Below are 55,661 nucleotides of genomic sequence, written 5' to 3' on the forward strand. Positions count from 1 at the left end.
GCACAGACACAAGATAGACACAGGCAGAGGTGCAGAGAAACTTCTTTAGCCAAAGCGCGGTGAATTTGCGGAATATGTTGCCACGTGAAGTAGTGGAGGCCACATTGTTGGTGTATTTAAGGCAGAGTTTGATAGGTTCTTGATTGGACATATCATCAAAGTTTACGGGGAGAATGCCGTGATCTGGAGTTGAAGAGGAGATAGATAACGTGGATCAGCCAATGTTCAGTGATGGAGCAGGATCGATGAACCAGTTAACTGTAACCTCCTCCTATGGCTTATGGTAATATGGTCTTATTGAATTTTAAGACCTGTTCTCTCAAAGGCATTCACTCTTCATCTCCCACCGAACAAAGCCAAAAGCTTTAGCCGGTGTCAGACACAAAAATTAGAGACAAAAAAAAACGCTCTCTCGCCTTCTCTACTAATTGGATGTCTCACTTTCCGATGCTCCCGTTACCTCTAACCGTAAACCAAACACTATTTCTTTAGAAACACCAGTACATGAGATACCCTACAACGTGAGCCGTCAAACCTTTATCAGAGCGTTACACATTTGTAGAAATTTGTCGAAGTTTTAGAAGTGATGTCGAATCATCGCAAAATCTAAAATTAATCTAACAGTTTCCATTATACTTTGCCGTCTATTTTCTATCGTACACTTTTATATCTAATAGTCTCTTAAAATCTCCTAATATATTTGACTCTGCAACACCCCTGGCACATCACCCTCTGTGTAATTAGCATACGCCTGAAATATACATGCCCCTCTATACTTTCCTCCAATCACATAAAATTAAATCTACTTTTTATTAGGAGTTTCCGTCATGGGGAAAAAGGTGCCTTTATGTATCCTTTTGATATGTGCCTCCTACCATCTTACACAACTCTAATCAGCCAGCATTCATCCTCCTTCGCTAAAATAATGAAAATTTCTAGTTCGTTCAATCTGTCTTCATAAAGCATATACTCTCACCAAAACAATATCAAGGTAAATATCCTCAGAACCCTCCCAAAATTTGAACTTCCTTCTGACAATAAGGTGCTTAATACTGATCCCTGTCATGGTCCCGATCGTTAATTTCCCAAATTGCTTCCAATTCTCTTTAATGAGTTCCCAGCCGGTTTCCATCAAAGACTCAGTATAAGAACCGCTACGTTACAACCACTAGTCGCCAGTTCATTGGTCTATTCCCGTGTGATAACTTCGTTTTACAATGACTTAGTACCTCTAGTTCTAAGTTCAGCTCCAGTTTCAAGATATTCCATGAAAACGCTGACTCCGTGTCAAAATCCCATAGCAGAGCTCCATGTTAAGTATCCTCCTGTTTGCTGTTCAACTTTCACGTCTGTGCCAGCCTCACCAACTCAATCCCAATGCCTGTGTCCTGCACTTGGGTACGCCTCAATCTCTGCATGCAAGAGAACGAACTGTCAATGATGAGCAAACACATCAAATTCTCATACTATCTTTCCTTTCGGTTAGTCCTGACGAAGGGTCTCGGCCCGAAACGTCGACAGCGCTTCTCCCTATAGATGCTGCTTGGCCTGCTGTGTTCCACCAACATTTTGTGTGTGTTGTTGGCCATAATGAAACTAGCGGCGACGAATCCCCTGCAAAAAACCCTCGCCAGCCAGGGCTCCCAACTGGGCCTACACGATCAGCTGCTCCAGGATGTCATGGAGAACTTCCGTTCCCTTTCAAGGAACGGAACAGGTCAGTGAACAGGTCGACAGAGTATCCACTATTCTTACCCCGTCCACTCAGGGAACTCTTTCCGACCAGCCCGGACAGACTGTAGTGGCAACGCCCTATGTGTCGACCACACAACCGGCTAAGAGAGTCTCACGTGCCTGAACTAGAATCCTACGTTGTTCTGGGGATGTGCCGGGCCTTTCGCTGCAATGCTCCTTGGTGTTCGAGCAACAGTCATCCACGTACGCCACAAACAGATCAAAGATACCTTACATCATTGGTTGATGCGAGGAAGTGCCTTAGCGTGGGTCACTGCAATTTGGGATAATCAGCTAAAGACCTGTCCTTCATTCCTCACCTTCATCTCAGAAATGAGGAAGATTTTGACTATCCCGTTCGCGGTAAAAGATTATGCTAAGCATCTACTGCTCCTCCACGAGGGCTCAAGCAGTGTTGCCGAATACTCTGTGGAGTTCACGAAACTAGCGATCGACTCGCTGTGGAACGATGCGGCACGCCAGGAGGTATTTCAGCAAATATATACATAAATGATCTGGATGATGGGATGGTAAATTGGATTAGTAAGTATGCCGATGATACTAAGGTAGGAGGTGTTGTGGATAATGAGGTGGCTTTTCAAAGCTTGCAGGGAGATTTATGCCAGTTAAAAGAATGGGCTGAACGTTGGCAGATGGAGTTTAATGCTGAGAAGTGTGAGGTTCTCCATTTTTGCAGGAATAATCCAAATAGAACATACAGGGGAAATGGTAGGGCATTGAGGAATGCAGAGGAACAGAGAGATCTAGGAATAACAGTGCATAGTTCCCTGAAGGTGGAGTCTCATGTAGATAGGGTGGTGAAGAAGGTTTTTGGAACGCTGGTCTTTATAAATTAAAGCATTGAGTACAGAAGTTGGCATGTAATGTTAAAATTGTACAAGGCATTGTAAGGCCAAATTTGGAATATTGTGTGCAGTTCTGGTCACCGAATTATAGGAAAGATATCAATAGATTAGTGAGAGTGCAGAGACGATTTACTAGGATGTTACCTGGGTTTCAGCACTTAAGTTACAGAGAAAGGTTGAACAAGTTAGGTCTCTATTCATTGGAGTGTAGAAGGTTGAGGGGGGATTTGATCGCGGTATTTAAAATTTTGAGAGGGATAGATAGAGTTGACGTGAATAGGTTGTTTCCATTGAGAGTAGGGGAGATTCAAACGAGAGGACATGATTTGATAGTTAGGGGGCAGAAGTTTAAGGGAAACACGAGTGGGTATTTCTTTACTCAGAGAGTGATAGAAGTGTAGAATGAGCTTCCTGTAGAACTGAACGTCCAGTTCAGTTGTGCCATTTAAGGTAAAATTGGATAGGTATATGGACAGGAAAGGAGTGGAGGGTTATGGGCAGAGTGCGGGTAGGTGGGACTAGGTGAGATTAAGATTTCGGCACGGACTAGGAGGGCCGAGATGGCCTGTTTCCGTGCTGTGATTGTTATATCGTTATATGGTTAAAGCCGCTGCGGCATGGGAAAAGACGCGTTGGTGACTAGGGATGACACTAACAGCCTGGATTCATTGATCTCCCTAGACAGTAGGCTCGACAGCCGACTCCGAGAAAGTCAGGGAGAGAGGACCGGTCGTCCAACACGTTTGCTCACCCCACGGCACGCTGTACCATCTGCTTCCGGCTCTAGCCTCTCTCCTCCTCCCGCTCCTAGAATAGCTCTCTATCCGGCAGTTTCCACCACCCCGGGAGAGGAACCAATGCAGCTGGTACGGAACCATTTTTCACCCGCAGAACGGTACCGGAGATTCAGAGCAGGGGATTGTCTCTATTGTGATCAGTCTGGTCATTTCCGATCTAGCTGCCCCCTTCGGCCAAATAATAAAGGCTTACAAGTAGAAAGGGTGGCCCTGGCGAGCCTGGCAACATTCCCTTCCTTTCCCAGAACCAGGATGCAGATCCCGGCAACTTTGTTACAACAAACGTCCCTGCATCTGTCAGCTGTAGTGGACTCAGGTGATGAGTGCAATCTTCTGAAAGCAGACGTAGCTTCCCGTGCCGGAGTTCCTCGGGAGCCGTTCAGTGCCCGTCTGGAGGCCCGGACACTGGACGGCAGACTTCTGGCCCGGGTCACACACTGCACACAATCTCTGTCTCTAATTCTCCCTGGGAAACATCGGGAGCAGGTACAGTTTAACTTCATTTCTTCCCGCAAACTTGTATAGTTCTTGGGCATCTCTGGTTGGTCCGCCGTAATCCTCACACCGACTGATCCACTGGTAAGATAGCCAGTTAGAGCCCGTTCTGTTACTCCACTTGTCTTCAACCGGCCCTTTCCCCTGTGAGAGTCACCACGGCCTCTCCTGCCGCTGAGACCCCCGACATCCAAGGTTCTAGCAGAGTACCACAAACTGGGAGAAGCACTCAGCACACAATGGGCCCTTTCCCTGCCGCCACAACGCCCTTATGATTGCGCAATCGACCTTCTCCCCGGAGCCCCTCTGCCCACCAGTCGGCTGTATAACTTGTCCCGGCCAGAAAGGGAGGTAATGGGGGCTTACTTAAATGAAATCTCTCGCCACAGGTATTATCCAGCCCTCAGCTTCCCCTGTTGGCGCAGGATTCTTCCTTGTAGGGAACAAGGGCAGCTCACTGCGACACCTCATTTATTAGCAAAGCCTAAATAGCATAACTATAAAGAACAAATATCCACTGTCCCTTCTCAACTCTGCTGTTGAACCACTTCACGGAGCCACTATCTTCTCCAAGTTGGACCTACGAAGTGCCTATCACGTGGTCAGGATAAGGGGTAGAGAAGTGTGGAGATTCGCGTTCAACAACGCTCTCGGTCACTTAGAATACATTCCGCTTCACCAATGCTCCCGCCGTTTTCCAAGCCCTGAAAAACGATGTCCTTGGAGATTTCATTAAACGCTTTGTGATTTTTTTTTTAATTTGGATGATACTTTAATCTTCTCCAGCAATCTTCATGAACACACCTACGATGTCCGTCTGAATCTGCAGAGGCTTTGGGAGAACAAAGCGGAGAAGTGCGAACTTTACGTTTCTTCAGTCAGTTTCTCAGGATACATCACCGAGAGCGGGCTAGTACGAGGAGATCCCGAAAAAAATCCGGGCGGTAGCGGAGGGGCCAACACCTATGCCACTCAAGCAACTCCAGCGATTTCTAGGATTCGCAAACTTTTATCGTCGTTTCATCAGGGATTACAGCCGGGTGGTAGCACCCCTTATACGACTCACCTCTCCTAAGACACCTTTTCACTGGGACCCCAAAGCGGACGCTGCCTTCTCGGAAATGAAGAGGCGTTTTGCCTCTGCTCCCATCCTGGTTTAACCAGACCCCTCTTGTCAATTCATTGTGGAGGTCAACACCTCCGACTCTGCGGTGGGAGTGGTCCTGTTTCAACGTTCAGACCCTGACCAAAAACTTCATGCTTGTGCCTTCTCCTGTCGCCAGCCGTCCCCCGCCGAACGAAATTACGACGTAAGGAACCGGGAGTTACTGGCGGTCAGACTTCCTTTGCGGCAGTGGAGGCACTGGCTGGAGGGACCGGAACATCGGTTTATCGTCTGGACCGATCAGAAGAACTTCGCATATTTCCAAACCGCCAAACGCCTGGCTCGTTGGACATTATTTTTTGGTTGTTTCAGATTTACATTCACCTTTAGTCCGGGATCCTAGAAAGGGAAACTCGATGCCCTCTCAAGTCATTACATTGTCGAGAAGGACGGTCTGATCTCCGATACCGCCCTTCCGCCATCATGTATAGTGGCTGTCCTCACATGAGGGATGGAGGTCATAGTCAATGAGTTTCAACTGAATCAGCCAGACCCAGGCAACGGACCCTCCAATCGCCTCTTGCTGCCCGACTCTTTTTGATCTCAGGATCTCCAGTGTGGGCACAGGTCTCGTTTTGCCTGCCATCCCGGGATCCCCTGAATAGATATTTCTGGTGGTCCTGCATGGATGATGACACCCGTTTCTTTGTCTCTTCCTGTTCTGTTTGTGCCCGTGGAAACGCCTCCCACCGTCACCTGCTGGATTGCTTAGTTCCCTACCTGTTGCTAACCGCCCTTGGTCTCAAATTCTGCTGGACTTCATTCCGGGACTACCCCGAACACATGGTAACTCTACAGTACTCACCGCAGTGGACAACTTCTCCAAAGCTGTGCACTTCGTAGCCCTTTCCAACGTCCCTGCAGCTCGTGAAACAGCTGACCTTCTCGTCATTCACGTCTTCATGGGATTCCCTTGGACGTTATTTCAGACCAGGGCCCCCAATTGGTCTCTCAGGTTTGTAGATCTTTTTGTCAAGCCCTTGGAGCCACAGGAAATCTGTCGTCCAGCTTTCATCCGCAGAAGAACGGGCAAACAGAGCGAAATAACCAGGATTTGGAAGCAGCAATGCGCTGTGTACACGCCAACAACCCGTCTGCTTGGAGCACCCATCTCGTTTGGGTAGAGTATGCCCACAACTCTTTGCTCAGTACCGTCACCGGAATCTCTCCCTTTGAATACTCCCTCATGTTACTAACCCCCTTTGTTCTCTCTTCATGAAGATGATTTTGCTGTGTCTTCAGTTCAGGCCCATCACTGCCCGTGCCGCAAGATCTGGAAAGGCACATGTGCGACACTGCACCGCTCAGCAGGCCATAACCGGAGGATTGTCGATCGCCATCGTATTTCTGCACCTGCTTATTGTTATGGGCAGCAGTTTTGGCTCTGTTCTAAAGATATTCCCCTCAAGAACGAGCCCAGGATACTCACACCCCACTTCCTGAAGCATCCGAGATTGAGAGTATAATCAACCCCTCGGCGGTCCAACTAAAACTACCCAAATCCATGCATATTCATCCAAAATTCCACGTTTCCCAATTCAAGCGGGTATCTGTAAGCCATTGTTGCCCTCCTGCCGAACCCCCTCCATCTGCCTGTTCATTGACGACCACCCAGCATACACCGTCCGGCGATTACTGGCTGTGCGCCGCTGAGGCAGGGGTCTCCGACACCTGGTCGATTAGGAAGGATATGGCTCGGAGGAACGTTCCTGCATTCGCCTCTCTTTGATCTTGGACCCTACCCTCATCCACGATTTTCATCGGGACCACCCTGGTGGATCGCCTTAACGCCCCCGTTGAGGGAGGAAGGTTGTCGTGGTCCCAACCGCTATTTTCTCAAATTGCTTCCAATTCTCTTTAATGCTGGCACGCCTGGTTTCATTCAAATACTCAGTATAAGAACCCATACCTCACAACTACTAGTCGCCATTTCGTTGGTTTATTCCCGTGTGACTACTTCCTTTCCCGACCGCTTAGAACCGTTGGTTCTAAGTTCAGCTCCAGTTTTAAGATATTCCATAAAAATCCCATCTCCTCGTCAAAATCCCACATCAGAGCTCGGTGTCAAGATTCCTCCTGTTTGCTGTTGAACGTTCACGTCTGCGCCAGCATCCTCAACTCAATCTCCATGCCTGTGTCCTGCACTTGGGTTCTTTTCAGTCGCTCCGTGCAACAGAACTTAATACCCTAACTCTAATTAGTTGTTTTTTAAATAGACAGAACATCGTCTGCTCTCTTAAAAATACTACCAGCGCACGACAACCTTTCGGGATCTATGGTCGTGGACTCCAAGATCCGTATGTTCGTTCACACTGCCAAGAATCCTGCAACTACCGTCAAATGCAATCTTTTAAAGTGGATAACTTCAAACTTTTCTGGCTTGAACTCCACCTACAACATTTCAGCCCAGCTCTCCATCCTGTCGTTGTTACACTGTCAACTGCGACAACACTCTAAACGATCCACTACTCTCCAGACTTCGTGTGATCTGCAAACTTCAGCAGACAGATTCACAAATTATTGTGTTCTACTTCGCTCCTCAATGTGCTAATGCTCACGGCATAAGAAAGGCCGACGTTCGTCCTCGCAAAGTGCAGCCACTCACACGTTACTGCATCAAAATCCATCTGTCATTCCAAGATAAGACCATAGGTCCATAAGATATAGGAGCATAATTATGCCATTACGCCCATCTAGTCTGCTCTGCTATTGGCTGATCTATTTTCCTCTCAGACCTACTCACTTCCTGCTACCCCGTCGAGTATAAAGGTATGTCTTTATACCCTGACCAATCAAGAGCTATCAACCTATAGCTACACAGAGCTTATAAAAACAGAGGGTGATTCCAGGGAGATTCTAGGCAGTCTGTAGTGTAGGGTACATGTTCGATACAACATTGTGGAAGAAGGCCCTGTAATGAGCTGTAGATTTCAATGTTCTATGGTTTGTACCTTAAATATACATAAAGACGTGATCTTCACAGCTGCCTGTGATAACGTATCTACAGATCACCATGCTCTGGTTAAGGAAGACCTCACAATCTTAGTTACTAAAGGATGCATCTATACTCCCACAATGAGAAACATCCTTTCAGCATCCACTCTCAGGGCCTTTCAGCATTGGATAGGTTTCAATTAGGTCATTCCTCATTTTCCAAAACTCCACTCAATAAATGCCAAAAGCCTTCAACTCCTCTTCCTGGAATCATTTTTATCTAAAATCCATCTACCGTTGCAGTACATCCTTTCCAAGAGGAGCGGCCCTAAACTGCATACAACACCCTAAGTCAAGGATCATCAACATTGGATCCTTGTTTTATATATTAGTCCTGCTGATACATTGTTTATGCCTTCCTCATCACAGTGTCAATTTGCAGGTTAAACGTCAGGGAATCTTGAACAAGGAAACGCAAATTCATTTGGGCCTCAGATTTTTGCATTGCCTCTCCATTTAGAAAATCATCTACCCTATCACTTTTTTCTACCAAAGTGCATGACCATTCACTTCCCGAAACTGTATTCAATAGAAACATAGAAACATAGAAAATAGGTGCAGGAGTAGGCCATTCGGCCCTTCGAGCCTGCACCGCCATTCAGTATGATCATAGCTGATCATCCAACTCAAAACCCTGTACCTGCTTTCTCTCCATACCCCCGATACCTTTTGCCACAAGGGGCACATCTAACTTCTTAAATATAGTCAATGAATCTGCCTCAACTGTTTCCTGTGGCAGAGAATTCCACAGATTCACCACCCTCTGTGTGAAGAAGTTTTTCCTCATCTTGGTCCTAAAAGACTTCCCCTTTATACTTAAAAGTTAACCGCTCGTTCTAGACTCCCCAACATCGGAAGCAATCTTCCTGCATCTAGCTTGTCCAAACCCTTTAGAATATTATACGTTTCAATAAGATCCCCACTCAATCTTCTAAATTCCAACGAGTATGAGCCTAGTGGATCTAGTCTTTCTTCATTTGAAAGTCCTGAATCCTAGGACTCAATCTGGTGAACCTTCCTTGTACTCCCTCTATGGCAAGAATGTCTTTCCTCAGTTTAGGGGACCAGAAATGCACAAGATACTCTAGGTGCGGTCTCAACAAGGCCTTGTACAACTGCAGTATAACATCAGTCGATGCTAATTCCATCTTCTAATCTGCTTATTTTTATCTGTCAACTCCCTAATTCCTCGAAGCTACCCGCCCCTTAAACTGGTATCATATCGTCGTCTAACTTTGCAAGAAATCCAACAATTACATCATCCAAATCATTGACACATAATATAAAACCAATCGAACGCAACACAGACCACTGTGGAAAGCAAACGCTCACCAGCAACCAGCCAAAAAGGCTCCCTTCATTCACACGTGTTGACTCCTGCCAATCCGCCTTTGCTTTGTCCAGGCTGTAATTTTCCTGCAATGCCACGGACTCGGAGCTTGTTGTGCAGCCTTATTTGTGGTACCTTTTGACAGGCCTTCTTAAAATCCAAGTACATAACATTAACCGATTTTCCCTTGTTTACCCTGCTTGTTATTTCTTCAAAGTATTCCGACAGCTTTGTAAGGCAAGCTTTTCCCTTGAGGGAACCATGCCGACTGCGGCCAATCTTATTATGTGCCTCCGTGTACTTACAAAACACATCCTTAACAATAAACTGCAACATATTCCCAATCTCTGTCTCTCTCACGTACATGAAGATTGGAATGGCATGTGCAACGTTCCACTCTTCCAGAATCACTCCAGAATATAGTGATAACTGAAAGGTCATTATTAATTTATCCACAATCTCTTCAGGCACATCTTTCGGAACCCTGGGTTGTACCCAAGAATCTGCTTTCTAGTAATGGTAATTTCGAACATTCCATATCATCTGACAGAGGGAACTTTCACCATCCTGCTAGTGCCTTCCATAGTGAAGGCTGATGCAGAGTACTTATTCAGATCACCCGACAATTCATTGCCAGCATTACTACCTCTCCAGGATTTTTTCCAACGGTCTGATATCCACTCTGTCCTTTCTTTTATACTACATGTATCAGAAAAAAAAAGTTTGTTATCCCCATAAATATTATTGGCTTGCTTACCTCCTTTGTCATCTGTACTTTCTTAGTGACCTTTTAGTGGCCTTTCTATTGGTATTTAAAAACTTCGCAGAAATCTAAATACCCGGCAATTTTTGATGTGTTATGTTCCCCCTCTTTGGATTTTCTTTTTGATTTGTCAGTCTTTGTTTGCATTGTTTCTGTTATCCTAGATTCTAATGCAGCTTCCTCTTTGGGATATATCCTTAGTACTCTTTAGAGGTCTGTAGATATCTCCTATCAGGGTATCTTACCCTGGTAGTTCTGTACACTCTGTACACAAAAATTCAATATCTTCTGACTTGGTTACCTATTTCTAATGATTTTTTTTTCCAGCAGGGTCACATTATCCCCTCTGTTTTCCTGCTTGTCCTTTCGATACAAAAGGTATCCTTATACATTAAGCACTCAGCTATAATCCTTCAGCAATGATTCAGTGATGCCAACAACATCGTACTTGCCAATATCTAACTGTGATGCAAGTTCTGGACGTTATTCCATACACTGTGCGGATTCAAGTGTAACACCTTCAGAACTATATTCACATTTTCCATTTTTCACTTTCTTTGTTTTCGAAAACAAATATCTGCAGTGTGGTGCGATGGATTTTATTGTTACCTGTTGCAGGGCCAATTAGTGAAGACTGCTACCAGTGTCCTTAAGTGTAAAATAGGGTTTAAAACAAATTAACAGGAGCGCAAACTGAAAGGGGGAAGCAATGAAGATCGCAGCTGCAGTGAGTTTTGATTTCTGTACAGCCCTATTTTCGTATTTACCACCAGGAAGTAAATAATTACGTAAGTATGCCCATAAAGTTTCCCTTTTTGAATGCTACTTATTGCATTTCGAGTAAGATTACTATTTGCAATGTTTGGCGTTTCTCTAAGTTTTCACCAGGTGGGACAGGGGAAAAGAAATGCAAGAGTTGGAGTGATTATGATTGCAATAAATACCTGCCATCGTGTTAAGTAATTCGCTCCCGGCCGTATTTGTGCTTTACTATTTGTGAGCTTCGTAAAATGTGACAGTGTTTCTTTTTCTCTGTCTACAAATAAATTAAGTACCTACTTTTCCCTCGTTCGGCGTCACTACTTAATCAAGTGAAACATTATTTTTCAGTCCAGTATGAATTCCAGTATAAAAATCCGTTGTCTACGGAAGGAGGGGACATCGACATCGTTGGTATTTTCGCCATGCAGTTCTGTATAGAGAAATGAGAACTTTCATATGAAACCAAAGTGAGAGCTATAGACTGTGAAAGATCAATTTAGTAAGCTGAGCAAGAGTTTTGCCACTATCTGTAATTTAAAATAAAAATGGTTTTCTCTGTTTTCATATTCGGATGAAGGGTCTTTGCCTTGAGTCTTTACCACTGCTTCTCTGTCCGCGGATACTGTCCGACATTTTAAAAGTTTCCGACATGGTTTGGTTTTGTTAGCGAATTTGTTAGTTGCAGACCTGTAACATTGTTTGCAATTGAATTAAATTTAATTTTTTCTCGGTGTCTTTGTTTCTTGTTAACCTATGCAGTTAAATCTATGATTGATACGGGACTATATTGTCTGTCAAGGAGTCAACGATCCTCCCATAGATCCCATCAACACCTATAATTTTGACAATAACAATATTGATTGTGATGATAAGATAGGGAAACATGAAACATCCACAACTGATACAGTCGATGCTTAGGACGTATTTTGTGGTAGAGTCTTAAGAAATCTAGTAATTACATTTCTGATCAGTCACTTCCATTCTCACTTCAGCATAACAAAATAAACTATACCTGAGAAACAGGCACAAAATGCTAAAATAAATCAAACGGTCCGGCAGCTTCTATGGACCAACGGAGCTCTTACACCAGTTTTTTTGTCTTTGCATTGTGTGTGTGTGTGTGTGTGTGTGTGTGTGTGTGTGTGTGTGTGTGTGTGTGTGTGTGTGTGGGTGTTGCTTAACATTACCAGCATCTGCACAATTTCTTGTGCCTTTGAACAATTCATGGCAGCAACTTAATAGTTCTCTGAACAGCATCGCCTTCTGACAGTTAAACATCATTAACTGTCTATCGCCAATGTCAATTCATTTAACAGTATTAACCTCACAGTCACATTTCATATCATTTTTCAAATGAGCTCTGTTGGAAGATTTGTCGTCCAGTTTCGATGCCGGGTTCCAAATGAAGAATTTCATATCGGTATCACAAGAACTGTTAGGTTTTTGACTGGATTTCATACGATTTGCTGGACTGGTGTTTTGGAATCGAAACTCTGTGCTGAATAACTCGTTGCTGTTGTCTTAACATCAGACAAAACTATCAGCAATACAACTAAAACGTATATTGTAGAAGCGCGGCAACTGTTCCTTCCCTCAGGTTGATCGTCCCCCAACAACAGTACTCCAAAAGGAATATGCATTGTTAATGTGGTTAACCAAAGGGTTGTCTGTTGTGTCCGACTCTTGCCCTTCCCTCTCCTGAATGATACCCATTTATCTGTCTCCCGAGAAACCGGTGTGACTACTTGCCTATAGTTCCTCTCTGTCATATTCTCACTTTCCCTGAAGAGACGAAAGTAATCGAGCTGCATTTACAGTTCCCTAATCCGGTCTCTAGGGAGCTGCAGATCGACGCACCTAGCGCAGATGTGTCCGTCCAAGAGTTTGGGAGTCGACCGGACAGCCTACATCTGACACCCACTACTAACCACCCGCTTCACAGACATACTTCCTATTCATCACAAGTAACTTACCTCGCATTGACCCACGTCTCCCAACCCACGTTGAGCGAAATCCATCCTACTCGGACACCTTCGACTCTGTCACCCGCTCCTCTTAAATGAACACACATACACACACACACACACGTGTGTGTGTGTTCACCATGCTTACATACTTAATCCCACACAGCAAGAGGCCATTCTGCTTTTAATGTCCGATGAACAATTAGAACTGGGAAAACTATCGGTTGCTGATCAACTATTGTCCAAAAGCTACACTGCCAAAGGAATTTGGCGCGAAATGTTGTTAGTTGGATCCTGGTGCAAAGGTCCATACACCCATACAAGGATTGAATTTTAATTGGTCATGACGAAATAATGGGTGCTTTGACATGCAGATAAGAATACGTTACTGAGCAATAGTGGCCAGATATGTTCCACGGGCTGTTGAGCCCAATCATGAGCATTGACTGTATTAGTTATGGACGCCTCATGTTTCCATATCTTATCATCATAATCAATATTGTTATTGTCAAAACTTTATGTATAAGAAGAATCCTTAGGTATCGTATCTTCTTTGATATTATTGGTTAGCTTACCATCGCATTCCATCTTTATTTTCTCAATGCCTTCCTTTGTATTTAAAATGCTCCCGATCCTATAAGTTCGGGATAAAAGTTTCTTGGGAAACTTGAAAGCTTTCAAGGTAATTAATTCATCATTTGAATCGGGAGCAAGTTACAGCTTGAGATTTAGCTGGGAGCTCAGAGACTTCGACCGCGTAGGTAGGATTTAAGCCTACCTGGTCAATACCTGTGGAGGAGGGGGAACTGCGCAGACGCCAGTGACGCCAGTGCGTCGAGCGCGCACTTTAAAAGGCAGGACTTCTTTTCAGAGCGGGAAGCGTCGAGCGGGCAGCGGAGTCCGTGGAAGCAGAGTCCTGGGCTTCGGCGTAAGGGGACTTCGGTAAGCCTGTGTGATTGCTCGCTGAGGGGAAGAAGGTAAGGTCGCTAGGTGCTTTTTAGACATTCTATTAATCCAGTTCAGGTATGGGGGAGGCAGTCAGAGCAGTGGTGTGCTCCGTATGCAGTATGTGGGAAGTCAGAGTCAACACAGTTGTCCCTGATGACCACACCTGCAAGTGGTGCGTCCAGCTGCAGCTCCTATCAGCCCGAGTTAGGGAGTTGGAGCTGGAGCTGGAGCTGGATGAACTACGGATCATTCGGGAGGCAGAGGCAGAGATAGATAGTAGTTATCAGGTGGTAGTCACACCAAAAAAACCAAGAAGTAGGCAGATGGGTGACGGTCCAGAGAGGCAGGGGGAGCAGGCAGAGAGAGCAGAGCACCCCTGCGGCCATTCCCATTAACAATAAGTATACCGTACTGGATACTGTTGATGGGGATGACCTACCAGGAATGAGTTGTAGTGGTCCTGCCTCTGGCACAGAGGTTGAACCCTCAACTAGAAAGGGGAGGAGGGAAGAGAAGAGAGCGATAGTTTTAGGGGATTCTATAGTCAGGGGGGCAGATAGGAGATTTTGTGGGGCAGATCAGGAGTCTCGGATGGTATGTTGCCTCCCTGGTGCCAGGGTCCGGGACATCTCAGATCGGGTGCAGGCAATTCTTGAGAACGAGGGCACGAACCCAGATGTAGTGGTACATGTAGGGACCAACGATATAGGTAAGGTGAGTGAGGGGGTCCTGACTAGAGAGTTCAGGGAGTTAGGAGTGAAGCTGAAAGGCAGGACCTCCAGGGTGACAATCTCGGGATTGCTACCTGTGCCACGTGCGAGTGAGGCGAAGAATAGAATGATTATGCCCATCAATACGAGGCTGAGAGCATGGTCCAGGAAGGAAGGGTTCAGGTTTTTGGATAATTGGTCTTTGTTCCAGGGACATTGGGATCTGTTTCGAAGGGACGGTCTACATCTGAACCGGAGGGGTACTAACATTCTTGCAGGAGTATTTGCCAGTGCTGCTCGGGGGGGGGGGGGGGGGGTTAAACTAGATGTGCAGGGGGCAGGGATCCAGATCCAGAGGGTTGGTCAGAAGGAGCATGGGGTTAAATGTGTAGAGGGTTTGGGTGATCTTGAGAAGGTCATCAAAATTCAGGGTGCAATTAGCCCGATGGAAGTTCAAGGTGCTGGGTTAGGTACAGTAGACAGTGTTTTAAGCAAAGAGAGGAGGAATGGGCTCAGAATTCTATACTTGAATGCGCGTAGTGTCAGAAATAAGACAGATGAGCTTGAAGCTCAGATGAAAATGGGGAACTACGATATTGTTGTGATAACGGAGACATGGCTGCAAGGTGATCAGGCCTGGGAATTGAGTGTAGCAGCGTATACGTGCTATCGTAGAGACAGAAATATGGGAAGAGGGGGTGGGGTGGCCCTGTTGGTGAGGAATGAGATTCAGTCCTTAGCAAGAGGTGACTTGGGAACAGGGGAAATAGAGTCTGTGTGGATTGAGCTGAGGAACAGTAAGAGTAAAAAGACCCTAATGGGTGTTGTGTACAGGCCTCCAAACAGTAGCGTGGATATTGGGTACAAGTTGATTAGGGAATTAACATTGGCATGTTCTAAAGGTAATGCAGTCGTTATGGGAGATTTCACCATGCAGGTGAACTGGGAGAATCAGGTAGGTGCTGGACCCCAGGATAGGAAGTTTGTGGAGTGTCTAAGGGATGTATCTTTGGAACAGCTTGTGCTTGAGCCAACCAGGAACGAGGCTATTTTGGACTTGATGATGTGTAATGAACAGGAATTAATAAGTGATCTTGAAGTAAAGGAGCCATTAGGAAGTAGTGATCATAACATGATAAGTTTTTTTATCTACAATTTGAGAGGGATAAGGGTAGATCAGAGGTGTCAGTGTTGCAATTAAATAAAGGAGACTACGGAGCCATGAGAGAAGAGCTGACAAAAGTTAAATGGGCGGATGCCCTGGCAGGAAAGACAGTGGATCAGCAGTGGCAGATATTCTTAGGGATAATACAAAAGATGCAAAAGCAGTTAATTCCAATGAGAAGGAAGGATTCAAAGAGGGCGAAGGGGCCACAGTGGTTGACAAAGGAAGTCAGAGATTGTATAGCATTAAAGAAAAAGAAGTATGACAGGTCTAAGATGATTGGGAATACAGACGATTGGGAAAGTTTTAAGGAACAGCGGATCTTAACTAAAAAAGCAATACGGAGAGAAAAAAATCAGGTATGAGCTCAGTCTAGCCAGGAATATAAAAGGGGATAGCAAAAGCTTTTTTAGCTATGTGAAGAGAAAGAAGATAGTTAAGACCAATGTTGGCCCCTTGAAGAATGAATTGGGAGAAATAGTTATGGGAAACAGGGAAATGGCAACAGAATTTAATGCATATTTTAGATCTGTCTTCACCAGGGAGGAGATAAGCAATCTCCCAGATGTATGGATGGGCCAGGGACATAAGATATCAGAGGAATTGAGACAGATTGACATTAGGAAAGAAACTGTGGTGAGTAGACTGGTAGGACTGAAGACTAATAAATCCCCGGGTCCAGATGGTCTGCACCCGAGGGTTCTAAAAGAGGTGGCTCAGGAAATTGCGGATGCATTTGTAATCATTTTCCAATGTTCCTTAGATTCAGGATAAGTTCCTGAAGATTGGAGAGTGGCTAATGTTATCCCACTTTTCAAGAAGGGAGGGAAGGAGAAAACGGAGAACTGTCGCCCTGTTAGCCTAACGTCAGTCGCGTGGAAGATGCTTGAGTCCATTATTAAGGACGAAATAGTGGCACATCTTGATGGCAGAAATAGGATTAGGCCGAGCCAGCATGGATTTACCAAGGGCAAATCATGCTTGACTAATCTGTTGGAGTTTTTTGAGGGTGTAAAAAGGATGTTAGACGATGGTAAGCCAGTGGATATTGTGTACCTAGACTTTCAGAAGGCATTCGATAAGGTGCCACATAGGAGATTGGAGAGAAAAATCAGAGCTCATGGCATTGGGGGCAGGGTTTCAACATGGATAGAAAACTGGTTGGCAGATAGAAAGCAAAGGGTAGCAGTGAATGGGTGTTTCTCGGACTGGCTGGAGGTGACTAGTGGGGTACCACAGGGCTCTGTATTAGGACCACAGCTCTTTACGATTTATGTCAACGATTTAGATGAGGGCATTGAAAATTATATCAGCAAGTTTGCTGACGAGACTAAACTGGGTGGCAGTGTGACATGCGAAGAGGACGTTCGGAGAATACAGAGAGACTTGGATAGGCTGGGTGAGTGGGCAGATACTTGGCAGATGTCATTCAATGTGAATAAATGTGAAGCTATCCACTTTGGAAGCAGGAACAAGAGGGCAGAGTATTGTCTGATCGGTGTAGAGTTAGGTAGGGAGAAATGCAAAGAGACCTAGGAGTCCTAGTTCACCAGTCAATGAAGGTGAATGAGCAAGTGCAACAGGCAGTGAAGAGGGCAAATGGAATGTTGGCCTTTGTTACAAGGGGAATGGATTACAAGAGCAAGGATGTCCTCTTGCATTTGTACAGGGCCCTGGTGAGACCACACCTGGAATATTGTGCACAGTTTTGTTCTCCAGGCTTAAGGAAGGACATTCTGGCAATTGAGGAAGTGCAGCGTAGATTCACTAGGTTGATTCCTGGGATGGCAGGGCTGTCTTACGCAGAGAGATTGGAGAGATTGGGCTTGTACACGCTGGAATTGAGGAGATTGAGAGGGGATCTGATTGAAACGTTTAAGTTAATTAAAGGATTTGATAGGATTGAGGCAGGAAATTTGTTCCAGATGTTGGGAGAGTCAAGTACCAGAGGGCATGGATTGAGAATAAGAGGTCAGTTATTTAAAACAGAGTTGAGGAAGAGCTTCTTCTCCCAGAGAGTTGTGGAGGTGTGAAATGCACTGCCTCGGAAGACGGTGGAGGCCAATTCTCGGGATGCTTTCAAGAAGGAGATAGATAGATATCTGATGGATAGGGGAATCAAGGGATATGGGGACAAGGCAGGGACTGGGTATTGATAGTGAATGATCAGCCATGATCTCAGAATGGCGGTGCAGACTCAAGGGGCCGAATGGTCTACTTCTGCACCTATTGTCTATTGTCTATTGTCTATCATGCGTTATTCAAAACGATGCCTGATACTTCCCCTTCATTGTTACCGGATAATTCACAACGTGTACGTTAATTCATCATTTGAAAACAACCGCGCATTCAAGGTCAGAGAAGGTAGAGAAATTCGAAGTGCTAGAGTCAGACAGCATCGAAGCAGCGCCAAGATGGCGAACAAAGAGTGTTCCATTTGCCCTCATTTGACAGACATCCCTCTGAAACTTGTTCAAGTACCTTTAAAAAAAATTGCATCTGCCCCATCCAGGAGCTACTGCAGGTCTACTTGCCGATAGTTCTGTGTGATAAAATCTTGCCCCTCAATCTGTTTTTTACTTAATCAGTCCCCTCTCACCTAAACATATGAGATCTAGTTTTCACTGTCATCCAAGTGAAATTCCTTAGCTATTTTATAAGCCAACGGAAAATATTAAGCACTGTAGCAGTGTAAGTGGAAACTCCCTCTGTCTCTCTCTCTCTCTCTCTCTCTCTCTCTCTCTCTCCCATTCAGATATTGCTACAGTGCTTAATAATTTCCGTTTGCATATGAAATCCCCACACCATTCTGTCAAACATATGGCGTATTTGAAAGAAGTGATTCTAATGGAATGTGAAGTAGCATTTTACTGCGAAATAGGATTCATTGGCTGTGTGTCATTGCTTTGTATTAGCCGCTGCCTTTTTGGCACGAAATTTGCCCTGCATTTTCAACGAGGCGAAATGCCTCACATTTGGCATGCTAATTTTCTGTTCTATTTGCTTATTTTTTACCCCAGCTTATGACATTTCTCCTTTGAAATTCACAGTGTCCGTTGAAGTGTTTGACATTTCTGCTTCTAATTTTGGCTCCATATTCTGTATATTTGCGCCTAACTGTTACAACATACTGTTAACGGCGGTTTGCGCAGCGCCGCAGATTGAGTAAAAGTGTTCCCGCAGAGGTCTGCTGCGGAACTTGAAGAAACAGCGAGTTTGCAGTGAAAATCTTAGATTAGACGACAGTGGGGAGCGCAGTTGTAGGTTTTCGCGCAGGCCTGGAGCGGAGATTGGAATTGAGCTACGGTCTGGAGATGGGGTCGTCGAAGTTGTCTGAGCCACAGTGGTAAGCATTTGGCTCAAGAGGTTTCAGCAAGAAAAGTCGGAGGCGAGGTAAATTGGTAAGCGTGTTGCATATTTCCTGTTCTTGTTTAACTCTTGAAGAAGCAAGGGATTTGTCTGCAAGACCAGTTTTCTGTTCTCGGCATAATATGTGGGAATTCCAAGAGACCTCGAGCCTCCCCGGTGGCAACATTTGCATGAGTCTATGGTGGCCAGAGCTATCATGTTTGCTGTTGTGTGGTGGGGCAGCAGGCTGAGGGTAGTTGACACCAACAGACACAAAAATTCGTAAGGCCTGTGATGTTGTGGGGGTGGAACTGGACTCTCTGATGGTGGTGTCTGAAAAGAGGATGCTGTTCAAGTTGCATGTCATCTTGGGCAATATCTCCCATCCACTCCATAATGTACTGGTTAGGCACAGGAGTACATTCAGCCAGAGACTCGTTCCACCGAGATGCAACACTGAGCGTCTTAGGAAGTTATTCCTGCCTGTGGCCATAAAACTATACAACTCCTCCTTGGAGTGTCAGAGACCCTGAGACAATCGTCTGGTCCTGGACTAATTTCAACTTGGCATAATCTGCTTATTATTATTTAATTATTTATGGTTTTATATTGCTATATTTCTACACTATTCTTGGTTCGTGCGACTGTAACGAAACCCAGTTTCCCTCGGGATCAATAAAGTATGTCTGTCTGTCTGTTTGTTGGTGCATTGAGATGCAACTCTTTGGAGACTATGCTGGGGAACTGGAGCTGCAGTTCGTTGACCTCCAGTTTGTTAGGGAAAGTGAGGAGGAGTCAGACAAGGTTTGCAGAGGTAGTCATCCCAAGCCAATGGGAGGGTGATTATTGGGTGACGGTCACGAAAAGGGAGGGAAATATTACATACTGGCGAGCACCCCTGTGGCCGTACCCCTCAACAATGTAATTAATCTTGAATAATTTAGGGGGGACGACTTATACTGTGGAAGGAATAGCGAACGTGCCTCTGGCACTGTCTGGCCCTCTTGCTCAGAAGTGTAGGGAACAGAAGAAGGCCGTAGCAGTGACAGAGGATTCTATAGTTAGGGGACAGATAGGACATTCTGTGGAAGTGGAAAAGAAACATAGGTAGTACTCTCCTTCTAGTTGGCAAGGTCCGCGATGGTTCTGATCGATTCCGCAATGTCCTGAAAAGGGAAAGTGCGCAACCAGATGTCGTGTAGGAACCCAGTAACATAGTTCAAAGGTGAGGAGGTGTTGAAAACAGAATAAAGGGAGTTTGGAAAGAACTTGAGAAGCAATATCTAAAGGGTATTAATCTCATGATTGCTGCTTGCGCCACACGACAGTGAGGGCAGGAATAGAATTGAGGTGGCTGTTAAATCCAGGCTGAAGTATTGGTGGAGGAGACATGAATTCAGGGAATTCAGATGTTTGAATATTCTCTGCATTTAGTCTACACTTTTATATGTTGTAACAGTGTGTGGCCTTGCCCATTTGAAGACTATATTCCATATCAGTATTCTTTCTCCTGAACTGTCAAAGTACTTCTATAGCCCCTCTACTACTTCAAAACTACTTGCCCCTCCATCCATCATTTAATGGTCTACAAACCCGGCCACAAAGGTATGCAGTTCGTCTTCCTCGTCTTTCACAGACAGCGTAAAATATTCGGAACGAAATCAGATCCTTGTGGAACATCACTAGCTACCAGCAGTTAACCAGAAAAGGCCCACATTTTGCATCTTGCCAATGATCCAATGTTCTATACATGCTGATATCCTGCTTGTAATACCGTAGTTTCTTAACTTGTTAAGAAGTCTGAAATGCGTCTACTCGACAAAGTAATTCTGAAGATCGAACCTCTACCGATTTTCTTTTGTCTGTTCTGCTTGTCACTTCTACGGAAAATTCAAAAAGACGTATCAGATAATATTTTCCCTTTCGAAAACGTTTCTGACTACGGCTATTTTATCATGTGCCTCTAAGTACCCCAAAACTACAAACCTAACATTCGTCTTCAACAGCTTCCCAACCATTGCGTTCGGATAAACTGCCCTATAGCTTCCTTTTATCTGCATTTCTCCCTCTTGAAGGTTAGAGCGACATCTGCACTTCTGCGTTTCTCTGGAACTATGCCAGAATCAATTGATTCTTGAAAGATCACTACTAATCGATCCACAATCACTTCCGCCATATCTTTCAGACCCTTAGGGTGTAGACCATCTGGTTCACTTGACTTAACTAACTTCAGACTTTTCAATTTACCAATGGCCTTCTCCCTTGTTGTGACAAGTTCATACTCCTCTGCCCCAAACCTCAGGCATACAGCTAATGTCATACAGAGTGAAGACTGAGATTAGGTGCCTGTAAGCAGATTCCCTCTTACACATCGTTCGATAATGAATATACATTGAATTGCTCAGCCTCTAGCGAAGAACTTTGTATCATTAATAGAGCTGGATGCAGAACCACAGGATTGCAAGTTTGCAATCATTGATCCCTTGTTTACGAAAGTGACAAGAAATAACGCAGGGAGTTATAAATCAGTGAGACATACTTTACTGGTGGGCAAGTTGTTCGAGAAACTCCTGAGAGGCAGGCTGTATGAGCATTTGGAGAGACATAATCTGATTAGGGATAGTCAGTATGACTTTGTAAAGTGTAGATCAGGCCTTACGATCGCTATTGAAATATTTGAAGATGTGACAAAACACATGGATAAAAGCAGTGCAGTGAATATAGTATATGGATTTCAGTGAGGCATTTGAAAACGGTCTCCATCAGAGTCATTCAGTACGTAAAAAAGATGTTGGAACCAAGGAGACCTTGCTTTGTGGCTCCAGAATTGGCTTGACTACATAAGGCAAGAGGTGGTTGCAGATGGTTTATATTCTGCATGGAGCACCGTGACCAGTGGTGTTTCGTAGGGATCTGTTCTGGGACTTCTCCTCTTTGTGATCGTAACAAATGACCTGTATGTGGAACGAGGAAGGTGGGTTAGTAAGATTCCTGATGATACAAACGTCGGCGGTGCTATCGATTGTCTTGCGGTTGTCAGAGCTTACAGAAGGAGATCTATGGGATGCAGAACTAGGCTGAGCAGTAGCAGAGGAGTTCAACACAGATAGGTGTGAAGTGGTTCACTTCGGTAGGTCAAATTTGAAGACAGAATATAAGATTAACGATAAGAGTCTTGGCACTACGGAGAATCAGCGAGATCTTGTGGTCCATGTTCAGACGACATTCCAATCTAATGCTCAAGTTGACAGTATTGCTAAGAAGACAGATAGTGCTTTGGCCTTCATCATCCATGAGTTCCAGCGCCATGATATAATATTTCAGCATTATTAGGCCTTAGTTAGACTCCACTGAGAGTGCTGTGTTCATTTCTGGTTGTCTCATAATAGGAACGCTGTAGATGCTATAACGAGAGTGCAGAGGAGATTTTCAAGGACGTTGCCTTGAATGGAGAGCTTATTTTATGAGAGTAAGTTGATTGAACTTGGCCTTTTCTCCTTGGAGCGACCATGGATGAGAGGCCACCTAATAGAGATGTATAAGATGATGAAAGGCATTGATCGTGTGGATAGCGATAGGCGTTTCCCTGAAATGTTCAATGCGAGGGGGCAATTTGGAAGGAGCTTGGAAGCAGATATGCAGGGGTGTTGAGGTAATTGTTTTACGCAGAGAGTTGTGGATGTGTGGAAGCACTGCCAGCAAAGGTTTAGTGGCGGTTACAATAGCATGTTTTAAGAGTCTGTTAGATATGTACATGGAGCTTAGAACAATAGAGGGCTATATGGTATGGAATTCCAGACAGCTTCTGAAGTATGTTACATAGTCGGTACAAGATTGTGGGCAGAAGGGCCTGTACTGTTCTGCATATTTTCTGTGTTTCAATGTTTCTATGAATCTTTAAATCTTTAGAAATATTTATTATTCTGATCGAGCCTTTCTTTGGTCTCCATTTTTTCGTCTCCAGTATGATTTTCCTTTGGCCCAATGTCTGCTATCGTCTCTCGCTAACAATAAATGCACTTTAACTAACGTTCAGTAGAGCCTATAATATTATTGGATAGCTAGCCTTCGTATTCCATCTTTTCCTTTTTACGACACTTTTATTTCCCTTAGCATCCCACTAGATTTTTGCTCTATTATATGCCCTTCCTTTGTCTTTTTTTGCTGGTTTTCACTTCTCTTGTCAACTAGGGTTGGGATATTCTGTTTACAGAATAGTTTTTCCTCTTTCGGAGGTAGTCCTATGCCTTCCGAATTGCTCAGAAAAATTCCATCCATTGATGCTGTGCTTTCATCGCTTTCAGTGTTGCTTTCCAGTCAATTTTGGCCAGCTATTCCTCATGCCGCTGTAATTCCATTTCATCATTGTTGTACTGACAGATCAAACTTCAGCTTCACCTTCTTAAATTGTTATCACTTTTCCTAAGTGTTTCTTCTTCTTAATCTTTCGATCAATGCCAATTCATTGTACAACATATAATCCTGAATAGCTGCTTCAATAGTGGTCTCAGACGCGAGCAACTCACAAAGCCATCTTGTAAGCATTCTGGATACTCTCGGGCTTTGGATTCAGCACTGAACTGATTTTTGAATCACATAGAGAAATCCTCATGACAATTGTAACATTGTCCATTTAAAATGCAAAACAATATCGTATAGCTCAGGGTAACTCAAATATCGTAGTCTGTACGTTACCGAGCAATAAATTGCTTGCTGTATTGTGGAGCGTAGAAACTGGAATGCACTTAATTGAAAGTAGTATTTCAGTATTTCACATATGTAAATTGGTTTATTCTGGTCACATGATCCCTGGCACAGTGAAAACGTTTAGTTTTGTGTGCCATGCATGCAGTTCATTTAATCATATCAGTACCTCCAAGTTACATAAAGGAAAAATCAATACGAAAACATAGAATACAATATTTCATTTACATGAAAATTTAATGTACCAGGCAAGGTGTAGAAGGAAATTTCTGAAGTGACGAATCCACCTTGTAGGATACCACCGACTAACTATAGTACAGAGTCTGGTGGTAGTGTTTTTTTTCAAGCTTTTGTAAGTTCTGCAAGATGGGAAGAGGGGAAGTGGCCGAGAATGTATAAGAGTGATGATTAATATGTTCCTGAGGATTACAACCCTCACTTACTTATAACTTCCACTTCCAAATTATATCAATGTGGAGTAAAATCCCACGTTTATTTTTCTCCCAAAAGCAAAAATGGAGATGCGATTCCTGTGTGGAATCCGGCTGATCTGTCTTTTCTCAATTCAGTGCAAAGCTACATCCGTTTGTAACGTAGATCACTGCCGACCTTTAATCACAAAATCCGATCAGGTCCGGCTTCTGTTGAGGCTTTCGCAGATATAGTGAGTCCTCCATTAATTATTCTTATAGGCAATTTTATATAGACAGTGTGTGGACATTAAAGCACCAATAAAAACGCAAGAGGAACTTAGCAAGTCAGGCAGCATATACACGGTGAAGTGATCAGTCCACGCTTCGGATGGAGACATTCATTCAAATTTAAAGACCGAGTGCATTGACAAGACTGAAGACATATGGGAAGGAGTGAAGTAATAATTGGCAAGTGATAGGGGAATTCCGGTGAGGAGGGAAATTTAGGCATTTGGCAATTTGAATAGTGACAGAGAATAGAAGGTGATAGGGAGATATAGGCGACGAGAGTCATAGGCAGATTTGGAAGGTAGGGTGGGAGTAGTTATAGAGGCTGGAGTGGTAGGAGGATCGTAATGACCAGGAAGGATCGACAGATGGGGAATGAGATAGTGAGAATATTGACAGAGACTGGGAGGCGATAATTGGATCCTAGTGAAGAAGAGGGCTATCGATGTATGAGTTGCGAAGTTGGAAGAATGTGGATAGTGACAGACGCCGGGAGGTGACAGCTGGATCCTGGTGAAAAAGACTTAATTGACAGACTACTGAGGAATGAGTGGAGATAGTGACCGGAGTCGGCAAGTGGTTGGTGGATCCAGATGAGAGGAAGTAGTGATAGCTAGATAGGGGAAAGTAAGAATCGGGCAAGTTTGCAAGCTAAACGTCAAAGCGAATCGCCCATAGTTACTCTGCACACCGCCGACATGCACCAAATCCGATGCCTTTGATTCCTCTGAACTCAGTCCGGCTCCTGTGATACGCCAAATGGCTCTGTCAACGCACTTCCAGTAAGATGGTTGCACCTTCAGATGCAGTGACCCATCTGGGCCCAGCAAGGTTTCAGTTTTGTTTGTTAGATTTGAGTTTTTGTTTCGAGCACAAGACAGTGTTGTATTCCAAGTGTTTCGGCTGCTGTGAATCTACACCATGACTAACGTGCTCTTTCATCGGAGGAACTGGCTGAGATGTCCAGGTTGTCGGCAGAGTTAGCCGACGCTTTGGAACTGGGCCCTGCCACTGAGACAGAGGAGCTGCATTGGGTACTGAGGAGATGTCATCTGTTCAAGTCGTATTGCTGCATGTTATGGGAAGCCATGAAGGCTTTGGAGTTGGTGCACGAAGATGGTAAGCTGTGCAGCCGTAGGTGATTATCTTGGAAATTTCACATGTGATCGCAAATCCCTTTAAACATTGATAATTCAATATGTCGTAGGCCTGTTTCCGTGGTCTGTTGGCGCGGGTGCTGGCGGCTTCGTTTGTACCAAGGACTAGGCACAAGCCGCGGGCTTACCTGCTGCTTCAGCACTGGAGAAAGACTCCGGAACGATGTAGTGTGGTGACCAAGTTCTGTTCCTGACTCACCTCTCGCGATTTTGCTGTCTTCAAGTGTTCGTCTGTTGGAAAGAAAGTTCAGAGCGCAGTGGTTATGCATTCACGGTGATCTGTACAATCAATTTGCGGCACATGCTTCTCAAGATTGTGATCTAGATAAGTGGACGACATAAGAAATAGGAGCAGGAGTAGTCCATATGGCCCCACGATCCTGCTCCGCCAATCAAAATATCATGTCTGATCTGGACATGCACTTTCTCCATCTACCCAACTGTTCCCCATAACCTCAATTCCCCTATTTTAAACGTGCTCTGAATTCTTTGCAGCCTGGCCCCAGAGGAAAGCTTTCTCATTCGGTAGCCCTGTATGATTGAATGATAATTAAACTTGAACTTGATTTGATTTGATTCGGAATAGAGACAGAAGTTATCGATGGACCCAATAAACGGTTATAGATGTTCAATCGTGTGTTTCGGTACAGTATGGTTCATTACAGCTCTGTGGGAAACAAATATCGTCCATATTTTCCTATTTAATACGGCAGGAGATATATAATTAAAGTGACACCTACAAATTCTCTCCACCTCCAAGAGGTTACACTTGGGAATGATTTTCTGAGGGTTTAACCGATTCAGCATTCATTGGTTTTCTATATAAAACTATACCATGTGCTGGACAGGCGAAGAAATAAAACAAGAAATTGTGTCACTATGCTATCAATGAACAGCAGCTATTAGCTGTATCTAACTGGCTATTTCACTTATTCCAAAACAAAAAGATCGACACGGCTAGATTCATGTTTCCCTATTTGTGTTGGTATAGCGTGACACAGTTTCGGTGTCTTTGTCTCAAATTAGATTAAACTGCCTACTTATTCCCTCCTGATCGTCGTTTCTTTTGCCATGGGAAACAGCATTGATCGCCCAAGCATGAGCTCCAATATAAAACTGCGTGTTCCTTTGACAGCAAGAGTCGGGGCGAAATCAATATGTGTTGTGCACTGCTTTGGGGATTTTTGCTACCTGCTGTAGTGTCAACTAGCAGCCTGATATGCAAACGTAGAGAAATGTTTGATTTGTTCAGCTTATCGAAGGAAGGAGACATCAACATCGGCGGAATTTTTGGTCTGCATTCAAGTATAGAGAAATCGGAACTTTCCTTTGAAACCAGACCGAGGGCTATGAGGTGTGAAAGGTCGGTTTAAGGATCCGAGTGGTGGGTCTTTCATTTTCTCTATAACTTAAAACTAATTTGATTTTCTGTCTTTCTGTGTTCTAACGTAGAAATTTCCACCTGCAATCTTAACCCGGATTCTCTTTCTTGTCTGCATCTTAATGTCCAACAGTATCTGGATTGTTATTGAGTTTGTTAACTAGAGATGGGGACGAGAATGGTTGTGCTGTAACATAGTGCGCGGTTGAATTCATTACACTTTCAGGCTATGTGCCTGATGTTCAAACAGGATCATATCTATAAAATTATAAGTCAGTAATTGATTCCAATAACACCGGCTCCTAGCATTTAGTGTGTTTATTGTGATGATAAAGAGAAGGGAACAAACGGATTCTTTGAAATCGATTTTAACTTTAATTCCACCTAATCCACATCAGAAATCGCGATGCGTCAAAACGTATTCTACAATTTCCTTGAAGTTGTCCAACTATTTCGAGAATCCTATCTCGATGCATATTATCTTCCTTCGGCGACGGCTATTCCATGTGACTACAAAAGAAAAAAATCTGGAAATAAATATGAATGCACCTCATCGCATCACGGAAACCACCTTTCCCCTTACTGACTCTGTCTATACTTCATTCATCCTCAGTAAAGCAATCAGAATAATTGAAGACACCACTCTCAGATACACCTCTTCTCCCCTTTTCTGCCTGCTAAAAGATACTAAATCCTAACCGTATGTACCATCTAACTCAAAAACAATGTTTACCCTGATGTTACAAGATTTTTAAATAGTCCCTCAATACCTTACGATGGACGCTTCACCTCATAATCTATATCGCTATGATCTTGCAACTTATTGTTTTCCTGCTTTAGTACTGTTACACTGATGTTGTTTTACCTTGGTTCAACTCAATATACTGCGCAATTGAATCTGCATGATGAGCATGCAAGACAATTTTATCATTGCCCATTGATACGCATGACAATAATAAAGCAATTCCAGTTCTAAAGAAAATAATTTTACTGGTATTGTCTGCACACCCATACTGATAATTAATTTTATATTTACAAATGAATTACACCAATCGTCTACGGAGCTACTGTTTAGATGCTGGAATATTAATAAATAGCTTAAGTCTCCTTCACCGTAACAGAGAGATTTTCGACTGGATTTTAAAACACTTCTGTTTCAGTGACACACACTAGAAATTCTGTGCCGAATTACCCGTGACTGTTGCCCGAAAACCAATCAGCACTATCATAAATTTTAGAAAACATATTTAAAATTATGTTATGACTTACTTTTTAAAGGTTCAGGTTACTAAAACCAATGTCTAATCGAACTAAATTAAGGAAAACATTTTTTACTTAGTTTTAGTAGTGGGTAGCATCTTTACCAAAATGGCAGTGATCCACACAAAGCAACAGATGTTTGACCCGAAGCTCCAACTGTCTACCTGTTTGCACAGATGCTGCCTGACTGGCTGGGTTCATCCAGTGGCTCATGTTTTGTCTCAGAACAAAGTTTCTTTGGACATTGGGGCTAAGTGGATAAACGTTCCTTCATATTCTGAGAACTAATCATCCAGACATGTTGGACATGTGAAAACAGACCGAGAGTTCTGAAAATTGCTACACTCAAACTAAAATGTTTTCTATTTTCTTTGGTGAATACCTAAAAAAAAAGTATAACTGTTAGGCTTTCAATAAGTAATGAGTACACTTTTTTTGGGCTTCATAGAACGTTATAATACCGCTATCGAGTCTTTCCCAATCTTTCCCAGCTATTTGCTCTTCTTCGCACAGGACAAAAGAAAACATATCTATATATGCTGTGCCACAGGCTCAAAGACAGCATCCATCCTGCGGTAATAGGGCAATTCCACAGCATCTTAATACGATAAGATGGACTCGTAAGCTGAAAATCTGCATCGTTCTGGCCTTGTACCTCATGGCCTGTCTTAACTGCACTTCCTCTATAACTCAAGTTATACTGTACAGTCTGAATTTGCTTTTCATTGCTTTAAGTTAATAGACTATAATGTAATGTTGTGTGATAATAATAACATAAGGTATCGATTTACTAGTTTACAAATAATCTTCTTCTTCTTTTAGATTAGAATTCCAGATGTTCCAGTTCATACAGGCGATGATTTTTGCGATTGAAGAGGTAAACAGGAGTCCTATCCTGCTTCCAAATATTACACTGGGCTACATGATTTATGATTCATGCAATCTGGCCCGTTTGTCAGTGAAAGCTACTTTCGAAATGATCAACGGACAGCAGTCAACGTCCCTAGAAAATTCTTGTCTTCCGCGCTCACTCGTCCCCGCCATCGTGGCAGAATCGGGATCGTCGCAGTCGCTGGCGGTGGCGGCATCAATAGGTCCTTTCAATGTCCCCATGGTAAGCTCTCACTTTTATTGCCATTGATTTAGTTTAAAGGTTGGTTGTTTTCAATTGTCGTAGTTGATATACGGAAGTAAAACAACGACCCGGGATATAACGCGTAGTTCTATTGTTTCATTTTGATTGAATTCTTCTAACTTTTACGCGATTTTCATGTTAAGATATTCGTTTATTGCTGTCGCGTGATTCTTCAGGCGAATGAACTTCTCTTTATATGATATCACTATTTTCTAATTTTAACCTGCACAGGAATGAGCTATTCCGTCGAGAATGCCCCGCGAATCTCATCATCATTCCGCCCAGCGTTAGACTCGCCAGAGTTCCACGTATTCTGCACTCTATTCGACATTCAGTTCCCATATCTCCCATTTCATCCTCTTCCCGCTATCTATTTTGTGAAATACATTAGAGTGACATTAGAATTCTCGTACGTCTTCGATAGTCATGTCAAAATGAGTTTCTCTTTTTTTAGGAGAGACTGTGTACTGCCTGTCCAGATGAAGGATTCTGCCCAGAAACCTCAACTATAGAATGACTAGATAAGATACTGTCCTCAAATATGTTCAGGAAACATTCCATATTTAATACAGTGGTCCTAAATAGAGAGATGAGGTACGGTTACGGAACGAGTCAGGTCAACTGACAAAGGTTTTTGTCGGATTCCAACTGGTAATCATAATGATATCAGTTTGAGTTGTGTTAGTACCATTCGCAAACATAGTTTGCATTTGATTATGGAGGAACGGAGATTGGTTCTCGGGTTGATATTCCGAACTGAAAGGAGACTAAATTCGAAAATCAGGAAGTGTGAATTCCAAAAGGTTGTTTTCATACAGGAAAAAAGCCGTCAAAATGAAGTATTGAGACTGCTGAGTTGATAGGCTCTTGTTAGAGTATATGACAAGGCTACAGTTTTGAGAACCTTATTTCTGAGGTACATAAATAGCTTGGTAAAGAAGAATGATAGATTTAGCTAGTATGTGTAGACAGGAATAAATGGGGCCTTTGAAGAGAATAAGAAATGCCAGGGAACACCTAGGAGGGAAATTATAATTGCTAAAAGAAGGTATGATGTTGCTCCGGCAGACGAGATGAAGGTATGTTAAGAATAAAAAAATAGGAAGTACACAATTGTTCCAATTGAAGATCAAGATGGCGACCTAAACATGAAGCTGAATGAGATGTGTTTTCCTTACGCTTGTATTTATTTGGGCAACAGAAAAAGACATTACCGGACTAAAGTGCGAGATGATTGGACCAAGCTGACGAACAATTCGGCACTGTCTATATGGCCCTAAGGGCTCGATTCTGTGCTGTTGTGCTCTATGACTTCGACAGCGGGTGTGCATATTTGCAAGAAAAAAATTCTTGCAGCATCAGCACAAGTACAAAATATTAGGCAAGTAGTATTAACAAGCAATACATAAAATGAACTTAAATATGCACAATTTATTTTACTCACTATCACTTACGGCAGTGGCAGTTAAGGCAGCAATGGAAGTCCTCTAGCCTTATTTCTTATTGAACAAATTTGTTCTTGGTCCATAGAGTCACAGAGTTATAAAAAAGTACTGCACATAAGCAGGTCTCTCGACTCTCTGGTCGGCGAGAAACCTTTTAAAATACCTACTCCCAAGCAGCTGCACCGGACCTATAGCCCTCCACTTCCGAACCATTTATGTACCTGGACAAACTTCTCTTAAACTTTACATGCAAGCCCGCATGAACCAAATGCCCTGGCAGCTCTGACAACCCTCTGAATGAAGTTTACCTTTATTTTTCCCTAAACCTTTCATGCTTCACCCTTAACCAATGACCTCCAGCTGCAGATCTACTAAACGTCAGTGGAATCGGCACGCTTACACTTACAATATATCGGCCATTTTTTGTATATCTCTATGAACACTCCTAAGAATTTTCTAACTTCCAGAGAATAATATCCTAACTAACTCTACCTTTACTTGTAACTCAGGTCCTCAATTACTGGCAATATATTTGTAATTTTTCTCTGTACTACTTCAATCATACTAACATCTTTCCCAAACAGCACACACTACTCCAAATTAGGACTCACCAACGTCTTATACAACATAAAACAAAAGAGCCATGGTCTCCACTTACTTTATTTCGTGAGCTTCACTATCCCAAACGCTATTTTATTTACGATTCTGTCTTCACGTGACGCCACTTTCTCCGAATTCAGGTCCTGTATTTCAATATCCCTTTATTCGTCTGCAATCCTTATTGAACTAACATTCCGGGTGTGATGGATGTTACACTGGATGTTTCTACCCATTTCCAGCACATTTGACTTATCTGTATTAAACTCTATCCGACATTTTTCAATTCAGTCTTCCAGCTGGTCCAAGATTCCACTTCAAGGTATGATAGATTTCCTTACTGTCCACTGCACAACCGATCTTGATATCATCATTAAACTTGCTGATCCAGTTACGCACATTATCAAGATCGTTGCTATCGATGACAAGCAACATTGCACCCAGCCGCAAGTCAGAATGTCAATCATTTCCTACCTTCCTCTATCTTGCTAAAGTCCATGTAGACAGCATCCACTGTTTTGACTTTATCATCTTTCCTGGTAGAGTCATCAAAAATTCTATAAGAATAGTTACACGTTCCCAACAATGCAAGATGTCATGCTACCTATTCGCATAGTCATATATCAGATGCCAGAGGAACTACTAGTAACTTTCCCACGACCTATGTCAGGTTCACTGGCCTATATTTTTTTTGTTTTATTTGTAGCATCTTTCGTAAATAAGAGCACAACATTAGGTATCCCTCGGTATTCCAATTGATCGTAAGGATGATTTTAAGATAACTTTTAGGGCCCCGAGAATTCCTTGGCAGTGTTCAGAGCTTCTTTCCTTGTCCCAGTAACTTCCTCTCGGTTTTCAATTCTATCTGCTATCCACATCCAGGGAGAACTCTAAAGAATACTGTAGCACTCAGATGTATAAGGATTTTTCGTTACTGTTTTCTTAAGATATGTATGTGAGCAGTCAGGATTGTTAACCCTGCCTGAACTCACGAACTGAGTGGACCAGTGGGCTACTCGTATTAGGGAAATAATGAGGTGACAGCTACCTATGTGGCTGAAAATTTGGATTCTGTTGCAGATATTCAGATTAATGGATACTTAGGACCTCCTCTGGGACTGGTGGGTTCTGCACAAAGGGCTGGGTTACACTTGAATCCGAGCGGGACCAATACACTTCCGGCAGATTTACTGGATCTGTTGGACGCGTTTTAAAAGAATATGGCAGTGAATGGGAAACAGTATGAAGGAGTTGAGGAGAGCCAAGGGGTTTACATGTAGATAATTGACGTAACGTGAATGTACCGATGTTCAAGCCAGTGATTGTGTACCAATGCAGACAGAGCAGACACAGACAAAATTTAAACAGGCAAAAAATGCTATACCGAAGGTCTTGTCTTTAAATGTGCGTAGCATTCGGAATAGCATAGATGAAATCATGGAGCAATTACAGACTGGTTGGTGTGACGGTGTGGGGATCAATGAGTCGTGACAGAAATGTGGCCTTAGTTGGGACCTCAATCTTTGATGGTACACTTTGCATCAAACGACTGACAGGAAGGCATTGGCGGTGGTGTGGCACTGTTGGCAAGAGATGGAGTCACATATTCAGAAAGAGGTGACATGACGTCAGAGAATGTTGAGTCTTTCTAGATGGAATTAAGAAACTGTAAGGATAAAATAAATGAATCATATATAGGCTTCCAAATAGGAGCAAAGATATAAGGTTGAGATTGCAAAGTGAGCTGGAAACAGTAGCTAATAAGTATAATAACACAATATTAGTGGGTGACTTCCATGTGTAAAAGGATTGGGAAAATCAGGTTGGTGACGGATCGCAAGAGAGGCAATTTGTGGAATGCTTAAGAGATGGCTTTTTTGAGAAGCCTGTGCTTGAGCCTACTAGGGGAAAGGTTATCTTAGATTTAGTGTTGTGTAATACCACAGATCTTAAGAGGGAGCTGAGAGCGCAGTGATCATAATATGATTGAATTCATACTGCAGTTCGAGAGGGAGAAGCCTCGATCGCATGTATCAGTGTCGCAACAGAATAAACGGAATTAAAATGGCCTGAGAGTGGAGCTTGCCTGTGTGGGTTGGTGGACAATACCAGCGACAATACGGTAGAACAGAAAAGGCTGACGTTGTTGGGAATAAGTCAGAAGGTGCACGATAGATATGTCACCATGAAGGATAAGTTATCAAATGACTGGGCTGGGCAATTGTGGTTGACATAGGAAGTCCAGGACTGCAAAGCCGCGAAGGGAAATCCAAATAATGTAGTAAAAGTGATGGAACGCTGGATAATTGTGTAGCTTTTATAATCCAACAAAAAGCGACAAGAAATCAATAACAATCGAAAAGACGAAATATGAAGGCAACAAGCTAATGAGAAAAAGCAGGATACCAAAAGTATTTTCAGCAATGTAGAGAGTAATGAGGAGATGTAAGTTGACATAGGCCACTGTAAAATGGGTCTGGTGAGGTAGTAATGGTGGGGGAAGAAATGGTACATCAACATTTTGGGTGTTTTACATCAGTCTTCACTGAAGAAGGCACTAGCTGTGTGCCACCAGTGTGTGAGTGCCAGGGAATAGGAATGAGAGCCTTTGCAATTACAAAGGAAAGCGCGTTAGGCATTAAATTTGAGAGGTCAAATGCACCAGATGGAGTTGATCCCAGAATCCTGAAAGAGGTTGCTGAAGAGATAGCGGCTGCATTGGTCATGATTGTTCAAGAATCACTTGCTTCTTTATGGACCCAGAAAACGGAAACATTGTAAATGTTACTCCACTCCATAAGAGGGGCAGAAGGCAAAAGAAAGGAAACTTTAGCATGATTTTTGATATGGGAAAACTTCATTTGCAAAGCCGTTAGAATTTTTCAAGGAAGCAAAAGTAGAGTGCACAAAGAAAAGTCAGTAAATGTCATTTACTGGGATTTTCTTAAGGCATTTGATAACGTTCCACACATGAGGTTGCTTTGCAAGATAAAATCCTATGGCTTTAAAGGAACGATACTTCTATGGATAACAGAACAGCTAGCAAGGCCAGAAGAAGCAAAAGGGAAAACAGGGCTTTTCTGGTTGGTTGCCGGACACGGCCGGTGTTCCTCAGGAGTCCGTATTGCGATTGCTATTTTTCTCGTTGCTTATCAATGTATTAGATGGATTTGATGGCTTTCCGACAAAGTTTGCGACTGATACGAAGGTAGGTGGATGGGAGCGTAATGCTGATGAAGCAATCCGATTCAGCAGTACTTAGACAAATACTCAGTAGTATTAAGCAGCACTTAGACAAATTGGACACTAGTGAACATGTGGCATACGGAATGTAGTGTTTTGAAAAATACGATAACTATTTTTGGTCGAGATAGCAGCAGAGTGGATTAGTAACTGAACGAGGAGAAGCTTCAGACATCTGACGTGCAGAGCGAGTTAAGAATTCTCGTATAAGACTCCAAGAGGGTTAATTTACAGGTCGATTCAGTGGTAAGAAGGCAAGTTCAAGGGACATAGAATATAAAAGCAAGGAGATAATTCTTTGGCTTTTAAGACACTGATCAGGCTGCTCTTGACGAATTGTCACAGTCTTCGGCCGTCTATGTCAGAAAGGACGTGTTGTCTTTGTAGAGAGTCCGCAGGAAGTTCACGAATATAATCCCGGGAATGAAGGGGTTACCATATAAGGAGCGTATGGCAGCTTTGGGCCTGAACTCACTGGAATGGAAAATATGGCGGTGGAATCTCATTTATACCTGCGGGACGTTGTAAGGACTAAATAAGGTGGACGTTGAGAGAATGGTTCCGATGGTAGGGGTATCCAGAACTAAAGGGAATATACTCAAAATTGGTGGGAGCAGTAACTTATTTTGCCTGAAAGTAGTGAATCTGTAAATGCTCTGTCACAGAATATGATGGAGGCAAAATCCGTGGGTATACTTAAGGCAGAATTTGATCGTTTCCTGATTGGTCAGAGCATGGACAGAGATGGCATGACGGCTGGTGTATCGGGTTGAGATGAGTCCCGGATCGGCCATTATCGGATGATGGTGCAGACTCGATGAGCTAAATGTCCTAATTCTGCTCCTATGTCTTCTGATGTTATGCTCTTATAACCTTAGTCCCGCCTCACCTCCTTTGACCTGTTCGGTATGGGTGACCCTATCAAGAGCGAAAGCATAAAAACCCTTACTCCAGCCAACAAAGCCCTCTGGATCATTGAGTCATTTAGCCTTAAAACCACAAGTTTGTGGTCCTACCGGAGAAGACTAATTATAAACATGTAAAATTTGTATGCCGTGAAATGATACATGCGAGTAAACGATGAGAATGCAGGATAACGGTGAAGTAATAAGTAATAAGGATGATTCATATTGGCACGGAAACCACAATGGTGACAATACGTGAAATTCGAAATTAAAAGTAGGAAATGCTGGCTGTACGAAGATAAAAGTGATTGGTCTCGAGTTGAAATATCACCACGGATTACCATACCGTTTACCTGATCTTTAACTATTCTTCCATTCTCGGTATAAAATCACGATATTATTGCTGGGGCGAATTCAAAGAATCTTTTAACACAGAGTGGAGGAAATTAGGAAATTCAGGACACTAGTTAATTGGAGAAAAGAAAGATTTAACAGGAAGCAGAGGGCCACATTTTTCACACAGAGCGCAACGGACAGATGAAAGGTGTAGAGAAGAGAAATTATTGAGCCAGGTACAATGACAGCATTTAGAACACTGCTGGACAGAGAAGATTTAAGTGGACATGGGCTAAATTCAGCTATGTGGTTCTAGATTAATGGATATGTTGCTTGTCATAGAGAAGTAAGGTCGAAAAGTCTATGACTCTAATGGCGTGGAATATGCTAGCTGTAATATGCTGTCTTCGCCCCGTCATCCCCGTTACCCGCGTGATCGGATTAATTTCGCTGTTGTTCTGTTTCCATTGTGCTTTCTGACCAGGTTAGTTATTTCTCCACGTGTGCCTGTCTCAGCAACCGGCGAGAATTCCCCTCCTTCTTTCGAACGATCCCAAGCGATTACTTCCAGACCAAGGCATTGGCGCAACTTGTGAAGCGTTTTGGATGGACTTGGATCGGAACAGTAAGAAGCGACAACGATTATGGAAACTTTGGGATGCAGGCCTTCACTGAGACCGTTCAGCAACTTGGGGTTTGCATTGCCTTCGCCGAATCTTTCCACAGGACGTATTCGAGAGAACGGTTACTTCGTGTTATCCGCATTATACAGACAGCATCCACGAAAGTCGTGGTTGCTTTTCTTGCTCAAGGCGATATGACCATTTTATTGAGGGAAATTGCTCGACAGAACATTTCTGGCATCCAGTGGGTAGGCAGTGAGGCATGGATCGCCACTTCGCTTCTGTCTCCAGAGGAGAACAAAAGCTTTGTTACAGGGGCCATCGGTGTTGCCATCCGTAAGGTAAATATCCCGGGGTTCAAAGAATTCTTAACACGTCTTCATCCGTCTGCTTATCCCGGTAATCCTTTAGTGGAAGAATTTTGGGAAAAGACCTTCGGCTGCAGCCTGAAAAGAACAGATAACAGCACAGGGAGCAAAACTACCACGGCTCAGTCTCGTCAATGCACAGGAACGGAAAACCTAAAGTCTGTGACTAACACCTATACTGACACATCCCAACTAAGGGTGACCAACAAAGTTTATGAGGCTACTTATTCCATAGCCCACGCACTTCACAATATGTTCTCCTGTAAAAGTGGCGAAGGTCCATTTGTCATGCAGTCTTGCGCAAATATTTCAAATTTTCAGCCGTGGCAGGTACGTAGAACTGATCAAGTAATTCGAATTTTAGTTAAAATTGTTTGTTTACGTAAACGTTGGGTGAGCGATGCCATGTTCTATCGCCTGTGTCTTCCTCTGTTAGGTTTTACATTACATGCAATCGCTAAATTTCACAACTAAAGTCGGAGAAAGGGTAAATTTCGACGAAAACGGGGATACTATGGCTAAGTACGATATCGTGAATTGGCAGGTGAATAGCGAGGGTAATGCCATTATTTTGACAGTTGGACATTATGATGGATCCGCACCTTCAGCCGAGCAAGTCAAAATAAATGAGGGATCTATAGTTTGGTCAGATGGTCGCAGAAAGGTAATGTATGAAAATGTGGCTGTTGTGTTTTTTTATGTTTAAGTGTCATTTTTTTCTGTATTATGGTAACATAGTTGATGTTGTAATCGAACAAGGAAACTACAGGCAGCCCTCCAGTTTCAAACGACGGTGTGATTGATATACGTACATGAAATCGAGCTTCCATAATATTGTAGTAATCAAACACTCAGTGTATACATGTTTGTTCTTATTCATGACATAACTGTCTTACTCTCTGTCTGTCTGTGTCTTTTTCTTTCTCTCTCTCACCCTTTCTCTCCTTATGTCTCTCTCACTCTCTCTCTCTCTCACACACACATACACACACACAAAGCCACAAATTAAACCTCCATCTATCGATCTCTCTGTCTATCTCTATTCAGCTCTAATTTCTGAACGGGTTAGACATGTCATTTCAATGCCATTCTTTATTACCAATCATATTGATATTCAATTGTACTTTCCCTGAATTATTGACAGGAAATTCAGCACGTGCGTTAGTGACTTCTATAGATACCATTGTGCATGTAAGATCAAATTCAGCAACTTCGACCCACACGGCAGAGCGAAAAATGGTCTTTAGAACGAACATGCCATTGTTGGCGTAGAGCAACGATCGTCCTATTTCCTATATTTGACCCATTACCCTCTATTCCGTTCTTTGGAATACACTTGTCCAAATACCTTATTAATGTCGTTCATCCAGCTGCCTCAACTACTTCCTTCAGAAGGTTGTTACATATAACCACCATATTATGTTTGAAGAAGTCATTTTATATATCTTCCCCCCTCAAATTAAACCTCCAGTTTGTGCTTAATTTACACTTCTACACCCCACTCCCGATATTTCTTTGAAAATAAAAACCCTTACACGTCTTCTTTCTTTGCCACGAGGTTCCTCGGGCAGTTTGTTCAAACAGCTGTTCCCCTGGAACAAGAAAAGCAGCTTGGAAGGGACAGCCGATTTGTTGCTTTGATTGTATTCCATGCGCGCAAGGGGCGATTAGTAACACAACAGGTATGGACAAATAATACTTTCATTGCCAAAATGCTCGCATCCATCTCTAGTCCGCTTACTAAAGCATTTTTTTCATTTCCTCCTTCAAGATTCAATTGAGTGCCTGAGGTGTCCCAGCGATTTTTGGTCCAACGACCGTCAAGACCAATGCATTCAGAAGCAACTTGACTTTCTGTCATTTGCCGAGGTGCTGGGGATTGTTCTGACAACACTGGCGCTGTTCGGAACCTGCATCACTGCCACGGTAGGTGGCATTTTCTTGCATCACAAAGACACTCCGATAGTGAAGGCCAATAATTCTGAGCTTAGCTTCCTTCTTCTCCTCGCACTGAGTCTTTGCTTCCTCTGTTCCATCACTTTCATTGGCGAGCCGTCAACGTGGTCCTGTGTGTTACGCCACACCATGTTTGGCGTTACGTTCGTCCTTTGCGTCTCCTGTGTTTTGGGCAAGACTATAGTTGTGGTGATGGCATTTCAGGCGAAAGTACCCAGCAATAACGTCACCAAGTGGTTTGGTCCCCTACAACAACGCCTGACTGTGTTTATTCTTACACTGCTACAATGCTTAATATGCACTGTCTGGCTGATCAAATCCCCACCCCTCCCTGTCAAAAACATGGCTTATTCGAACGAAGTGATCCTCCTGGAGTGTGACGTGGGGTCCGAAGTAGCATTTTACTGCGTCTTGGGTTACATTGGGTGTCTGTCAATGGTTTGTTTTGTAGTTGCTTTTTTGGCACGAAATTTGCCGGATAATTTCAACGAAGCGAAGTACATCACATTTAGCATGCTAATTTTCTGCGCTGTTTGGATATCCTTCATTCCAGCCTATGTCAGTTCTCCCGGGAAATTCACCGTGGCTGTGGAAGTGTTTGCCATTTTGGTTTCCAGCTTTGGCTTATTTTTCTGTATCTTTGCTCCAAAATGTTACATCATATTATTAAAGCCGGAGAGAAATACAAAGAAACATTTGATGGGAAAAGCGTTCTCATAACAACGTTATGCAGCATTTATATTGTGCGGTCTATTTGCTATTAAAATACTATCGTCGCAAGAGGCGATATGTTGGTAAAACATGCGTTGTATACTGTTCATATCAGAATGGAGTGTAAAAGTTACAGAGATAATGCAGTCACGATGATCAATAATATCCATAATAATTAGTTAGATTGTGTGGTTGTGTCCGTTTTAGTAATTTGTTCTACTTCATGGAAAGTATACATCGAGGATTCGAATTGGAGAATTGGGGAATATTGAGAATTTTCATTGAACGTTTTAATGTTATCACTGGAAAATAAACATATATTTTTCTCTGTTAAAACTTCCTCTATTTCCCTCTCGTTGAAAATACACTCATTGACCACTTTATTCTATGTAGAGGTCCACATTGCAAATGAATGCAAATATCCAAACAGCAAATATTGTGGCAGCAACATAATGCATAAAGGCATACAGCTATGGTCAAGAGGTTCAGTTGACTCTTTTTTTTCAGACCAAACAACAAATTGGGGCATTACGTGGTCGAAGTGACTTTGAAACATAGAATGTTTGTTCGTGCTGGACGGGGTGGTTTTCCTTTCTCGACAACTGTCAATTTTCATGCACAACAATGTGCAACCGAAACAACACTGCAATGTCTCTATTTCCTCAGGACTCAGTTGAAATTACGGTTGTCATTATAAACCTTGAGCAACTTCTATAAATGTGCGTTGGAAAGTTTGCTGACTGGCTGCATTCCGACCTAGAGTGGGAACACTAATGTCTTAGACCGGAAAACGTTACAAGAGGTATTAGATTCGGCCCGTACAACACGGACCACTCTCAACCATTGAGCACACTAGCATGAAAGGGTGCCGGAGGAATGTAGTAATCATTATGAAAGTTCGACACCAACCGGGTCATGTCCTTTTCTCGTAGCTGACATAAGGTAGATGGTGGAAGTGCCTCTGGATTCGCACCACCAGTTTAAACAACATTTTCTGCCTTCAATCATAGAAACCTAGAAAATCTAAAACATATTACAGGTCCTTCGGCCCACAATGTTATGCCGATCATCTAACCTACTCTAGAATCTGCCTGGAATATCCCTACCGCATAGCGCTTCATTTGTTGTATGCTCCATCTACTTAAGAGTCTCGTAAATTAACATTCACGTACCCACCAGACTCTGTGTGAAAAACATACATCTGATATTACCCTTGTACCTACTTCCAAGCACCTTGAAACTATAAGCCTTGTGCTAGTCATTCGGGCCCACGGGAAAAAAAAAATCTTAAATCGCGGGATCATTAAAATTAAGTAAGCAAATTAAAGCAATTCTCCACTTGCTTAACTACTCATAATGGACACCCTATAATGTGTGAATATGGGACTTATGTATAAAAAGGCTTCAGTAAAAGACATTGTTTCATTTATGTAACGCTCAGATAAAAAATATAATAACCAAGTGCATGTGAGATATACAATCAGTGGCAACTTTATTAAGTACGCCTATACACCTGCTCTTTAACGAAAATATCTAATCAGCCATTCATGAAAGAGTAACTGAATGCATAAATATATACAGACATGGTCAAGAGGTTCCGTTGTTGTTTGGACCAAATATCAGCATAGGGAATAGATTTTATCTAAATGACTTGGAATGATTGTTGGTGCCAGGCGGTATGCTTTAAGTATCTCAGAAAACTGCTGATTTAATATTTTCACGCCAACGGTCTCATGATATTATAGAGATCGGTGCATGCAACAAACGAATAAATACAACCACTGAATGGCAGTACTGCAGGCGAAAATGTATTATGAATAAGCGAGGACAGATAAGAATGGCCAGGCAGGTTGAAGGTGACAGGATGGTGACAACAACAATAACTCAAATGACCACGTTACAATAGTGATGTGTGGAAGAACATCCCTGAACCCACGTTTTTTTTCCAAAACTTGATGCATTTGGACTGCAGCAGCAGAAGACTATGAATATACTTTCAGTGACCACATTATTTGGTGCTAGTTCCCTGTCAGGTGAGATACAGGCAACTCCATTCGAGGTTGTTTAGTTTAGGTGATATATTTATAGAAAAAAAAACTGCAGTTTCAGAAAACTTTTTTAAGGGTATCTCCATATTTCATTATTAAATTATTAATCTCTGTGTATTCTTATCCGCCATGGCTGCATGACTGAAATACTAGTACGTTTATACAAAGGTTGGCTTCCAGTAATTTATTCTGACAGGATAGCGAGCTGTACAATCCCAGAACAGTGGGATAAAACTGCCTTGCAGACTTCATAGGACACCTTCAGTTCACAGGAGTCAACGATGGAATACTTTACATTCTGTAAATTCTCATTCCCTGAGTATCACTCAGTGTTTAGCTTCGAGTCATGCATGTCTGCTTTAAACGTGCAATAAAATAATGTTTCCCCAAAAGCATTTCTAAAGCTATCAGCTGAACTTGAAATTAGACTAAAATAATTTCTTTTTTTGAAATTCCGGGATTTTAATTTTGTAATTTTCAAATCCTCCGGGGATTTGAAAGCTTCCTTCCTGGACGCTTTGTAGCTGTAATCCAAGCTTCACCTGATTTCCATTGGTCCCCCATAATGTTCTGATGCAAAATTTGTCTGAGAAAATGATAAAAACCGTCCTCGGAGCAAAAGATCTGGATAAACTTTGCAACTAACGGTTTTATAGTGTAAATACATTTGAATATCATTTTCGTTGGATATGTTCTCAGCACCGTTTCCAAGGAAAGTGATGCAGCAACCACTGTGCTTCAGATGCTCAGAAAATGCCGGACCCCCGTATCGCCCGTATTTATTGTGTCCCGCAATGGCTGTAATCCAGGTCCAGCCGAAAGTCCTTACAAACAGAGTTAAACCCTTAATTTAAAATGGAAAAACAAATGCTTGGCACGGTTCTCAAAAAATGTAAGGAATTCCTGTTTGCAGCTTAAGCATGCAGAGTCTGCAGCGAATTAAAGAAGAAAAAAAAACAATTAATCGATTTTGATGCCGTTTACCAGCAATTGTTTTCTTGCTGAGTGAATAGCAAAAGAAGAGGATGCAAAATAATTCCGTTTGCACTCATTTCATGCGTGACCTTGGCAATTGTGGATGGAATAGACAGCTTCATAGATAGAGAAGTATGTGATCTTAAGGGTTGGTGTACAATCACGGATACAACCATATGTCTTACAATTTCCTTTAAGTGAGCTAGTTTGTGAATTAGAGATAATGTAGCATGGTAGTAATCTAAATTCATAAACTAACGATTTGTAATCATTTCCAAATCTTAATGTGGTTGCCAGAGAATTTGCTTTTTAATTATATAAAACTGCAATAAAATACAATTAAGCAATGATCGAGTTGGAATTGTAAATGGAATTGGCTTTGGTGTATTATTGCCACATGTACCAAGATACAGCGAGAAACAGACCTTGAATACTCCTCATACAGACAAATCATTACGCTGTGCATTGCGATATAACAAAGTAGAAAAAAAATCGCAATGCAGATAAAAGTGTGCAGATACAAAACAGTCCAGGTAAATAATAAGGTTCAAGATCATAATCAGATAGAATGTGAGATCGGGAGTAAATTTTATCATACAAGAGGCCCATACGTCTTTTAAGACTTTCTTATCTTCTGACCATTGGGACGTGTAAAAGATAGAATGTCCGGAACGAATGAGTCCTTAATTATACAGGCTGGTTTACTGAGGCAGCGATGTGATGATTTGTCTCCGTCAGACATTAATAGGTAACTGGATGCAGGGTCAAGGACAGCCCCGTGACAAATCACTGTTGGACTTACTTCGTATGTCGTTGAAATGGATAAGTGGCTATCACGTTGTGTGTTTTTGGGGTAACCTTGTCACATCTACCGATGTGTCGACCCTTGCCTGGGTGATGGTTCAATTGAAGATGGTCCCCTTTGTGATAAGCTACTGTTGGTGATATTTCCTGCGAGGAAACATGCAGGTGGACTGGGAGAATCAGGTAGGTGCTGGACCCCAGGATAGGGAGTTTGTGGAGTGTCTAAGGGATGTATTTTTGGAACAGCTTGTGCTTGAGCCAACCAGGAACGAGGCTATTTTGGACCTGGTGATGTGTAATGAACAGGAATTGATAAGTGATCTTGAAGTAAAGGAGCCATTAGGAAGTAGTGATCATAACATGATAAGTTTTTATCTACAATTTGAGAGGGATAGGGGCAGATCAGAGGTGTCAGTGTTGCAATTAAATAAAGGAGACTACGGAGCCATGAGGGATGAGCTGGCCAAAGTTAAATGGGCGGATGCCCTGGCAGGAAAGACAGTGGATCAGCAGTGGCAGATATTCTTGGGCATAATACAAAAGATGCAAATGCAGTTCATTCCAATGAGAAGGAAGGATTCAAAGAGGGGGAAGGGGCCACAGTGGTTGACAAAGGAAGTCAGAGATTGTATAGCATTAAAGAAAAAGAAGTATGACAGGGCTAAGATGAGTGGGAATACAGATGATTGGGAAAGTTTTCAGGAACAGCAGATCTTAACTAAAAAAGCAATACGGAGAGAAAAAATCAGGTATGAGAGTCTAGCCAGGAATATAAAAGGGGATAGCAAAAGCTTTTTTAGCTATGTGAAGAGAAAGAAGATAGTTAAGAACAATGTTGGCCCCTTGAAGAATGAATTGGGAGAAATTGTTATGGGAAACAGGGAAATGGCAACAGAATTTAATGCATACTTTAGATCTGTCTTCACCAGGGAGGACACAAGCAATCTCCCAGATGTATGGATGGGCCAGGGTCATAAGATATCAGAGGAATTGAGACAGATTGACATTAGGAAAGAAACTGTGATGAGTAGACTGGTAGGACTGAAGGCTAATAAATCCCCGGGTCCAGATGGTCTGCATCCGAGGGTTCTAAAAGAGGTGGCTCAGGAAATTGCGGATGCATTGGTAATCATTTTCCAATGTTCCTTAGATTCAGGATCAGTTCCTGAAGATTGGAGAGTGGCTAATGTTGTCCCACTTTTCAAGAAGGGAGGGAAGGAGAAAACGGAGAACTATCGCCCTGTTAGCCTAACGTCAGCCGTGGGGAAGATGCTTGAGTCCATTATTAAGGACGAAATAGTGGCACATCTAGATGGCAGAAATAGGATTAGGCCGAGCTGGCATGGATTTACCAAGAGCAAATCATGCTTGACTAATCTGTTGGAGTTTTTTGAGGGTGTAACAAGAATGTTAGATGAGGGTAAGCCAGTAGATGTTGTGTACCTAGATTTTCAGAAGGCATTCGATAAGGTGCCACATAGGAGATTGGTGAGTAAAATCAGAGCTCATGGCATTGGGGACAGGGTTTCAACATGGATAGAAAACTGGTTGGCAGATAGAAAGCAAAGGGTAGCAGTGAATGGGTGTTTCTCAGACTGGCTGGAGGTGACTAGTGGGGTACCACAGGGCTCTGTATTGGGACCACAGCTCTTTACGATTTATGTCAATGATTTAGATGAGGGCATTGAAAACTATATCAGCAAGTTTGCTGACGATACTAAACTGGGTGGCAGTGTGACGTGCGAAGAGGACGTTAGGAGAATACAGGGAGACTTGGATAGGCTGAGTGAGTGGGCAGATACTTGGCAGATGTCATTCAATGTGAATAAATGTGAAGTTATCCACTTTGGAAGCTGGAACAAGAGGGCAGAGTATTGTCTGAACGGTGTCGAGTTAGGTAAGGGAGAAATGCAAAGAGACCTAGGAGTCCTAGTTCACCAGTCAATGAAGGTGAATGAGCAAGTGCAACAGGCAGTGAAGAGGGCAAATGGAATGTTGGCCTTTGTTACAAGGGGAATTGAATACAAGAGCAAGGATGTTCTTTTGCATTTGTACAGGGCCCTGGTGAGACCACACCTGGAATATTGTGTACAGTTTTGGTCTCCAGGTTTAAGGAAGGACATTCTGGCAATTGAGGAAGTGCAGCGTAGATTCACTAGGTTGATTCCTGGGATGGCAGGGCTGTCTTACGCAGAGAGATTGGAGAGATTGGGCTTGTACACGCTGGAATTGAGGAGATTGAGAGGGGATCTGATTGAAACGTTTAAGATAATTAAAGGATTTGATAGGATTGAGGCAGGAAATATGTTCCAGATGTTGGGAGAGTCCAGTACCAGAGGGCATGGATTGAGAATAAGAGGTCAGTTATTTAAAACAGAGTTGAGTAAGAGCTTCTTCTCCCAGAGAGTTGTGGAAGTGTGGAATGCACTGCCTCGGAAGACGGTGGAGGCCAATTCTCTGGATGCTTTCAAGAAGGAGCTGGATAGATATCTGATGGATAGGGGAATCAAGGGATATGGGGACAAGGCAGGGACTGGGTATTGATAGTGAATGATCAGCCATGATCTCAGAATGGCGGTGCAGACTCGAGGGGCCGAATGGTCTACTTCTGCACCTATTGTCTATTGTCTATTGTCTAATTTAAAGCTAAGCGCAGTTGTGCTGCCCTCATCACTGCCTCACTGCCATTAGAGCTAAGTATATTTTACACTCAGTTAAATAGTGCCAGTGAGTAAGTGGGTCAGTAAAGGAGTGGAGCTTTGAGGCTTTGACTCGGGGGGCGGCCTTGTCGAGGGAAGTGCCTTGTGAGAAAAGTGCGAGTCTTTGGCTCGAGAGTCTTCGGCGAAGAGGCTGAGGGAGGAGACTACACCACAGCTGGAGAGGCTGAGAGGTGGGGAATAGATGACAGGTAAACTGATTCATTGTTATGCTTGCCTGATGTGGGAGGTCAGGAACACTGATGGTGCCTCCGGCTGGTAGAACTGTGAAAAGTGTGTCCAGGTTCAGCTCCTGAAGGACCGTGTTGGGGCACTGGAGAGGCAACTGGATGACCTCCGGTTCATCCGGGAAACCGAGAGATTTCTGGACAGGACATACAGCGAGATGGTTACACCAAAGTTAGTGGAGGAGAGAACGGGGGCGACAATGAGGAGGGGATGGATGCTTGAAGTACAGGAGACCCCGGGGGATGTGCCTTTGGAAAACAGGGTCACCCTCTTGGAAGCTGTCGGGACAGAAGGCACTGCCAATCTGAGAGGTGGACAGGTCTGCGAATCAGAAATTAGCACTGAAGCGTAGTCGAAGAGACAGTTGTCAGGCAGAGCCGTGGTAGCAGTGGATTCCACAGTGAGAAGTACAGAAAGCGGTTTCTGCGGCAACAGGCGGGATTTAAGGATGGTGTGTTGCCTCCCTGGTGCCAGCATCCAGGCCGTCACGGACCGATTGCAGGGCACCCTCAAGGGTGCGCGTAAACAGCCGGAAGTGGTAGTTCATGTCGGCGCAAATGAAGTCGGGAAGGAGAGGACAGAAATTCTAAAGCGTGACTTCAGAGAACTCAGAAGAAGGCTGAAAACTAGGACCTCCAGGGTGGTGATCTCCGATATGCTTCGAGTTCCTCTTGCTGGTGAGTGCAGGAACAGTGAGATATGGAGTCTCAATGTGTGGCTGAGGAGCTGGTGCGGCGAGCAGGGTTTTAGATTCTTATACCACTGGGATCTGTTTTGGGGTAAGGATGAATTGTATAAAGGGGACAGGTTGCAACTTAACAGGCAGCATTCTGGCAGACAGGGTTGCTACTGCTACACGGGTGTGTTTAAACTAATAAGTGGGGGAGGGGAGGACACAATGTGGAAATATAAGTATGGTGCCAAAAGGAAAGAGAGAATAAGAAAAGTTAAGAAATACGACAGAATTGACGCAGCAGAAAGCTCAGGAAGGGATCAAAGAGTACGGCCAAATGCATCAGGGATTGATGTGAGAAATGAGTGAAGTGATGGATTAAAAGTATTATATATGAATGCAGGAAGTATAAGAAATAAAGTGGATGAGCTGGAGGCTCAGTTGGAAATTGGCAAGTATGATGTTGTAGGAATAACAAAGACGTGGCTGCAGGAGGACCAGGGCTGGGAACTGAGTATTCAAGGGTATACGTCCTATCGAAAGGACATACAGGTGGACAGAGTGCGTCTGCTGGTGGGGAATTAAATTCAGTCCCTTGCGAGGGGTGATATAGAATCATATGTTGAATCAGTATGGATAGAACTGAGACATTGTAAGGGCAATAATAGCCTAATGGGAGTTATCTACAGGCCCCCAAATAGTAGCCTGGATATAGGGTGCAAGTTGAATCAAGAGATAAAATTAGAATGTCGCAAAGTTAATGCTACGGTTGTAATGGGAGATTTCAACATGCAGGTCGATTGGGAACATTAGTTTGGAACTGGACCAGAAGAAAGGGTGTTTGTGGAGTGCCTCCGAGATGGATTCTTAGAACAGTTTATACAGAAGCCTACTAGGGAGAAGGCAATTCTGGATCTAGTGTTGTGTAATGAACCGGATTTGATAAGGGAACTCGAGGTAGAGGAGCCATTAGGAGATAGTGACCATAAAATGCTAAGTTTTAAATTATAATGTGAGAGGGAGAAGGGAAAATCGGAAGTGTCAGTCTTACAGTTGAACAAAGGGGACTATGGAGCAATGAGGGAGGAACTAGCCAAAGTTAACTGGAAGGATACCCTAGCAGGGATGACAGTGGAACAGTAATGACAGGTATTTCTGGAAATTATACAGAAAGTGCGGGATCAGTTCATTCCAAAGAGGAAGAAAGATTCTAAGGTTAGTAGGGGCGACCGTGGCTGACAAGGGAAGTCAAGGACTGTATATATATAAAAGAGAAGAAGTATAACATAGCAAAGATGAGCGGGAAGCTAGAGGATTGTGAAACTTTTAAAGAGCAACAGAAGATTACTGAAAAGGCAATACGGGGAGAAAAGATGATGTTCGAAGGTAAGCTAGCCAAGAATATAAAGGAGGATAGTAAAAGCTTGTTTACGTATGTGAAGAGGAAAAAAAATAGTTAAGACCCAAGTTGGGCACTTGAAGGCAGAAACGGGTGAATTTACTATAGGGAGCAAGGAAATGGCAGAAGAGTTGAAAAGGTACTTTGGATCTGTCTTCACTAGCGAAGACACAGACAATCTCCCAGATGTAATAGTGGCCAGAGGACCTAAGGTAACGAAGGAACTGAAGAAATTCTTCATTAGGCAGAGAATGGTGTTGGATAGGCTGATGGGACTGAAGGCTGATAAATCCCCAGGGCCTTATGGTCTGCATCCCAAGGTACTTAAGGAAGTGGCTCTAGAAATCATTGGTAATCATTTTCCAATGTTCTATAGATTCAGGATCAGTTCCTGAGGATTGGAGGATAACTAATGTTATCCCTCTTTATTAAAAAAGGAGGGAGAGTGAAAAATCGGAATTATATACCAGTTCGACTGCGATCAGTGGTGGGGAAGATGCTAGAGTCAATTATAAAAGATGAAATAACGGCACATTTCGATAGGAGAAACAGGATCGGTCCGAGTCAACATGGATTTAGGAAGGGGAAATCATGCTTGAATAATCTTCTGGAATTTTTTGAGGTTGTAACTATGAAAATGGAAAAGGGAGAGTCAGTGGATGTAGTATACCTGGATGTTCAGAAAGCCTTTGATAATGTCCCACATTTTTAGTGGGCAAAATTAGAGCACATGGTATTGAGGGTAGGGTACTAACATGGATAGAAAACTGTTTGGCAGATAGGAAACAAAGAGTAGGGTTTAACGGGTCCTTTTCAGAATGGCAGTCAGTGACTAGTGGGGTACTACAAGGCTCGGTGCTGGGACCGCAGCTATTTCCAATATAAATTAATGATTTGGATGAAAAGATTAAAAGTGAGATTAGCAAATTTGCAGATTTCACAACGCTGGCTGGCAGTGTGCAATATGAAGAGGATATTACAAGAATGCTGGGTGGCTTGGACAGGTCCGGTGCGTGAGCAGATGCATGGCAGATGCAGTTTAATGTGGAAAAATGTGAGGTTATCCACTTTGCTGGCAAGAAAAGGGAGGCAGATTACTATCTGAATGGTGTCAAGTTAGGAAAAGGGGAAGTACAACGAGATCTTGCTGTCCTTGATCATCAGTCACTGAAAGTAAGCTTGCAGGTGCAGCAGGCAATGATGAAAGCTAAAGACATGTTGGCCGTCTGTTATGAATTGAGTAATTCAAAGAGGTCCTTCTGCAGTTTTACGGGTCCCTGACCACACCAGGGGTATTGTGTTCAGTTTTGGTCTCCAAATTTGAGGAAGAACATTCTTGTTATTGAGGGGGTGCAACGTAGGTTCGCGAGGTTGATTCCCGCAATGGTGGGACTGTCATATGTTGAAAGATTGGAGCGACTGAGCTTATATAAACTGGAATTTAGAAGGATGACAGGGGATCTGATTGAAACATACTAGAATATTAAGGGATTGGAAACATTAGAGACAGTAAACATGTTCCCCATTTTGGGGGAGTGCAGAACTAGAAGCCACAGTGTAAGAATAAGGGGTAGGTCATTTAGAACAGAGTTGACGAAAAACTTTTTCACCCAGACAGCTGTGGATCTGTGGAATGCTATGCGTCAGAAGGCAGTGGAGGCCACTTCGCTGGATGCTTTCAAGAAAGAGTTAGATGGAACCTTTAAAGATAGCGGTGTCAAGGGATATGGGGAGAAGGCAGGAACGTGTTACTGCTTGTGGATGATCAGCCATGATCACATTGAATGGCGGTGCTGGCTCGAAGGGCCGAATGACCTACTCCTGCACCTATTGTCTACTGTCTATTGATATTGTCTACATTGTGTTCGCGAGAAAAGCTGACGAAGCCACCAGCTCTTTGGTCATCTTTGAGGTTGAATTATGCAGTTGATTAATAGAAGTGGACAGTCACAACTGGCAGGTGTGCTTACAGGCATTTTTAATCTCTCCTTCTCCCACTGTAAACTGCGCTGCTGCTTCAAAACATGCACCATTGTCCCTCTACCTAAAAAGATCAAGGTAACGACAGGGGTCCTGAAGCATTCACACCCATAATAAACAAATGGTTTGAGAGGCAGTTCAAGGACTACATCAGCAACATTGTACTATTCCCATGAACCCACTAAAATTCACCAACCGACACAACCGATCGACAGACGACGCATTAGCGACAGATCTGCACACTATCCTTACACATTTAGAGGAAGAGGATGTTTATGTGAAAATGCTGTTTTGGACTACAGTTCAGCATTCAACAGCATAATTTACTCCAGCCTTGACAAGGAACTCAGAGACCCTGGCTTTCGCCCTGCCTTGTGCAGCTGGCTCCAGCACCATTGCAGATCATCGGCCGGTGGTAATAGTGGGGACACGTAACTCATCACAGGAGCACCGCAGGGTTATGTCCGAAGCCCACTCCATTGCACTCTGTATACCCATGCCCGTATCGCAACCCACAGCTCCAATCTGCGAATTAAATTTGCTGACGATTCTATACTGATTGGCATTCTCTCAGATAATAACGAAATGACGAGGCAACCGACAGAGACGAAACTACTTTCTGTGCGCCTAGTGGCGACTCGTTTAGTAGCTGAACCTTCAATAGGTACGATTAAATATTCTTTTTTCAGCTGATGCAGCTAAAAAGCCCAGTTGCTTCCAAGGTCATATAGTTAACAAAGATGTCTCAATGCGTTTAAGCCAGCTATTGCTGCTTAAAACTGATGGAAGCAATGACGGTTGGGGTGGGATTCGTCCTCGTAGGATTCCACGCAGGAAGTGTGCAGTATATCAAGGATACACGTGGTTTAAGGAAACGGGTTCTAACCTCCCAATACCGACTAGCTCAATGGCCAACGTGCAGTCTCTGGTGAGTAATATTGATGATCTCAGAGCTAGGGTGCCAAATCAGAGGGACATTAGGACCGTGTACGTCCTTTCCTTCCTGAATCCTGCTTCCCCCCCCCCCCCCATCCCCACCTCCGTACCGGATGCAGCGGTTCCAATCGACGTGTTTAGTAGATAGATCTACCGTCAGGATAGATCTATAAAGTCTCTCAATAGCAGAGGCGGAGTGTACCTCATGATCAACTCTTCTTGGCGCAGAAATATACAGTGTTGTCTCAGTTCTGCTCACGAGACCTGAAGTAACTAAATATCTAGCAGTTAAGGGCCATCATTTTTGCCGTCCGTGAGAGATATCCGGAATCATTTTGGTAGTAGTATACATTCCGCCTGAGGTCAATGTCATTCAGGTTTTAGATATTATGAGCAATGGTATGTACATGAACGAAACAGTTGACCCTAACGCCATCACCATCGTTTTGGGGAATTAGTCAGGACAGTCTGAAAAAAAACAAAGCAGTTACCTCCAACAGAACACTTGCAATACTTGAGGAAACAGCACACAAGACCGCTGTTTCAGCATAATCAAGAATGCCTACCGTGCCTCCCTCCCTCACCTCATGAGGTATGATCACCTAGTTGTACTTCTACTCCCTGTGTATAGGCAGAGACTAAAGACTTCAGTAACAGTACTGAGAACCAAGAAGGCATGGACAACAGAAGCACTGGAGCTCTGACAGAACTGTTTTGAATCGGTGTTTTCTGGGATACGTCTTTGATCCTGGATGAGTGTGCCTCAGTCAGTTGATACCAGCTTCTTAAAACCTATGCGGACGAGTGTGTGCCTGCAAAAACTTACTGTACATTCCCAAACCGAAAGTCGCGGATGAACCAGGAGGTACATCGTCTGCAGTAGGATAGATCTGTGGATCTGGTGACCCAGATCTGTACCTGTAAATCATGTATGATTTGCAGTGGGCTAGTATTATGGCGAAGAGACAATTCCAAATGAGGTTGGAGGCGACAATGGATGTACAACAACTCTGACATGGTTTGCAAGACGTTACTTCCAACAAAGCAAAACATAAATTCCAGCGATGCTTTCTTACCGAATGAACTCAAAGCCTTCTCTGCTCGCTTTCAAAGGGAGACTACAACTCCAGCTGTGAACTGCACTGCTGCACCTGACGGGCCTTTGAGCTCTGCCTTAGACGCCGATGTTAGGCTGTCTTTAAAGAGATCGAACCTTCGCAAGGGTGAATATCTCGATGGAGTCCGTGCCAAGGCATTGGAAACGTGTACCACGCAACTGACGGGAGTATTAAAGGACAATTTCAACCTCTCACTGCCACGGGCGGAAGTTGAAAATTGCTTCGAAAAGGCGATAATTGTACCAGTGCCGAAAAGAATTCTCTAAGATGCTTTAATGTCTATCGCTCGATAGCAAACACATTTACAGTATTGAAAAACTTTGAGAGGTTGGTTCATGAGTAAGCAGGACTCTTGCCTCAGCAAGGACCTGTACCCATTGCTATCTGCCTATCGCCACAATAGGTCGACAGCAGATGCAATTTCATTTGCTCTTCATTCGACTTTAGACCACCTGGACAACAGAAACACAACACGTACGTCAGAAAGCTGTCATCAACATTTAATGTCATAATTTCCACAATCCCTATTGAGAAGTTAGAGAACCGGGACCTCTCTATCTCCCCCTGCAATTGGACGCCTGACTTCCTAACCGGAAAATTCGCAAATTGGTGACAGTATCTCTTCCTCGCTGACGATCAATACTGAGGCACCTCAGGGGTGTGTGCTCAGCCTACTGCTTTACTCTCTCTATACCCATGACTGTGTGGCTAAGCATAGCTCAAATACCATATATAAATTTGCTGATGATACAACCATTATTCGTAGAATTTCAGATGGAGACGAGAGGGCGTACAAGAGTGAGATATGCCAACTAGTGGAGTGGTGTTGCAGCAACAACCTGACACTCAACGTCAGTAAGACGAAACTGCAGATTGTGGACTTCAGGAAGTGTAAGCCGAAGGAACACATACCAATCCTCATCGAGGGATCGGAAGCGAGGAGAGTGAGCAGTTTCAAGTTCCTTGATGTCAAGATCTCTGAGCACCTAATCTTTTCCCAACAGATTGGTGTGTTTGGAAAGAAGGCAAGACTGCGACTATACTTCATAAGGAGTTTGACACCTTTTCTACTAATACACTCAAAAATTTCTATACATGTTTTGTGGCAAGCATTCTGGCAGGCTGCATTACTGTCTGGTATGCTGGCGGGTGCTATTACACAGTACCCAAAGAAGCTTGAGAGGGTTGTAAATTTAGCTGGCTCCATTTTGGGTACAAAGTACCCAGGCCATCTTCAAGAAACTATCTCTCAGTAAGTCAGCTTCCATTAGTAAGGACTTCCAGCACACAGGGAATGCCTTTTACTCATTGTTGCCGTCAATTAAGAAGTACAGAAGCATGATGGCACATACTCAGATTTGAGGAACAGCCTCTTGTCCACTGCCACCCAATGCCTAAATGGGCATTGAACCCTTGAACACTACCTCACTTTATTAGTATATATGTATATATAATCTCTGGTTTTGCACGATTTTTATTCTATTCAGTGAACGTATGGTGTGATTGATTTACTTCTTTATTTGTTATTATTGTTTTTATATATTATGTATTGCATTGAACTGCTGTTGCAAAGTTAACAAACGCCGGTGATAATAAACTTTATTCTGATTTTGATTCTGAGACGTCATTGCCCCAGCATATTGGTGGCAAGAAAACAACGTTTCTCTCAATGTCGCAAAACAAAGGAACTATTCGTGGACTGCAGGGGGAAGGTTGACGGACTAACCCCTACTGGCATCAATCGATCTGAAGATGAGAAGGTAAACAATTTTGTGTTCTTCGGCATACACATTACCAAGGATCTCACGTGGACTGTACATAGCGGCTGTGGGGTGATGGAAGTATAACAGTGCCTCTTTCACCTCAGACGCTTGAAGAAGTGCGGCATGGGTCGCCGAATCCTATGGACTTTCTACAACGGTACAATTGAGAGCGTCCTGACTGGCTGCATCATTGCTTGCTCTTGGATGTGTACTGCCTCAAACGCAGAACTTTGCAGTGAGTGGTGACGACAGTCCAGAGCTACTCTAGATGCGAACATCATTCTATTCTGGGTATTAACAGAGACAGGTGTGTAAAATGGTCTCGAAATTTCTTTGGCAATCCGAGGCACCCAAACCACAAACGGTTCCGTCTGCTATCATTTAGAAAACGGTACCGCAGCATGAAGGCCATGACCAATAGGCTCAGTGACAAGTACTTCCACCAGGCCATTAGACTGACTGATTCACACTGAAGCAATTGTATTTCTATGTTATATACACTGTCCTGTTATACAGACAATTGCATGTTGCACATTTAAACGGAGACGTAACGCAATGCTTTTTATTTCTCATATATGTGAAGGATGTAGGCAATAAAGTCCACTCAATTTCATTCAGTCTCAGAACAGAGATCACTGAATTTTTTGGTGTGTTTCACAAGATACAGGATGGACATGACCAACAGAGGTAGAAGTTCAGTTCTCAATGGTAATGGTAGGCAACCGTTGCTGATAGGGAAAAGTAACGACTCTATAAATGCCAAGAAAAGGGCATAAAACGTAGCAAGAATGAATGGAAAGATGGATGCTTTGGAAGATTTTAAAATTAAACGAAATACATCTAAAATGCTATCAGAAGGGACAAGATGAAATATGAAGGCAGAATAGTCAATAATATAAGGCAGGATACCAAACGGTTATTCAAATATGTAAAGAGTAAAACGGAAGCGAGTGTTGCTATTGGACCACTGGAAAATAATGCTGGTGAGATAGCAAACGAGGACATAAATGGCAGATGAACATCATGGGTAGTCTGCATGTGTCTTCACGGTGGAAGATGGTAGCAGTGGGCCAGAGTTCCATTACTCTCAGGGAGCAGGAATGAGTGTCATTGCTATTACAATGTGCTAGGGAGCCTCTAAGGGCTTAAGGACGATAAAATAATTGAACTAGGTGGACACCATTCCAGAGTCCAGGGAGATGTTTTTGAACATATAATCGACGCATTGGTCGTGATCATTCAAGAATCAATTGATTCTGGCATGGTCCCTAAAGGACTGGAAGATTGCAAACGTCACCCCACTCTTTATGAAGAGAGGAAGGAAAAATGATAGATTTTATAGGCCAGTTAGCCTAATCTCAGTGGATGGGAAAATTTAGAGTCTATAATAAATCATGATGTTTCGAGTCACTTGTAGATTTATGATAAAATAAGTCAAAATCGGCACTGTTTCTGTG

At 43.2% G+C, this 55,661-nt stretch overlaps 1 protein-coding gene across 1 annotated transcript; it reads left to right on the forward strand.

Annotated features, from left to right (window-relative positions):
- Positions 1-26,862: 26,862 nt before the first annotated feature.
- LOC132404289 (extracellular calcium-sensing receptor-like) lies at positions 26,863-39,572 on the forward strand. The gene is made up of 6 exons (XM_059988466.1): positions 26,863-26,966; positions 29,067-29,358; positions 36,390-37,226; positions 37,333-37,560; positions 38,455-38,578; positions 38,668-39,572. The coding sequence occupies exons 1-6, from the start codon at positions 26,953-26,955 to the stop codon at positions 39,570-39,572; spliced, it is 2,400 nt and encodes a 799-aa protein (XP_059844449.1). The 5' UTR covers positions 26,863-26,952.
- The last annotated feature ends 16,089 nt before the right edge of the window (positions 39,573-55,661 follow it).

Source organism: Hypanus sabinus, chromosome 2 (assembly GCF_030144855.1).
Source record: "Hypanus sabinus isolate sHypSab1 chromosome 2, sHypSab1.hap1, whole genome shotgun sequence".
Taxonomy (NCBI): domain Eukaryota; kingdom Metazoa; phylum Chordata; class Chondrichthyes; order Myliobatiformes; family Dasyatidae; genus Hypanus; species Hypanus sabinus.

Coding starts and splice junctions, on each gene's coding strand:
- LOC132404289 (XM_059988466.1), top strand. Junction 37,227..37,332: donor CAAATTTTCAGCCGTGGCAG/GTACGTAGAACT, acceptor TTCCTCTGTTAG/GTTTTACATTACATGCAATC. Junction 37,561..38,454: donor GGTCAGATGGTCGCAGAAAG/GTAATGTATGAA, acceptor CTTTGCCACGAG/GTTCCTCGGGCAGTTTGTTC.